This window comes from Halichoeres trimaculatus, unplaced genomic scaffold (assembly GCF_033239565.1).
Source record: "Halichoeres trimaculatus isolate MK-OKI-2021-1 unplaced genomic scaffold, fHalTri1.1 fHalTri1_scaffold_12, whole genome shotgun sequence".
In the NCBI taxonomy this organism is placed as follows: domain Eukaryota; kingdom Metazoa; phylum Chordata; class Actinopteri; order Labriformes; family Labridae; genus Halichoeres; species Halichoeres trimaculatus.
The window spans coordinates 1,964,742-2,036,830 of NW_027437190.1; the positions used below are offsets into that span (position 1 = coordinate 1,964,742).

Consider the following 72,089-nt stretch of genomic DNA (forward strand, 5'->3'; position numbering starts at 1 on the left):
CGTTTGCCTCCTGTGTCACCAACCTCCCAGTGATTTTTCATTTTCAGTTGGATGTTGTTTAAGTTTTATTTTTGCCCATTTTGGTAAATGAAATACTTTTTGTTTAATCTGCAACGTGGTCCTTTTTCCTTTTGAGTTTTCTTTTGTGCGACAGAGGTAGCTGACCCTTAAGTAACTTAACTAAATAAGTTTGTTTGAGGCAAAGCTTAACTAAGAAAAGTGTCTCCATGAAACATCGGGTCCCCTAAAGGTCACATCAGATCAGTCTGCTGAGATGAGGGAGGGGGCTGAATGAAAAAACATGTAGTTTTGTGGTGGTCAAAAACTCAGGGAATAACTGACGTGTAAATGTCAATGAGGGAAGACAGGTTTTGTTTGCCTTTAAATGTTACTGGCTTTAAATACCAATAAAGTTGTAGAGAAAGGTTTATACAAGTTTTGGCCTTTGCATATGTCTCTGTTATGCATATAAAGTAAAAAATCACAGGATAGAGAGCTGCTTTTCTTGGGATGAAAGGTGTCAGGTTAGTCCACCATATTTAGTCCTGACAATGCAATTTTAGAACACTGCCTACCCTCCTGGTTTTGTGAGACTGATCTAACTTTGCTTCCATAATATTCAGTAGCTTTTATGAGTAGGGTGCGTATTACCGTTGGTGCTTATATCTACCAAACTACCACTACATATTTATATGTTTTAAATATTACTGAAGGATTTATACATTCTAAACATTTACAAGCCATCATCCATTTACTAAAGTATGTCTGAAATTGAATGCTATTGTCTTGGCATAACAGCAAAGATGACTGAAAGGAGGAGCAGCAGCAGAGGATACTCCTGAACAAGATGCACTGAAACATATCATTGAGGGAAGAGATTAAGCTCTCCAAGAAGGAACATTTGTCGACAACTTTAAAGGTAAGTTTTTCACTCATTATATTGAAGTTTGTCTTTCTTTGTGTCATAGAATTGCTATTGTAGCCTGGTGTAAAAGTTAGGAATTAATAAAAGTTAGTTCTTAATAGAGTAAGATCAACTTTGGCCCTAAGATATGACATCAGTCAAAATGCGACTCTTTTCACCAAAATGTATTCTGATTCATCAGAGCAAAATATTAGATTCCATCAAAACTGATAAATTCTGTGATGATTTCATGAAGAATCCACAGGCTCTGAGGCTCAGTGGAATTTGAGGTCACTCTTAAAATTCTTAAATACATATGAGAGGGTTTGTTTCAAAGCTCCAAAGTTTCCTTCTTTCCTCCACTTGCGTCTTGTGTCTTAGGACAGGGTCACACTGGCCCTCCAAAACGTGCTGTGCTTAAGCACGATTGCCCCCCTGCAGCGCCGATCCCCAGCTGGAGAGTACGGCCGGCGGTCACACTACCCCATTATGAACCAGACTTTAGCGGGTATCAGACACGCGCACTGCCCGCCTTCGTCATCGTGAAGCATTTGTTTACATGAAGCGCGATCTCATCAGAGTCAGCACAATGAGACACAGAGAGCACTGCTACAACTTTAGAGACTTTTGGACTAATATTAAGACGTATAATCACCGCGTTCGCGGTGATTATACGTAATGGATCGCACGTGCTGTCCGCGTGCTTGTGCTCGTGCATGAAGTAAACCGTGCCGAAGCCCACCTCTTCGAAGCATGCCGAAGCACGGAAGGGAATCGTGCTTGAGCACGGCACAGTTGCAGTCACACTTGCTATTCCAAACGTGCTTTACGGCTGAAACGTGCTTAGGCACGGCACGATTGGCCAGTGTGACCACGTCCTTAGTCCCTCCCACCAGAGATGCACGAGAGAGATGCAAGGAAATGAAGAGAGGGGAGAGGAATCAAGGCGATTTGTTTTAAGAGCATTGAGACATCCTTTCCTCTGGATGTGTTTCACTGATGACAGCAGCAGCTGATCACCTCTAGATCATCTGTCAGTCAGCTCTAACAGCTGTTTGTGTGTCTGCACATGTGCACTGTAATAACTAATAAGACAAACAGTAACAGAGCTTTGTTTGTTCCTGTGATCTGTTTAACACGTTCCCATGGAGAAAATCTGCTCTCTGTTTATTCTGTGTGCTGTTTAGAACCACACGGATCACTTTACCTGTAAAATGCATCATTTTTAGAGTAATTATTCAGTCTTTATCTAGATCATCATTGTTAACTCTGACCCTTATTAATATAAGCTAGTTTATTGTGTCAGTGTTTGGTATTAAACTCCCGTTACATTGATTTCATGATGGTTGTGTTCAGTGTTTTGTGCTTTAAACTCACAACAAACACTTTTTTTAATCCCAGCTCTATGACCTGTTACCGATCAATCCTCAGTGCCTGTTTTCAGCTCGTCTTTTCTCTCATTAAACTCTGTTGTGTTTGTGAAGTTTCATGTAGAGAAGTCTGAGCCGCTGCAGCGTCCGATGAGAGAGTGATATTCCAAATGGGGGCATGTCTGTCAGTGAAGAGACTTCAGAAAAGCCAGCTCTCCTGTTTCCTCGATCATAGCTCCTCCGGTCAGTCTTCTTCTGCCTCCCTCCTCTCTCCTCCGAGCACAATTATCACTTTGGGACAGCATTAATATGGCGATTGGGAAGTACTCTTTGTGGCACAGAGGAGAGAGGAGACTGTAGTTTATTGCTTTGAGACACACTCACAGTGACATTTTTTGGCTATGCTGCAAAGGTGGCTGGTTTTATTTGGCCTACTTTTTCATTGTTTTCTCTGCTGCAGCCACTGCCTCCTGTCAGTGTCAGTGAATAATTACTCTAAAAATGATGCATTTTACAGGTAAAGTGATCCGTGTGGTTCTAAACAGCACACAGAATAAACAGAGAGCAGATTTTCTCCATGGGAACGTGTTAAACAGATCACAGGAACAAACAAAGCTCTGTTACTGTTTGTCTTATTAGTTATTACAGTGCACATGTGCAGACACACAAACAGCTGTTAGAGCTGACTGACAGATGATCTAGAGGTGATCAGCTGCTGCTGTCATCAGTGAAATACATCCAGAGGAAAGGATGTCTCAATGCTCTTAAAACAAATCGCCACGATTCCTCTCCCCTCTCTTCATTTCCTTGCGTCTCTCTCATGCATCTCTGGTGGGAGGGACTAAGACACAAGTAAACCACGCAAGTGGAGGAAAGAAGGAAACTTTGGAGTTTTGAAACAAACCCTCTCATATGTATTTAAGAATTTTAAGAGTGACCTCAAATTCTACTGAGCCTCAGAGCCTGTGGATTCTTCATGAAATCATCAGTATAAAAAGAATTGCATATCGCCTAATGAGATTGGGCGGCTGTGGCTCAGTTGGTATTAAGGCATGTTGTAACTGTAAGACTGCAAGTTCAATTTTAGCTTCAACAGTCAAGAGTCTGTCCTGGTTAGGCAAGATACCTTACCCCAAACTGCTCTTGGCAGCTGTTCTGCCAGGTATAAATGTGAGTGAATGGAATAATCTTTGTGATGTGTAGAAATTTGTCAGCCTGTAAATTATTTTCTACCTCACTGAATCCTACTTTTTTTCCTCAATCTCAACTAAGTGATAGCATTTTGAGAGACAGTGCATTTTCCCTTTGCTATTTCAGGCACCTTGTGAAGAGCAAAGTGACCTGAAGGTCAATGAAAGTGAGCCAGCACCAAAATAGGCAAGTACTAACTGGGCTTAATATGTCAAAAATGTTATTGGCCCTTTGGGTATGTATTCTAGGCTCACTACTCCTGTCTTTCTTCTTCCCTGCTGAAATATTAGCTAACATTTCTGCTATCAACATGGCCAGTGTCATGAAATATTGTTTGTTGAATCAACGAGAATTGTTTTTGCTTCAAAAAATTTCAAATTTGGTTTTGTCATTGGCTCACACAGGAAGCCTTGGTGGGAGTGATGCTGAGATGACAGGGGTCAGTCCTGATCCTGGGCCATTGAAGGTGGTCTATACATGGTAAGTTGCCTGTATTTTTTGAATGTCATGCTTTTACATCCAATCATAATTCAGTTCTGTTTGGTCATGACAGTATTCAGGAGTCTTCACAGTGTTGAATGTTTTTAACTACCTGATACAGCTCAGGACTGTCAGAAAGCAGTGGCCTGTGAGGACAAGAACAAACTTATAGACTGTTTCCATATTTGCATACTATACCAACTGTGCATACTGATTTGGCCCAAATGCAGTAGGTAGTATGTAGGGATGGGTACCGAATTAGGTACTTTTATAGGTACCGACCAGATTTCTGTCAAAAGTACAGGGTACCGATTCATGTAAAATCAAAAGGTGCCATGTTTGGGTACCTAAATGCATCCTTGTGACTGTGAATGAGTAGAATAATAATAATAATAATAATAATAAACTTTATTTATATAGAACAAGTGTTTCTTAGTGCTTAGTGTTACTTAGTGCTTTACATAATAAAAATGGGCATTAAAAGAATTAAGAGAGGAAATGACAGAGAGAATAAAGAGAGAAATGTGAGGCGCAACAGAGAAGACAATAAAAAAGAATAAATAATACATTAAATAAGGAAATAGCATCTTTAAAATAAAAGCAATAAAAGGGTAAAACAATTAAGACAACAAGAGTTAAAGGATATAAGAAGCTGCCCGTAACACTGTCGTATTGAAGCAGCAGTTCAACAATTAAAACGCGCTCAGCTAAAATCTCCAGTAAAAGCACATCTGTAAAAATAAGTTTTTAAAAGAGACTTAAACGAGGACAAAGAGTCTGCCATTCTGATCTCCTCGGGCAGGCTATTCCATAGGATGGGCGCTTTGACAGAGATGGCCCGGTCACCTCTAGTCCTCAGCCTCGACCTCGGCACGGCGAGCAGGGTCTTGGCTGAGGATCTCAAGGTACGACCGAACACATATGGCCTGAGGAGACCAGAAATATAGTTAGGAGCTAGACCGGAGCGTGCTTTAAAAGTCAGCAATAAAATCTTGAAATCAATTCTAAAATGAATGGGGAGCCAATGGAGAGAAGCTAAAACAGGAGTTATGTGCTCTCTCTTTTTTGTTCCTGTGAGGAGTCGTGCTGCTGCATTTTGGACAAGCTGCAACCTCTGCACTCTGTGCTGGTTTAAGCATGTGTACAGAGAGTTGCAGTAGTCCAAACGAGAGGAAATAAAAGCATGAATGACAACCTCAAGATTTTTTCTAGATAAAAATGGCCTTAGTTTTGAAAGCTGCATAAAACAAGACTGTACAACTAGGTTGACATGCTGGTTCAGACTGAGGTTCTCATCAAAGATGACACCCAGGTTTTTACAGCTGGTAGTAACATTATTGGAAAGTGACCCTAGATGTTTCTTAATTCCTCTAGAATCAGGGCCAACAATCAGAACCCCCGTCTTATTGAGATTTCATTGAAGGAAATTCTGTGACATCCAGCATGTTATGTCAGAAGAGTTGGCAATTTTCCATGCTGGACGTGAACAGAGCATTGCAAGGATATATAGTGAAGAAGAAATATTTTAAATAAAAAAAAGTTTTATTAAACAAATTGATATTTCTTACCACACAAACACAGAAAGTACATAAAATTGGTACTTTGAGTACCAGTACCGATTGCCAGGTACCATATTGTTTCAAATGTGAAAGAATTGAAAAGAATAGGACTTTATTTGTCATTGCAGTGCAAAGCAGAGTCCTGCACGGGTCCAATTTTCAAGATCCGCCCCACCCCGACGTACAAACCTGCACCCGAACCGCAAACCTGCTCATTAGCCTGATTAGTACCGCAACCTGATCCGACCCGTTGAAACCCGACCCACAGCCCGACCCGCAGCCCGACCTGCAACTGTATTTGAGGTAATCATTTTGGGTCATATTGTCTGAAAATTGAACGGCATATCGCCATAGTTCAGATGCCAGTGAGTAAACAACGCACCTGAATGAAGCAACTCTTCCAATAAAAGCCTGACTTCAGCTCCATCATCAACCCTCTGTGATCTTCTCACATACAACTGTAAAATCACTCGGTTTTTACGCTCAATGCTTTTAAACTTTTAATCTCTTAAAAGGACCTTTACATGTGCAATAGTAGACTTACTTTTTGTCCAGACTTAAGCAACACTCAGCAGGTACGAGCAGTGATCATGTCACAACTAGGGGTGTAATGATCCATCGATATACATCGATACATCGATTGGTTAAGCAATGATCCAATCACATCGATGGAAAGTCTAAACATCCATCATCATTGTGGTCGTTAATGTACGCCTTTATTTTGAAATCCCGACTGGACACGCGTGTCCGTCTCCGTCCAACGGCGAGTCGTTCTGAAGTTTCCTCTCAGGCCTCACGCACTCAGCGTATGAGACACACATTTGAACCTTTTCACTTTCTGACACGTCACGCCTGATATTTCTCCTGCTGTAAAATGTTCTGTTTAGCACCCACCGAGTCACACCGCTGTAGGCGAACGTGTAGCAAGACGCTGTTAGCATCACAGAGCTAAAAGAGAGCCAGACATATCCGCCAATCATAAAATAGCTTTCCTGTATCCGGGTAAGATACGGTCGACCTGACTGCAGAGGATGCAGGCTGCACACAAGACAGGAGTGCATCATCACACAACTGCAGTGAGTTATCTTATAATTTGATTTTGTAGCGCACTGAATTATGAAATTTCATACAGTTAAAAAGTCAAACGGCGAGAGCTTAGTGTCATTCCTCCTCCACATCGACTATTACACAGTGAAACAAAGTCTGATCACACTGACATACAAACTGTGGTTATCAGGCATCACAGTAAAAAAAAAAACTATCAATGTTAAGTTCGTTAAGTTGATAGTTCTAATGTTGAACAATAGAAATGTTTGGGTTTAATTAAAAACAAAGCTTCACATTTTTGGTTTGATAGAAAATGGTCAAATGTTGGAGGTCAATAATAAAGTTTATGTGATCAGTAATTTTTAATTATAGTGTTGCATCATTACTTGATATAATAATCAAACATTACAGTATAACAGTAAGACCCATAAGGTAATTGTGGGGGCCAAAAAGCACCTTACCTGAATTTAACCAGTTTTAATTTTAAAACATAATTAGATCATACAGATGGCTATAATCCTCGACAAACTATCATACCTAAAGGTCAGCACATCGTTCCACATTTCAGAAATAAAACTATCAAAATTGTTTTGTATTTCTTTCTTGCCTCAGGTGAAATGTTGCTGATTATGTTCAGTGAGGACATAATATCGTCTTAAATCGATCGAAGGCCCCTGAATAGTATCATATCATATCGTGACAGACTTTGTGATATCGGCAAATATCATATCGTTGTCCTAAGAATCGATATTGTATCGTATCGTCATGAAACTGGTGATTTACACCCCTAGTCACAACCATGGATGTATTACAAGAACTGGATAGTGTGGCTATATGGTCACAGCCTTACAACCAGCTTACAACTTACATTTTTATTTTATTGTATTTATTATTATTTTATATTCATTTTGATGTGTCAAACTAAAACCCGCGACTCAACCTGCATGTTATATTTTCCACCCAGATCCAAACCCGGGAAAAAAAAAACGACTAATCGCAGGACTCTGGTGCAAAGTACAACGAAACTGTAGAGGTACCTTTCCCTAGTAGTATGGAGTATACAGACAACTAAGATTTACAGGACGCCAAAAATACCCAGATGGTATTCGGAGTTACCAAAAAATCCACAGTATGCACCAGACCAGTCTACTCCTGTACGGTTTGTCACAATGCAAAGCGCTGACTGGACACAGCGTTGTTGACATTTCCATCAAGGAATCTGCAAGCAGTCTACTATAACAACTCAAATCACTCTGCTGATAAAGTTTACGTAATTACACTGATTGGTATTTAAGCAAAACACAAAATGGTTTTAAATTAAAAGGACATTCTTCTTAAGTATTTAAGGTTGAAGACTTTAATTTAAATTCTAAGATACTAAAAAACTAAATCTTATAAACAATAATTTCAACACTTTAAAATCAGTGAAAACTCTAAGACTCCAAACATTTTTTTTTTAATTTGGAAGAAATTTGTGATAAACATTTGTCACTGGAGTTTTAAAAAATTTTAAAAAAAAAACAACCAGCATCTGGCAGACGTACTACTCATGTCTGCGATATGCAGCTCTGTGTCAGCGTTTATCTGACTAACCTGCATTATAAGGACACCTCTTTTAGGCTCCCCTCCCCCACATATCTTCACAAAGTAAGTTTTATGTAGTTCCAGCAGCAAGCTGAGTTGTGTATCAGTTGTTCACCTGACTAACCTGCATTATAAGGACACCTCTTATAGGCTCCCCTCCCCCACACACCTTCACAAAGTAAGTTTTATGTAGATTTGGCAGCAAGCCTAGTTGTGTGTCTCAGTTGTTCACCTGACTAACCTGCATTATAAGGACACCTCGTTTTTAGGCTCCCCTCCCCCACATATTTTGACATAGTAAGTTTCATGTAGTTTCAGCAGCAAGCTGAGTTGTGTATCAGTTGTTCACCTGACTAACCTGCATTATAAGGACACCTCGTTTTTAGGCTCCCCTCCCCCACATATTTTGACAAAGCAAGTTTAATGTGGATCCAGGTTGCAAGCTGAGTTGTGTGTCAGGTGTTTATCTGACTAACCTGCATTATAAGGACACCTCGTTTTAAGGCTCCCCTCCCCCACATATTTTGACATAGTAAGTTTCATGTAGTTTCAGCAGCAAGCTGAGTTGTGTATCAGTTGTTCACCTGACTAACCTGCATTATAAGGACACCTCGTTTTTAGGCTCCCCTCCCCCACATATTTTGACAAAGTAAGTTTTATGTAGTTTCAGCAGCAAGCTGAGTTGTGTATCAGTTGTTCACCTGACTAACCTGCAATATAAGGACACCTCTTTTTAGGCCCCCTGTCCCCGACACACCTTCACAAAGTAAGTTTTATGTAGATTTGGCTGCAAGCCTAGTTGTGTGTCTCAGTTGTTCACCTGACTAAAGTGCATAAAAAGGACACCTCTTCTTAGGCCTCCTTCCACACACCCAAACATCTTCACATATACCTTTTTTCTACTTTACTGGTGCTGGTGCTAGTTCTAGGCCAGTGTCTTACTCAGCACTAACTCTTTGTGATCTTAGAGACAAAGAACTGTCCACAGGTGCTCAAAAATTGGTGCTTAAGAAACACCAACTTTAACCTGGGCCAGAGCCAATCACTGTGGAACAATGACCAAAGATCAGTGTAAAAAAAAACAGTCATTGTAAAAAAAAGTCTGAAGGAAGGCTGCCGGTTGAGTTGTTTTGTTTCCTTATCCATTATTTGAGATGAAGGCAAAGTTAAAGCACTGATTTGTCTCCGCTTTTACAGATCAGGTCTATATCTTATTATTTTATTTAACAAACTAAAAGGCCAAATGCTATTTATCATTCTTGAAAAGGCATGCTGCTCAATGAGTTGTCTGTTGGATCTTGGTGTTTACTTGTGTAAAGCTTGAACTGGAGGAGAAATTGAATTAAATGCATTGTCTCTTATAGATCAGGTCTATACCTCATCATTTTATTTAACAGACTTAACAGTCTGATGTTATTTATCTAATTTACATGATGGGGTTCACTTTTGCCATGTGTATGTGTGTTTACATTATTCCCCTGCTCTGAATTGCACAGGGCAGAGATACGCTCCATTAACTGACATAAACACATGCGTGTAGCACACTGTCAGAAACAAGTATTGTAAAACAAATCTCTGCCTAGTTGCAAGCTCCGAGCTCCAACTCTATTGCCGTCTCTTGCCCTATACACCGGCAGCCAACACCAACTACCTCGCCCCAGAGCAGTTAAGTAGGCAGTGACTAACTGAAGTTTATAAATGACTTCATGGCATGGCCTTGACTTGGCTCTTTGCCCTTTGGAAAACCAAACCTATTCTTAGGAGAATGTGATTTGAATCAACTAAGCAAAACCACTAGCACCAGCAACGTGCACTGGTGAAAAAAGGGTAAAAGTAAGTTTCATGTTGATAAGTTAGCAAGCTGTGTTGTGTGTCAGGTGTTTATCTGACTAACCTGCATTATAAGGACACCTCTCATAGGCTCCCCTCCCCCACACGTCTTCACAAAGTAAGTTTTATATAGATCCAGCATCAGGCTGAGATGTGTATCAGTTGTTCACCTGACTAACCTGCATTATAAGGACACCTCTTTTAGGCTCCCCTCCCCCACACGTCTTCACAAAGTAAGTTTTATGTAAATTTGGCAGCAAGCCTAGTTGTGTGTCTCAGTTGTTCACCTGACTAACCTGCATTATAAGGACACCTCGTTTTTAGGCTCCCCTCCCCCACATATTTTGACAAAGCAAGTTTAATGTGGATCCAGGTTGCAAGCTGAGTTGTGTGTCAGGTGTTTATCTGACTAACCTGCATTATAAGGACACCTCGTTTTTAGGCTCCCCTCCCCCACATATTTTGACAAAGTAAGTTTTATGTAGTTTCAGCAGCAAGCTGAGTTGTGTATCAGTTGTTCACCTGACTAACCTGCATTATAAGGACACCTTGTTTTTAGGCTCCCCTCCCCCACATATTTTGACATAGTAAGTTTCATGTAGTTTCAGCAGCAAGCTGAGTTGTGTATCAGTTGTTCACCTGACTAACCTGCATTATAAGGACACCTCGTTTTTAGGCTCCCCTCCCCCACATATTTTGACAAAGTAAGTTTTATGTAGTTTCAGCAGCAAGCTGAGTTGTGTATCAGTTGTTCACCTGACTAACCTGCATTATAAGGACACCTCTTTTTAGGCCCCCTGTCCCCGACACACCTTCACAAAGTAAGTTTTATGTAGATTTGGCTGCAAGCCTAGTTGTGTGTCTCAGTTGTTCACCTGACTAAAGTGCATAAAAAGGACACCTCTTCTTAGGCCTCCTTCCACACACCCAAACATCTTCACATATACCTTTTTTCTACTTTACTGGTGCTGGTGCTAGTTCTAGGCCAGTGTCTTACTCAGCACTAACTCTTTGTGATCTTAGAGACAAAGAACTGTCCACAGGTGCTCAAAAATTGGTGCTTAAGAAACACCAACTTTAACCTGGGCCAGAGCCAATCACTGTGGAACAATGACCAAAGATCAGTGTAAAAAAAAAACAGTCATTGTAAAAAAAAGTCTGAAGGAAGGCTGCCGGTTGAGTTGTTTTGTTTCCTTATCCATTATTTGAGATGAAGGCAAAGTTAAAGCACTGATTTGTCTCCGCTTTTACAGATCAGGTCTATATCTTATTATTTTATTTAACAAACTAAAAGGCCAAATGCTATTTATCATTCTTGAAAAGGCATGCTGCTCAATGAGTTGTCTGTTGGATCTTGGTGTTTACTTGTGTAAAGCTTGAACTGGAGGAGAAATTGAATTAAATGCATTGTCTCTTATAGATCAGGTCTATACCTCATCATTTTATTTAACAGACTTAACAGTCTGATGTTATTTATCTAATTTACATGATGGGGTTCACTTTTGCCATGTGTATGTGTGTTTACATTATTCCCCTGCTCTGAATTGCACAGGGCAGAGATACGCTCCATTAACTGACATAAACACATGCGTGTAGCACACTGTCAGAAACAAGTATTGTAAAACAAATCTCTGCCTAGTTGCAAGCTCCGAGCTCCAACTCTATTGCCGTCTCTTGCCCTATACACCGGCAGCCAACACCAACTACCTCGCCCCAGAGCAGTTAAGTAGGCAGTGACTAACTGAAGTTTATAAATGACATCATGGCATGGCCCTGACTTGGCTCTTTGCCCTTTGGAAAACCAAACCTATTCTTAGGAGAATGTGATTTGAATCAACTAAGCAGAACCACTAGCACCAGCAACGTGCACTGGTGAAAAAAGGGTAAAAGTAAGTTTCATGTTGATTAGTTAGCAAGCTGTGTTGTGTGTCAGGTGTTTATCTGACTAACCTGCATTATAAGGACACCTCTCATAGGCTCCCCTCCCCCACACGTCTTCACAAAGTAAGTTTTATATAGATCCAGCATCAGGCTGAGATGTGTATCAGTTGTTCACCTAACTAACCTGCATTATTAGGACACCTCTTTTAGGCTCCCCTCCCCCACACGTCTTCACAAAGTAAGTTTTATGTAGATTTGGCAGCAAGCCTAGTTGTGTGTCTCAGTTGTTCACCTGACTAACCTGCATTATAAGGACACCTCTTCTTAGGCCTCCTTCCACATACCCAAACATCTTCACATATACCTTTTTTCTACTTTACTGGTGCTGGTGCTAGTTCTAGGCCAGTGTCTTACTCAGCACTAACTCTTTGTGATCTTAGAGACAAAGAACTGTCCACAGGTGCTCAAAAATTGGTGCTTAGGAAACACCACCTCTTATAGGCTTCCCTCCCCCACACGTCTTCACAAAGTAAGTTTTATATAGATCCAGCAGCGAGCTAAGATGTGTATCAGTTGTTCACCTGACTAACCTGCATTATAAGGACACCTCTTATAGGCTCCCCTCCCCCACACGTCTTCACAAAGTAAGTTTTATGTTGATTAGGCATCAAGCAGGTGTTTACCTGACTTAAAATTTCATGGTACTTGGCCCTATTTACTCTCTCCCTTACATGGATTACTCATCCTGTCCCTTTTGCAGAAAAACAGTCCTAAAGCATGAGGTTTCCACCCCCATGCTTCACAGTAGGAATGGTGTTTTTGGGCCGTACTTATCAATCTTCTTCCCCTTAACACCACTGGTTGAGTTTTTACCAAAAAGTTCTATTTTGGTTTTATCCGACCACATGATAGTCTCCCAATCCTCTTCTGGATCATCCATGTGCTCTCTGGCAAACTTCAGATGGGCCTGGACATTTACTGGCTTACACAGGGGGGCATGCCTGGCTCTGCAGGATTTGAGTCCCTCTGAGCATAGTGTGGAACTGATTGTAGCCTTTGTTACTTTGGTCCCAGCTCCCTGCAGGTCATTCATGAGGTCCCTCTGTGTAGTTCTGGGACTTTTTCTTACCGTTCTTATGATCATTTTGACCCTACGGGATGAGATCTTGTGTGGGGCCTCAGATGGAGGGAGATTATCGATGGTCTTATGTGTCTTCCATTATCTTCCAGTTGCTCACACAGTTGATTTATCAACACCATTGCTTGCCAATTGTAGATTCACTCTACCCAGCCTGGTGCAGGTCTACAGTGTCCTTCCCGTTGTCCTTGGACAGCTCTTTGGTCTTGGCCATAGTTGAGTTTAGAGTCTGACTGTTTGAGGCTGTGGACAGGTGTCTTTTATACAGATAACCAGTTAAAACAGGTGCCATTAATACAGGTAACAAGTGGAGGACATAAGAGCTTCTTAAAGAAGAAGTCAGGTCTGTGAGAGGCAGAAATCTTGCTTGTTTTTGTGGGAGACCAAATATTTTTTTTCCACCATAATTTGGGTCCTCGTCCACAGGAAGAGGGCACCTTGTAGCTTGTTTACAAATAAGTATCAGTGTATCTCTGATGAAAATTACAGACCTCTCTCATCTCATCGAGTCACCCCAAGTAGGAGAACTTGGAAAATTAGTAGCTGACTGAATACTTTTTTGCCCCCCTGTAGAAACAAACACTCATTGCAACTACCAAAGTAAGGCACTGATTACGTATCTTCTTGCTGAAGATGCTAATGGCCTTTATGTATTTTCAGCAGAAAATCAATAAATTACGACTGATGAGCCCACCAATGCCTCTGGTAATGTGTAATAAAGCCATAGATAGCTATTGCAGGCAATAATGCTTGTGTCCTTATGGAGGAGGAAGCAGATATAGGCTTTTCCCCGGCACTGGATTCACTCCTACCTCATAAGGACCCCCTTGAAAATGAGACGGTCCATCTCAAGGGGCTATCCTTCTAAATAAATAAATTCAAATTCAAATTCAAATTCAAATTCAAATTCATAGGCCGCACTTGGTTCATCCAACTTGAATCCTTCTCTTCACAGTTTTCCCTGGTTACCTCAGGTGTGCCCCAGGGCTGTGTCCTGGGCCCCTACTCTCCATCATCTGCCTCCTTTCTCTTGGTAATATCTTCTGCAAATTCGGTATCCACTTCCACTGTTTTTGCAGATAACACCAAGCTTATCCAAAGCTAGCAGTTTATCTATCACCATAGACAGCTCCACAGTCTCCCCCTCTCCTCAAGTGAAAAGTCTGGGTGTCATCCTCGACAGCTCACTTTCTTTTCATTCTCATATAAATAGCGTAACCTGGTCTGCATATTTTCATCTACATAGCATTAATCGTCTCTGTCCCTCTCTGACTCTTCACTCTGCTGCTGTCCTGGTCCACAGCCTTGTCACCTCCCGTATTGACTATTGCAACTCACTTCTTTTTGGTGTCCCTAATAAATCCCTCCATGAGCTTCATCTGGTCCAAAATTCCACTGCCCGGATCATCACCAGAACACCCTCCTTTCACCACATCACCCCTGTCCTCCAGTAGCTTCACTGGCTCCCGGTTAAATTCAGAATCACCTTAAAATCCTTTTGAATACTTTTAAGGCCATCCACAACCTGACCCCACCATACCTGTCTGGACTTATCTGCATCGCCGCCCCTTCACGCTCCCTCAGGTCTTCCTCCTCTCTCCACCTCTCTGTGCCCTCCGCCCATCTCAGCTTTGGAACTTACTCCCACCGCACATCAAATTATAGACTCCCTTTCTCTATTTAAATCTAAACTTAAAACCCATCTGTTTCAAACTGCGTTCTCTACTCCCACTGAGCCATTTTAACTCCATGTCACTCCTGCTTGTCTGTTGGTTTTATTTATCTTTATGTCATTGTCTTTTTAAGTATGTTTTTAATTAGATGTTCAGTGTCCTTGGGTGTTTTGAAAGGCACTTTTAAAATATAAAAATTCATTATTATTATTTACTTATGTTTTTCTTTAAGTCTGATAATGGGAATTTGCCATACATCATGCTGTACTCAGAATTTGTTCAATGGTGTTATTTAAAATTGCATGTACTTTTTATATGAATCCAGTGCTAAAGTGCACCCAGTGGCTGTGGGATTACCTGTTACTTTGGGGTTAGGATGGAATCAATCATAAACATAAATAATTGGCTGGTAATTAACCAATTAATTTTCATGATTTTTAAAAAGACATTTCAAAAGTCTGTTTCTTTGTTTTTTTTCTTCAGTTAAGATTTAATTCAAGAACAATTTTAACAACAACCTTTCTATGTCTAAAGAGCAAGCAGCAAGACAGCCGAAAAGCAACCAGAAGGGACACTCCAAAATCTGTCTCTCAAGTGTGTCTGCTGCTTCAAGAGGTATGTGGATGTATGACTTATCACTTAACTTCATTAAGTGTATTTGTTTTTGTTTCTAGACCAGCTAATGAAAGTGAATAATACTTTTCAAAGACATTTTCCTCCTTTTAAATTCCAACAGGAATGCAATTGAGTGACTAAAAATGAAATAGAATTCCTTTCCCCCAGGTTCATACTTTTGATTATGACAAAAATAAATAAATAAAAATAAATAAGTCAATTAAATATAAAAAATTAGCATTATTACTACAACAAAAAAAGGAAGCTTGTCTCAAAGGTAAATAGTGGCATACAATTTTGAATCTTCAATTTCTCCTTTCAAGGATAAGATAAGTAAGAAAAGGAAAGTAATTATGAGAACAAAAACAAAAAGTGTTTCATTTCAACTAACCTGACCTTAGAGACACCGTCTGAGACTTGCATATCTATGGGGAAATCCAACCTGTATGATGACCATGTATTCAGTCTAATAGTTAACAGTTTGGCCCCCTCTTAATCCGATTAATTATGCAGTTTTTATTCCATTCCATCACCAGGTGTAGTGGGGAGGTTTTTGATGAATTTTTTGTTAACTTGTAGGTTGTCGAATGTACGTCTGGAGCCGTCCACTGTTATCAGTCTTGCTAGATAGTACAGGCTGTATGGGACTCCAGAGGACCATAGCTTGACCTTTACCTGATTGAAGGATGCTCACAGCTGGCCGACCTCGGGACTCATGTCGGGGAAGATGTAAACAGGGGATCTTTGTATTGGAGACACCCTTTATTCTTGGACAGGTTTTTTTGCGTGAGTCTTCGACTGCTGTCCTTCTTCATGGTAGAATATGTTTTGTCTTGTCTTATCGCCCGGGGTCAAAAAACAATCCTATACATGTATAATGGCTGGTCTAGAAAGTTACGTGTTATTTGGTAGGACAGAGCTGCCTCTACCTGCTGCTCACTCTATTTGACCGGAAGTGAAAGTCGTTTGTATTTAGGGAAAAGAAAAAGAATGGTATTGAATGAGGATGAGGTGACGAGTTCCAAAGGTATGTTTGTAACAATTTGTTTAAATACCACTCAGTCCTCCTCTGCACTGACTCCGGACATGTTTGCCTCTTTTTTCAGTGGAAAGGTGGCCAGCATCAGCAACCAGTTCTCTGAGCCTGACCAGCTTTGTCAGATCCAACCTGCTATCTATGCCTCACTCTGCTCTTTTGCTCATCTGAGTGAGGAGGAGGTCTTCAGACTTCTCCTTAACTCCAAACCCACAACCTGTCCTCTAGATCCTTTACCTACCAGCATCCTGCAGACCATTTTACCCATAACCAAACCTGCAGCCACACACATTAATTCCTCCTTGGAATCTGGGGTCTTCCCTGCAGCTTTTAAACAAGCTCAGGTCACCCCACTGCTCAAGAAACCAAATTTCAACCCAGCCCAGGCTAAAAATTACAAGCCAGTCTCACTTCAGCCCTTCCTGTCAAAAATACTCCAGCAAACAATCTATAACCAAGTCTCTGAACATCTGCTGAAAAACAACCTGATTGACTCCTATAAATCTGGCTTCAGCTGTGACCACTCCACTGAGACTGCACTCCAGTCAGTCACAGAATCATTGCGACTGGCTTGAGCTGCTGGCCAGTCCTCTGTCCTACTACTGCTTGACTTGTCTGCTGCTTTTGACACAGTTAACGATCAAATCCTCTTCTCCACACTCTCTGAACTTGGCATCCCAGGATCTGTGCTGTTTTGGTTCAAGTCCTACCTCACAGACAGATCCTTCAGAGTGTCATGGAGAGGAGAATTGTCTAACTCACATGGCTTACCAACAGGGGTATCCCAGAGGTCAGTGCTTGGTCCCCTACTCTTTTCCTTATACACCACCTCACTTGGTGCAATGATTCACTCTCATGGCTTCTCTTACCACTGTTATAGCCACTCAGCTTTTCCTGTCTAGTCCACCTGATGAAATAACTGTCTCAGCTCAAATATCAGTATGTCTCGCTGATATCTCCACATAGATGAAGGAGCACCACCCTTAGCTAAATCTGTCCAAAACTGAGCTCATTGTCCTCCCAGCATGTCCCTCGGTTCAACCACAGATCAGTGTCCTGATTTATTCCAATCAACTTGTGTCCACAAACTCTGCCAGAAATCAGGGTGTCATGATTGATGACCAGCTGACCTGTAAGGTTCATGTCGCCTCGATTGCTCAATCTTGTCAATATGCCCTCTGTAATATCAGGAGGATCAGACTCTACCTTACACAACAGGCCACACAGCTTCTGGTACAGGCCCGTGTGATTTCACACATGGACTCCTGCAGCTCCCTTCTAGCAGGCCTCCCTGCGTGTACATTTAAACCTCTGCACGTCTGGTCTTTAACCAGCCCAAAACAGCACGTCACCCTGCTGATAATCCTTCTTCACTGGCTTCCAGTAGCAGCTTCAATAAAATTCAAAGCTCTTCTTCTGGCTTACAAAACATTGACAAGAACGGCTCCTGCCTACCTGGAGTCCCTCATCCAGGTCTACACTCCTTCTCGCCCACTACAATCTGCTTGTGAAAGACACCTGGTGCTCTCTGGCCCGACTCCCTTTCTACTCTGAGATGTGTGAAGACTCATCTGTTTAGGGAACACTTAAGCACCTCCCATTCTTTGTCCTCAGGGGTAGAATAAGTCAGACGGTCTCGGACCCAGCTCTTAGTGAATTTACAGCACTGATCATTGAATGTTGTTGAAGGTTGTATGATATTGCTGCAGTGATTAATTGTGGTTCTTTCACTTAGTTGCAGCACCAGCAGCTAAATAACTTTTAGCACTTTATCACACTAAGGCTTTCCCTTCTGTCCAAATTCTTTCTTATGTTGTACATTGCTTTGGGCAAAAGCGTCTGCTAAATGAAACTGTAGGAGTGTATCTAGTCTACCTAAATAAGAGGTGTCTCTTCACATCTACAAATACTTTCAGAGTCAAGTTCAAGTTGCAGCTTTATTTCAGTAAAGTGGTTTGTTTTTAGAATGAATGTCCCCAAAAGTGGTTTGAAGTTTGTACTGGCTATTCTAACAGTAGCATTTCTTGCTTCTCCAGGACAAAAGAAAAGTTTGCAACCAAGACCGATGCCGTCAGCTCCAAAGGTTGGAATTCATCCATTCATTCCATTAATTCTCAGATGATTAAACTTAATTTAGTTAACACAGTTAAATAAGAAAATGTGGTAACACTTTACAATAACCATCATTTATAAATGGTTAATGAACCATTTATAAATGGTCAACAGATACTTTATAAATGGTAAATAAACCATTTATAAATGGTAAACAGATAGTTTATAAATGGTAAATAAACCATTTTTTAAAATGGTAAACAGATAGTTTATTAATGTTAAATTATTATTTATAAATGATACACAGACTTTTTTATAAATGATCAATAGATCGTTTAGTAATCTTGAAACATCATTTATAAAATCCAAAAAGATACATAGTTCAGTAGTTTCAGTTAATAGTCAATTTAATATTAACAAACAATTAATAATTGGTCTCTATACCACCTACAAACATTACTTCGATGGCTATTGTAAAGTTAGGAATAATGTTTTTAATACTTTGTAAATGGCTTATAATTGGTTTCTAAACCACCTAAAAACATTATTAAGATGGTTATTGTAAAGTTGGGACTAATGTTTGTAATACTTTGTAAATGGTTCACAAGATATTTGTAAACCATAAAGTAACATTTGATGATCCGAAATTGCAGTTTTTTTCAGAATCAATAGCTTACACATCACTGCAAAAACCCTGAAGTAAATTTTGATTTGCAGCACTGCACTACTAAATAAACAAGGTGAAAGAAAGAGAGAGACTTAAAAAAGTCAAGACAACAGATTATGAACAAACCTTTATTACAAAACTGCAATTGTCTTGCAAATATTATATAATATTTAACATAAAAGTGAACTACAAATTATAGTTGACCCAGTAAACAAAAAATGATACATATGGAGTGATTTGGCACACCTCTAATTTAACAAATGCTCGCCTATTCCAAATTTAAGGGAAAAATAAAAATGAAAATGACACAACAGTTGACCAGCTGACCAGCCGATTACTTCTGCTCCTTCTTGTTGTATGGTATGAGCTTACCCACTGCTTTGTTTTTGGCTATTTTGGCCCTGACATCTGCATCATTTTTAATTATGTCTTCACATTTGCTGACAAAGTCAGCTACCTTATCTCTGTTACTGAATCCTGCCAGTAGTTTTTCAAACTTATCTGGGCAAGCTATGGCAAGCTCTGGGATTGCTGCTTTACATCTCACCGTCAGCTCTGTTACACCAGCAAATGCACATGCTTCGCCCAATTTCTTTCCACTGTTGTATGCTCTCAACACCCTTTTGTATCTGGCAATGATCTCCGTAGGACGAGAGGCTACAAAAGAAAGTGAAGAATTAGTTAACAAGAATGAAATGGTCAATCAACAGATCATGAGGTAGTGCACAACTACTGGGAAATCTCAGTTTATATATTTGTATGTATATCTAGCTGCTATGCTTACTACTGCAATAGTGCAGTAAAAAGCTCAATGCTAATTAAACTTGAAAAGCCCATATATTTCCAGAAATCAACACAAGATAATCCACAAACCTTGTGAACAGTTTCATTGAAAGCTATCATGCCAGTCACCTTGGACAGAAATTAATGACTGTGGATTATCTTCAATTACTTGGGCGTGACTGCTTTTGACTGTGTCCAATGAATTTTTCACACCTTGAGCACCACTAACCAATTGGGGTGTAATGATCCATCGATATAGATCGATACATCGATTGGTTAAGCAATGATCCAATCACATCGATGGAAAGTTGAAACATCGATCAACATTGTGATCTTTAATGCACGCCTTTATTTTGAAATCCCGACCAGACACGCATGTCCGTTTCTGGCCAACTGCAAGTGGTTCTAAAGTTTCCTCTCAGGCCTCAGGCGCTCAGCGTATGAGACACACATTTGAGCCTTTTCACTCTCTGACACGCCTGATATTTCTCCTGCTGTAAAATGTACTGTTTAGCGCCCACCGAGTCACACGGCTGTAGGCGAACGTGTAGCAAGACGCTGTTCGCATCACAGAGCTAAAAGGGAACCAGACATATCGGCCAACCATAAAATAGCTCCCCGGTATCCGGGTAAGATACGGTCGACCTGACTGCAGAGGATGCATGCTGCACAAACGATGGGAGTGCATCTTCACACGGCTGCAGTGAGTTATCTCACAATTTGATTTTGTAGCGCACTGATTCATGAAATTTCATTAAGTTAAAAAGTAAAACGGCGAGAGCTTAGTGTCATTCCTCCTCCACATCGGCTATTACACAGTGAAACAAAGTCTGATCACACTGACATACAAACATATATATATATCAATGTTAAGTTCGCTAAGTTGATAGTTCTAATTTTGAACAATAGAAATGTTCAGGTTTAATTAAAATCAAAGCTTCACATTTTTGGTTTGATAGAAAATGGTCAAATGTTGGAGGTCAATAATAAAGTTTGTGTAATCAGTAATTTTTAATTATAGTGTTGCATCATTACTTGATATAATAAACAAACGTTACAGTATAACTGTAAGACCCATAAGGTAGTTGTGGGGGCAAAAAAGCACCTTACCTGAATTTAACTAGTTTTAATTTTAAAACATAATTAGATCATACAGATGGCTATAATCCTCTACAAACTGTCATACCCAAAGGTCAGCACATTGTTCTACATTTCAGTGATTAAACTATCAAAATTGTTTTGTATTTCTGTCTTGCCTCAGGTGAAATGTTGCTGATCGTGTTCAGTGAGGACATTATATCGTCTTAAATCGACCGAAGGCCCCTGAATCGTATCGTATCGTGACAGACTTTGTGATATCAGCAAATATCATATCGTTGTCCAAAGAATCGATATTGTATCGTAACGTCATGAAACTGGTTACTTGCACCCCTACTAACCAAATGCCATTCAACTCCATTACATAGGGGTGATAGGATACATCACCAAACTGATGTTTAAACATGCCATTTCCCACTACCCTGATCTGGGGAAGTGGAAAAAAATGTTAGTGTTTTTTTCTTTTGTAATTTTGTGAAGTTCTCCTGATGATGATTTCAGGTTAGGGTAGAAGAGTACGACTTTGGTTTTGAAATGGTTAAAATTTGAAATCACTACTAACATAACATAGCAGTTTCAGATTTCTAATCTAACATCAATTAAACCTTTTCAAGTAGGAACTGTCACTGTGATTTACCTCTTCTACCAAGTGATTTCCTTCCTTTTGCCACCTTCTTCATCTTTTTTCCTTTTTTGGTGTGGCTCCTTTTTTTGTCCCCTTTCTTTTTGTACTGTTTTCGTCTTTTCTTTCTTTTCTCTTCCTCTGAAGAGGTGGAGGAGGATGAGGAAGAGGAGTAGCTGGAGTCGGCAGATGTTGAGGAGGTGGTGACTGAAGAACTGGTGGCTGATGAGAGTTGAGCAGATGATGAGGACTCCGTCACTCCAGCATTGGCCTGGGCTAAAAAGAACAGAAAATTCCATAGTGAAAATAATACTAATAAGGAGAAGAACAAGAACAATAATAACAGCAACCGAGTGTGAACATAACTGGTGTGCAGGTGCGTGCGTGCACAAATTTGATGAGTTTGATGAGGCAAACCAAGAATTTCCATTAAATCCTGTAGCACTAAGGCAAATGACCAATTTGCAAAAATGATAAAAGATCCCTAGAAGCCTAGGAATACAGTGATACTTTTTTATACCAATTAGAGCTGAAAAAAATCCTCGAATAATTTGAGGTACTCGATTAGAAAAAATGCTAGAGGAATTTTCTCCGCCTCGAGGAATCATTTAATTTTAAAAAAGATCAAAGAGTGGTATTTCAAATAGAGCTGACGCCATATTTAGAGTTTTCATACCCCTCAAGTTACCTCTTTTTCAAAATAGTGACTGACAACAAATCTAGCTTCTTTTCTGGAGTTTGGAGACTGACATGAAAGCATTTATTGATCTGCATCAGCTGCTTGTCAACGAGCTGCACGTGCTGAGCCCCTCCCCTACCCAAAATCACTCACTCATCACAGACAGACGTCTCGCTCGCAGCAGTCTCTCATCGTGGTCACACTGGCTATCTGAACTGTTTTCATACACTCTTCACAGTCCATTTTTTTGAGCAGCGTGACCACAAGACTCTCTTCACCTCTTAGGCACCTTAGGAGAGGTGGGCTTCAGCGCAGTACACTTCATACACGCTCACAAACGCAGACATCCCATATGATGAATGACATACGATCGCTGCGAACACTACACTCAACAGTCATTTTAAACATTAGCCGGGGTGTCAGAGGACTGTGTCGCACCTAAACGACTTAATATGTGCCTAAAAGTCACTGAAGTTGTAGCAGTGTTCTCTGCGCCTCATTGTGCAGGCAGGTAGAGTATGGCACGACTTGGATGGCCAAAGTGACCGGGCAGGAGACTGCGTATGAATGAATAGTGCAGGAGGATCGATATTTTAACATCTCAAAAAGAGTCAACCAAACAAAGTTTATTTGTAGCTCTAAATACATAAACAGTGTGCAGTGTTTCCCCTACCGTTACATTCAGGGGGGCGGGCCGCCCCCCTGAATGTCGAGTTAATTTTATTTTCCATACAGCCCCAGATCACAGCAGAAGTGATTTAGAGTTCCCTCTCTCATGAATCAGGTCAATACCTTGTTTTTTTAATCTAACAAACTAAACAGCCTTACATTGTTTATCTCATTTTTATGATGGGATGTTGTTTGTACATCGTTTAGTTCACATTTCTCTCTGCAGAACTTTACCGAGCGCGAAAGAGCGTGTGATCTTTAGGGCATGGCAAAGTTCTGCTCCAACACGTTTAACAGACACACAAACACGTGCGTGCATTCACACACACAGACAAGCTCATTCCCTTTGGAGGACAAATAAACCACACCACCACAAGAAACATCTCCCAACGCTTTCTCTGTAAAGATGCCACACTCGCTCTCCTGTGCTCGCGCCCCAAGATACACGCTTTCTGTCCCTCATACGATGTTATTCCTCTCTCCTTCAGTGTCCACAATGGTTACATACAAATGATTTGTTGTGAAAATTAGTTGATTACTCATCAAGTGTTGTAGGTAATCTGTAAAACACAGCACTGAAGAGTGAAGAAAATGAAAAAAAAAAAAAAACATAATAGAGCTAACTGGGCAGGTGTAAAATTTAGATCACAGGTCAATGAAGGATAAAATATCATGTAGTAATGGAGCTATATGTGCTCCAATACAGCAGGATCATCATTTTAGTTTGAACACTGCAAAGATTCAAAATCTTTTAAGAATGTCTCATTCCTAGTTGAGATGTCTCATATCTAGTCAGATCGCAATGAATTTAAAATTTATCACCCAAAGTGACTTGATTTTACATGTGCTTGAAACAAACTTCCATTTGAAAAATAACTGCTCTTTAAGTACACAAAAATGTGTTTTATCCGATTACTCGAGTACTTTTGGAATTTTCAGTAGAATACTCGAATACTAAAATATTTGATATCTGCAGGCCTAATAACAATACCACAGATACAAACCTAGTATCTTGGTACTTTACTGCAGGTGAGGCAGTGTTTTAAAGTTTCAAAGAACAAAACTAATTCAAATACTCAGATTAGAATTAGGATAATCCTTGGAGAATTATGGAGAGAAAGTAATTTTGAAAAGACAGAAAAACTCTTACCTGCAACTTTTTGACGAAGGGAAGCAAGCTCCTTGTTCAATTTCTTGATTTTCAGTCTCAGGAGGTGTTCTTTTTTCTTAGCCTTTTTGATTATCATAGTTGCTGTTGGACTCATGACTGAAAATAAGAGAAATAAGATAAGTATCTAAAATCATATTGTAAAAAATGTGAATTATGTGACATGCTGGTTAAGGGAACTGGAACCAAAGTAAGATACAATGCAACATCGGCAGAACACTTCACTCTGACAGCATAGGGTCAAGTCAGTTGTATTTGTTGGTCCACTGCACCATAACAAAACAGTCGAGATATTTTATATGAAAGAGGTGCTTTAAATAAACATACTAAAGCTTGTTATTACATGGTCTCAAGTAAGAGTTCTCCTCCACTCTCTTAGTCTGCTGGAAATTTCTCAAACCCAATCATAAAATTTCATTTTAATTTTTATGGTTGTAATGTTATTTATCGGCATATTGGATGAAATTTACTTGGTTGCTAAGAGTTGCATGATGGGCAATTTCCATAATTAGAATTATAAGATAATTATAAGATAAAGTAAGAAAATACACACACGCAAACACACACACACACACACACACACACACACACACATATATATATATATATATATATATATATATATATATGTACACACAAATGAATTGTTACTGGTAATTCAGTTATATCTTTCTGGATTTGCTTTGCTCACGGTGGCCAGGTGTTTTGGTACTATTACTGTGCACTGCGCATGCTGTGTGGTTGCACAAGCAAATACTGTCCTTTAATAAAAGGTGTTATGCAAAGAGGTAAAAACACAAGCTTGTTCTAATGAAAAACACATTAATTTATTTAGTTCAATTAGTTTAATTAGTTCAACAAAATAAGTACTTGGATCACCATATGAATACACTAATGTATTTATAATTTTTTCCAGCTTTTGTATAATATAATGTATAAAATCCAATTCATACTGTTATGTTATACTCTCATGTTTACTCCCATTTTCCCTCTGGGCTTTCAGATGTGAAAACCAAATAATAAAGTTACTGCTAAAGCAAAGTTACAGGTCATTAACCTACTTACCTAAAGTTTGACATTCGTCTCTCATGGCAGCATCAACGGCGTTGCTGGAAATATAAAAATCAGCTCCCTCATCTTGGATGGCGTTGGTTTCCGTCAAATTCCCGCGTTCACCGCCATTGCTACTGTCGTCCACCATGATGCTAACGTCAGGTGCAGTTGTGCAGCTGTCGTCGTCGGGATATATTTTTCCTTTGCACGGTGGCAACGTCGCCAAGTTGTCCTCTTTGAGTTTTTTTCTAGATCTTGTGAACGGTCTTTTTGGCATATTGAAATAAAATATTCCAAAACAGTGACACGCACAATGTCAGACGGCTAAAGAAGCAGGGCTACAGCGACCTGAATCTGCGTCGAGTGATGCTGCATTCACGTGCGAATCAGGGGTCGTAAATCCCGATGCTGACGAAACAGTATTGCTATAAATAGTTGTTAATGTTTTTTTTTTTTTTTTTTTTTTTCGTTTTAGGGCTAAATTGAATAAGAGCCGTTTTTTATTAATTATATGTTTTCTCAGACCCTGCAATTTTATCATGTAAGTGGTGAAGAAATGTACAGTTTATGCATTTTTATGAATTTGAATAACTCCAACCTCTGACTTTGTTATTCGTATGCTCCTAGGTCTTAGATGACGCATTTCCCATGAACGCAGCATGACGGTGACTTTTTTTTTTTTTTTTTTTTTTTGGCGCAAACAGGAAATCTGAATAGCTCATGCTGGAATAGAAGAATGCCCGGTTTAGCCACTGAATTGAGGGAGTTAATTGAAGGTTCTAGATCTAAAAAAAGATGCCACTTGAAACTTATAAAATGGCTACAAAAAAGAAAGCTTCTCAAAAAGAAAATGAAATGTAGCATTTGCCACCACAAAATGAAGATGAATGACTGCACTCGTGGAGATTTCTATAAATGGTAAGTAAATTTGAGCAATCTCTGTTGAATGGAGCAGATTATGTCAGAGTATTAAATTAACTGATTAATTTATTAGGTATATACAACTTTATCTGTAATCACATTACTTGTGATTAATTAGTATTATTACTACTACTACTATTTATTGTTCTATGTATGTAAGTATGTGTGAATGTATGTAGGTATGTGAATCTTTCATTGTATCTATCAATCTGTCTATCTGTCTGTCTATTTTGTTAATGAGTTTTGTCAATAAAAATGTTCGTTTTAGATTGCTATCGCATTCAAACTAATGGTTTGAGTGTGATTGGTTGATCCTTGTGCAATATGGTTTTTTGTTGAATTTCAATGGATCAAGTAGCTGTGTTGTCAACAGGGTTTGTCAACAGAGGACTAACCACAAAGGTATTGTCACAAAATCAGTGCGGCACAAGTCTATCTTCAGCAAATCCAAGATGAGCCTTTTCAACTGGATGCGGTTCTTATACAGGTATGGAAATAACATTAACATATCTGCTGGATAGATTAACGCTTGAGGCTGGCTCCAAAAGGCAGCAAACTCCAATAAGGACCCAATTTAAAATCCCAACTTTACGACAGAAAAAACATGTTTACAGCTTGGTACAAAAACAGTTCTGGTCTCAATGTGTAGTTTCCCCCTCTATAACAACTGTACAGGGCTGATTTAAAAAAAAAAAAAAAAAAAAACTCACTGGTTTATTTTATATTAAGGCTTACAGTTCTGCATACGTCACTTTGATTGACAGCTCACTCTGTGCTCTGTGGCAGTAAATTTTATGGCAGGGTGTCATCCCCGCTAAGTCATGCCCGTTTGTGATTGGCCAGGAGTTAAGGAAAGCTTGGGTGGGGCCTGCCGCTGTGAAGATGGTAGCAGACAGCCAAAGATATTTTAGGCTTCAAAAACAGGTAGTAGAAATGAATGGGTGACACCACAGAGGCTCTGGGAAGGGAAAATTAGAGAAACCTCAGGGTGAGCAACATAGGAGGGATCCCTCACCCAGGATGGACCGTGCAACAGATGCACATACAGACAAAAAAAAACAGTTTACAATAGAGGACAACACAACCAAAATGTCCCAAGGCTACAATCAGGCTTTATGCTGCTTTCCAGGTCTCCTGAGAACCATTGGATAAAGCCTTCACAAAAGTTAGTTTTAACTGGGCATTGACAAAATATATGTGATAAAGATCCCAATGCAATACCACATCTGTTACACATAGGAGAGATAGAAGTATCAATCTTGTAGTGAATCTTATGCATATCAGTCATCTATAATTAATAGAACAGCTCTAAATACTAGATAGACCGTTTACACACAGCTCTTTAGCATCTCTAAACTGGCCAGTGCACACTGATGCTCTAAAGGCAGAGACAAAACCAAATGTTTAGAATTTAAATTTCCATATATCCTGAAACATACGGTTCTTTGGTTTAGTTGTGAAGTCTGAGATGTATTCATATACAAATTTGGAAAGATGTGCTTGACACTCATGAGATCAGGATACCACACTGCAGTTGTTTTAGTTAAGTTTCTGTTTAAAGATTTCATCTCTAACTTCACATTCCTAAGATTTGATTGCATAATTTTATTTTGCATTTTCATGTTATGTATTTTTTAGGTTTGCACAAGGCCTACGACTGAGACAAATCGACATGATGGCAGATGACATTGCTGGGAGTTCAAGAACACTATCAAAGATGGCCGAAAAGCTAAGAAATGTCTGTATCGAGGCAATGGACAGAATGAAGAGAAGAAAAGGACAGAGACTGGGAGGGCGGAAAGAGTTTGTAGTTATCGACGAAAGCCATTTTAGACACAAAAGGAAGGTAAGTGGAAATGGCCATATGCCATAAAATTTCTGTGGGAATTTAATTTTGTGGGACAGATGCACAGTCAACAGCAGTATGAGTAGGGGAAGATGTGCTTATAGGCGCAACTTGCTTATATGAAATTATATTGATCCGAAAAATCGAAAGGTCATTGTGACAAATTTATTTTCCATAAACAGCTGTATCCTTTGGTTTTGTCATTATGAATAACATAGAAGGAGCCTAACGCTCACTGATACTGACAGTAAAATTGACACATTGTCTTGAAAAAAACTATTTGCACTAGGAGAGAGGATTTGCTGATACAATGGTGTGGGTAATTTCATACTTACAGGAATATAATATTTTTATAACTCATTAAAGTAAATTAAATCAGTTTAATGTTATTTCTAATGGTAATTACTACCATATATTAGACACAAATGATTATGTGATTAACTACCATTTGTAATATGTGTTATATTTAAATATTTCAACAGTATGGACGTGGAAGAATGGTTGGTGGGTGGACACGGAAAAAGTGGGTGTTTGGAATGCTTGGAGTGAAGCACAGAGGGCAGAAGACAAAGCCTGTTCTCCGCTTGGTGGAAAGACGGACCAGACGAGAGCTGATTCCCCTGGTTCTGCACCATGTTCGGACAGGATCCACAATACTGACGGATGAGTGGCGGGCATACCGCCAGGCTCTGCCTGAATTGGGGTACAAGCATTATACAGTCAACCACAGTGTGGAGTATGTCAGTGCTGATACAGGCTGCCACACCCAACACATTGAGAGGGCCTGGAGGAGCTACAAGGAGACCATCGGGAGACTGCGGGGGAATCGAACCGAGGATCTACTGAGAAATCACCTGGTTATGATTGAGTGGAACGAATGGCTGGGTAAAAAACACTGTAATGGTTCACTGGGACGCCTGCTCCATGATATTGCAAAGCAATACAAATAGAAAAAAAAATCATACCAAGAAGGCAACACATGTGTGATGTTCAGTGTTCATTGCTTTGCTGTTTAATGTTAATTTGTGGAAATGTGGGATGAGAAGACAATGGAGTATTCCATTTTAAATTGTAGCGTGCCTGAATATTGTATCATCAATTCAAATTGAATCATCAAGTTTAAGTTGCCTTTGTTGTGTTGTAGTTCGACCATTGTTTGTTAACACCAAGTTGATCTGTGATACAGTACTGCATGGTATTGACTCTGTTTATAAATGTGATCCGAGATCATCCTTAAAAGAAGTCAAATAAATGGTAACTGATGGTTTACAGTACAAACAGCACATTAATCATGACATCATTATTTTCATTATTACTATGAACATCAGTCACAACTTTTATTATTAATATAATTAATAAAGATTATTAATTGTAATTGTTTTTTTATATGCAAGGTAACTATTAACTTATATTACTTAGATATGTATTTGCCATTTAAAAATGATGTTACAACATTGATAGATGGACTATTGACAGTTTATAGATGGTCTATATGCCATTTGAAAATGATGACTTAACATGAGTAAACTCTTAACCATTTATAAACCATCTGTTGACCATTTATAAATGGTCTATTTATCATTTATAAATGATTTATTTATTATTTATAAACTATCTGTTTACCATTTTTAAATGGTCTATTTATTATTCATAAACTATCTGTATACCATTTATAAATGGCCTAATTACCATTAACAAACTATCTATTTTCCATTTATAAATGATGGTTATTGTAAAGTGTTACCGAAAATGTTTATAGAAAACTTCAAGTGTAGTTCAGTTTAGTACATATCATGTCACAGACACATTTCTGCCCTAACAGTCCTTGGTAGCCAAATAAATATGATGTTTGTTTTTTCATGTGGCTTTTTCAAGAATTGCTATGGTTACTATTGAAAGCACATTACTTTGATAAGCAGAAAACTTTTTTTGCGCATCTGAGGGAAAGCAATGTTGCAGTCAGTAATGCAGTCATGTGGTACACCAAGACCAGAAATGCACAGCTGTTAAGGTTATTCCAAGTGTCATCACAATAATCTATTTTCACTTTGATTTTAATTAAACAATCACAGTGCTTGACTTTTGTAGATAACATAATGAATCTATATTTTAGTAGCTGAAATGTTATTTTAAAAAAATACATTGAACGACTATTTTCTTCAATCTTAACATATTGCATGTTCTTCAGATTGACAGAGATGAAATCCAGAAAAATGTGTGAAAAGACCATGAAGCAAGAACAAAATCAGTGCTGTGATGAAACACTTCATGACACACATTGAAAAGAGAAAGCTAGCAAGATGGAGCGCCAACAATGTAAGATTACTGAACACCCAGTTTTAGAAAACAGAAGTCTTTAATATTTGGGATTTTGTAAATAACCGGGGCCTTCAGTTAAGAGCACAAGGTTTTAAGTTTGTATGTTTTAACAGTTGTACTTTACTACATTGTTGTACAGTTGTACGATTCTTACTGTGGACATTCCCTGCTGTTGTATACAGTTTAATACTCAGTAAAACCAGCAGTTGTCACGTCTCATTTAAGGTGTATTTATTGTCATTCCAGGACAAAGATTAAAAAAGGGAAGGAAATTAGTACTGAGGGTCACATAAAAGCAGCAGAAAAAGTAATAGCAATAAAAAAAGAATTATGTAAATCTTAAATTGCCGACATAAAAATATGAAATTTAAAATAAATAAACCTTGTTGGATGTGTGTGATGTTTTGCAGGGTTGAGCGTTCTGAAAACCTCTGTGAGTAGCTGTTAGAAGGCTGGCTGTTTTGGTCCTGATGCTGCACTGCCTTTTTCCTAAGGGGAGGGCAGTCAACTGTCTATAGGCAAGGTGAGAGGGGTTCTTTAGAATACTGGCAGCTCTTCTCCTACAAATGATATATATGGGAGGGACTAAGGACGCGGTCACACTGGCCAATCGTGCCGTGCCTAAGCACGCTTCAGCCGTAAAGCACGTTTGAATAGGCCAGTGTGACCGCAACTGTGCCGTGCTCAAGCACGATTCCCTTCTGTGTTTCAGCACGCTTCGAAGGGGTGGGCTCCGGCACGGTTTACTTCATGCACGAGCACAAGCATACGGACAGCACGTGCGATCCATTACGTATAATCACCACGAGCGCATCTCACCACAATCATTTTAAACAAAGCGGTGGTGAGGGCTGTGTCGGGCGAAAACGACTCACCATAAGTCCAAAAGTCTCTAAAGTTGTAGCAGTGCTCTCTTTTTCTCATTGTGCTGACTCTAATGAGATCACACTTCATGTAAACAGATGCTTCACGATGACGAAGGCGGGCTGTTAGCGTCTGTGATACTCGCTAAAGTCTGGTTCATATTGGGGTAGTGTGACCGCTGGCCGTACTGGCTGGGGAACAGCGCTGCATGGGGGCAATCGTGCTTAGGCACGTTTTGGATGGCCAGTGTGACCGCGCTCATAGATGTTTGTGGCCAATGGGAGGCACCTAATGGGGATCTTATGCTGATTTTACTTTTACTTTTGGGGAGCATTTCTCTCTGCACCAGAGCACTTTCTGTGCCTTACAGTGAAGTAAAATGATGAATGATGTCCTCTGGGCATTTGTTGAAAATTCAGATGACTGAGGTACCAATGCCAGCCTGCATTCTTCTTGTACCCATGTTGATCGGTCACTTAAAAATATTTTGTCTGCAGTGTCACTCAAACTACTGGCCTAACATGACTGCAGGCAATGTGCTAAATGGAGACAGATTCATCCAGATGAACTCCTGATTTACCCTTCAAAGATGTACTTGTGGCGCTAATGCTGTGGTACTTTTTGAGTAAAAGATTTGCTACATAAGACTACCATCTAAATGTTCAGTTGAACAAGTAGGATCCTCACAAACAAGGGTTTTGTCCTGATGTGTGCATGGTTAGTGGCCTGTTAAACCAGTATGGTCCTCACAAGCAAAGGATTGTCCTGATTGTGTGTGTGTATGGTAAGTGGCCTGTTATACCAGTGTAGTCCTCACAATCAAGGGTTTTGTCCTGATTGTGTGTGTATATTTGTGTGTATGGTTCGTGCCCTGTTATACCAGTGAGGTCCTCACAAGCAAGGGTTTTGTCCTGATTGTGTGTGTATATTTGTGTGTATGGTTAGTGCCCTGTTATACCAGTGTAGTCCTCACAAACAAGGGTTTTGTCCTGATTGTGTGTGTATATTTGTGTGTATGGTTAGTGCCCTGTTATACCAGTGTAGTCCTCACAAACAAGGGTTTTGTCCTGATTGTGTGTGTATATTTGTGTGTATGGTTAGTGCCCTGTTATACCAGTGAAGTCCTTACAAACCATGCCTCTGTCCTTTTTGTGTGTACATGTGCGTGTGTGGGTAGTGTCCAGTCAAACCAGGGTAGTTCTTACAAACCAGGGTTTTGTCCAGATTGTGTATGTGTGTGGTATACGTCCCAATAAACCGGGGTGTCCCTATGAGTCACCACTGTGCTAGGAAAAGCCTCCTCCCGCCCCGTCCTCGTAGTCCTGTGAAATGTCAGGTGATCATAGCTTGAGATTCTTTCGCAATATTTAACTCATAAATAGACAGGAATTTTTCTCAATTTTTTTGGATCAGTGTTTTCTTTGTTGCACCTCTCTAGGACAAAGGGAAAGGTGGGTCCCCGTAAACCACCACTGGGCCGGTTTGAGAAAAGTGCCCCGATAAACCACCGTAACCTGTATGTGTGTGTGTGTGTGTGTGTGTGTGTGTGTGTGTGTGTGTGTGTGTGTGTGTGTGTGTGTGTGTGTTTGACCAGTGTGTGACTAAAACTGAGAGCAGCTTGAACTAGATTATTTGGTACAGCTTCTTCCTTTTTCCTGCTGAAAAAGTGTCTAAAAGCCCTCTGAATTTTTCGAGGTGTTGATGAAATATCCATGTTCATCTGGAAATCTTTTAGGGCTCTAATTTCGTTGCGCAGCGCAGGGGGGCACAAGCCTGGCGCAACCCACGCAGTGTTAATTTCGTGCGGTGCACCGCCATGCGCTGCCAATTTGCCAATTTGGTAGACTGTCTGCGCTGAGATGGATGGGTGTGACTGCTCACCAGGGGGAGTTGACGGTGCACCAGGGGGAGGTGTCAGCAGTTTCATGTTGGCGAAGTGACAATTTCGTGCCAAAAAAGTGCGCTGTAAGCTCGCCAGCTCCAACCTGGTCTATCCTCGGCGCAAGGCGGAGCGCACCCCACGCAGTGCACCCCACGCAGCTGTAATTTGGTGACAGGCGCACATGTGCACACATGTCAACAAAGCCTCAGAGGCAGGTTTCAAGAGTGTCAGGCACATTTTGATGCAACAAACAATCACAGCAATCACTATTTAATGTAACCGTCTGAACCAGCATATACATTTGTATCTATATTAACTGTCCCGTCACATCTGATGTCAGATTAAAGCCGTTTGTCATAATGGAAAGTTAACCTGACAGCAGCTGGAAGTTTGATGCACATCTTACAATTAAACAATAAACAGCCTTAACATCTGATACTGAGTATATATCTGGTTCTCTCATTTCATTTAATTCAAAGAAAAGAGGGAGAGAAAAGACAAAGAAAAAAACAGACAAAATAAATGTTTGTCACTCAGGATCTACCCGTGATTTCCCATATTTCTCTGTTTTAGTCTTTATTTTTAACCTTATCTAAAAAGATGGAGTACATTATTGTAAGGAGGACCACCATATATATCAATGGTGGCTGCTGGTCAGTCAAGAAGGGGGCTCACTTTTTCCGGCCTACATTATAAATTTGTTTATTTATTTAAATGTAAATTCTACCCACTGTGTCAGCTTGTTAGCAGCTGGAGCTGCTACGTGAGACTACGACAGGCTGTAAGTGTGAGTGACAGGGGGAGAAGCTCCACAGCTGTAGCTGTAGCTGCTTATTGGTGAAAAGAGAGAGAATCTGTTAACACACACACACACACACACACACACACACACACACACACACACACATGCAGCCTCTCTGATTGATCCACCTCCCTCACTCTCTGACCTAACAATCACCCCCCAACCTAAACTCATCACTGCAGCAACAACTCAGGAGGTGAAGGTGAAGTCCCAAAGAAAAGTGTATAAGTCAAAGATAAAGAACCGCTCGGTATATTGGAGATGGTTTGGATTCAGCAGCAGCGTTTCTGTGTAAACCCAGATTTCTTTTGCTGAGTTTTAGCATTTTCAGATGAAATGTCGCGTAAACGGGGCCTTAGTGTGTTTGGATTAAAAATCCTATTGAGAGAATTTTGTAAATAGTTGCTTAAAAAAATCCTGAGAATATCCGATGTTCAAATGCAAATAGTTGTATTTAACTGTTGTTTGCCAAATTTGTTCATTGTCTTTTGAAATTTACAATTTATAGATATGCATTTTTGCGTATAAAAATGACTTGTTACAGGTTTATGGTTTCTATAGTAAATGAAAAAAAAAGTTTTTTTTTTTCCCACTCGGATTTATTTATTAATGTAATTATCGATTGATTATTATTATTGTTGTTATTATTATTTTAGATCAAGTGTGTTCATACAATTAATCAAAACAAATGGTAAAAGAGACACCAAGCAATGCAAAGTAAACATTTTTTAAGGTGAAATTTAGAGCTAAAATCAAAAGTGGTCAAAAACAGTCAATTAACCTTTGACCCCAGAGAGATGAAATAAAGGTGCCTGTGTAACATTATGCACCTGGCTTAACCTTCCTCCTGTGTGATTTTTCTGTTACCAGACCTGTGTCTTAAATCAGCTTTAAAATACACCAAAAACAAAATCTTATCATCCAATTTTTTTTCTCATCTCTTGGTTACCTTGTTAGGCTTCCTTATACATGAAAATGTTGGGTTAAATATTTTTGTTGTGGGTCTCTGGGCCCCTTTTTTATATAAGTATACCTCCTGATTTCAATAAAAAAAAAGAAAAATTAACCTCAAGAGAATCATATAAATGATGGAAAGGGTGTTGTGTTCCCTGAATATTACTAAGGGGTATAGAAAACATCTCTGAAATTAATTTGCTTGATTCATTTTTTTCATTTTAAAATTATTAACTATCATAACATCTATGGTGTTATGGGTCATTTTGGACCCATATATTTTCTTCAAGAAAATGCAAAAAAAAAAGAAAAAATGTCAGCAATAGAATTTTAGTGTGAACATATTGAAACACAGAACAGGTCATAACACAAAATATTCATTTAGAAGTTAAAACAAATAAGAACCAATCAAACCGTTAGAAATCAGTTATTACTTCCAAAACTATTAGAATGCTAAATCAGAGTTTTTTTTTTTTTTTTTAAAGTATCTGTGTGCAAGAACTTGCGTTTGTGTGTGCCTGGACCATTAGTGTACTGTCAGCTAACACACTCAGAGCCACCTCCTCTCCCAATCACGTGAGCCTGAGGGAATGCTCATTTGTCCAGTATTGCTGCAAAAAAAAAAAAAAGATGGCATGTCCACCATGTCAGGTCACTTCACTCATTTGACTTGCAGAGGGCACATCTCCAATTTGCAGCATACAAAAATGAAAAGAAGATTCATGGTGCGTGAAACTCTAGATTACATTTTTGGAGAAAACGAAGAAGGAGACGCAGATCAGCATAGCGATGCAGAGGAGCAAGTTTCTGAGGAAGAGGACCATATAGAGTACCAGCCAGAAGACACAGATACATCTGAGTCTGATGAGGAGGTCACTTGTTCTAAGGCTGCTCCTGTTGAAGGATTCAAGTCAAAATAATTGTTAGGATCTTTTGGAGTTTAGTACCTGAACATGCAGGGCCAACAGAGTCAGGGCAGCTGCTGAAAATGTCATCACAATGACCCCTGGTATCACAATTTTTACTGTGCCAGAGTCATTGACATAAAAAAACATGTTTTGAGCTATTTTTGCCACACATGTATCTAAACACACACACACACACACACGCACACACACACACACACACACACACACACACACACACACACACACACACACACACACACACACACACACACACACTGATGATCATGATGTCACCATATCACCAGAGTCAGAGCAGTAAAGCTGAAAGTCCTAACAGAAGTTAGCACAGTGTTGATGATCAAACTAAGACGTATTACCCATCAGGTCAGAGCGCCTTTCAAACAAGCTCTGCTCACACACTGACCACCTGCAAGGTCCTTCCTGTCGTTTGTTTCACAGCTAAGTAGTCTGCTGGAAGTGTCAGCCTCCAGAGAGCACTAATCAAGCTCAGACTTCTAATTGAGACTTTTCATTTAGCAGATTTTCTTATCAAGGAACCGTATGCCAGCATGTGTCTGTGTTTATGCTGCTGATCTGCCCAAGCCTCTTCTGATTTAGTTTCCATCAGAAGTCCCGCCTAATCATTTTGCAGCTGGAGCCGCTCACAACTGATGAACATGGGACTCATAAAACATAAGCTGCAAAAACAGATGTCCTCATGAATTAGTGAGGCACCCATGAAAAATTAACAGATGACCTAGGACACGAAGCCAGGGGGCTTATGCTCATTTAATTCTTCCTCCAACATGCAATATGCTGCCTCCAGTCATTGTTTTTACTGTGTGTCCCCGTCCAGCTGCAGCAGGCCTGTTTTGAGATGTGGCAAATTAATAGTGACGGAAATGCGTCTGTCGAATAAATATCAGCACGCTCTCTGGGAGAACTGGCTCCATCACAATCACTGCTTAATGGCTGAAAAGTGGCTTTGGGTGTTTTGAAAAGTGCGTGTCACATTCCTGCCCCGTCTGAGCTCTAGAAATAACTCCTGAGGTTGTTCAGGGAGAGGGCTTTCAAACTAGGTGGTCATACTTAATGCTTGACAAGCAAACAGCAACCTCCAGTGCTGGAAAACAAAAATAGAGAAGAAGTGGAAAAAAGTGCAATTCCATAAGTGTCCACTTGAGGCTCTCTCCAAAAGTCATGAGAAATCCATTAGAGCTCGTTTTAAATTGAGCAGTGCTCAACGTTTTTACTGCCAGGTCCAGACATTTGTTTGGCAGGGGCAGATTTAGGGTTTGAAGGTCTGGGGGCTTGGCCCAGATGAGTGATTGATTTTTTATCATGTGCAAAAAGACTGGTGCTTTAAAAAAAAATATAAAAAAAAAAATGATATGGCATCACAACCCCCAAATTCTGACCTCCTTAAAGCAGAAAGAGGAATAGATTATACTGATAAATTAATATGCTTTAATGAGGCAAAATAATATCATTAGTTAACAATATCAACAACTAACAACAATCTAACACAGTCAGCTGCTGGCCAAAGTCACCTCAGATCACTGGTCCATGGAAAACACCTCACATCTACTAACAGCAGAAAGTATAAAGCAAGAGGGCTGCTAAGTTTGACTAAATAATAAATATTTAAAGTATTATGTTCACTAGGATTACTCTTTTTCACTTTTTCCTAATTTAGCATCAGCTTCTCTGTTTTTCACTTTATTTTTCATGTTTATTATTTAAGCTTGATTGGATTCTTCCCCTCTAGCCACGCACCTAACATTATCTGACAGCATTTACTTTCTCTGTACCATAACTTTACTGATAGTAAGATAACATTTAACAAACCAGAGGAGAAACATCAAACAATTTGAAAATAGGATTTACAAAACTGAATCATCAACTGTTTTATCACAGCTGCTGTTATTGTTGTTCTGTACTTTCTGTTAGAGAAACTTCCTAACATCCAAGTTAACATCAGTCCTCCCATGTGATTGGCTCAGGCAGGAGTAGTATGCAGACTACTGAACGCAGCTGCTGCCTCTGTGTTGGACTCTGGTAGTACACTTATTTTTTTTTTCCCCTCATTCAGGGCATTCAGAAAACATCCAGAGCTTGAGCCCAAGGCCACCCCACAACCCTGACCGTGCTAATGGGTCTCTGTGATACCTGTGTGGAGTGTTGACATCTTTGTAAGGACGCGGTCACACTGGCAAACCGCGCCGTGCTTAAGCACGCTTCAGCCCTAAAGCACGTTTGGAATGGCCAGTATGACAGCAACTGTGCCGTGCTTGAGCACAATTCACTTCTCTGCTTTGGCACGCTTCGGAGAGGTGGGCTTCGGCACGGTTTACTTCATGCACGAGCACAAGCACGCGGATGGTGCGTGTAATCCATGGTGTACAATCACCGCAAGCGCATCTCTCGACAGTCATTTGAAACGAAGCGGGCTGTTACAGGGGTGTGTTGGGCAAAAACGACTTACTATAAGTCCAAAAGTCTCAAAAGTTGTAGCAGTGCTCTCTGTGTCTCATTGTGCTGACTCTGATGAGATCATGCTTCATGTAAACAGATGCTCACGATGACGTAGGCGGGCCTTGCCCGTGTGTGATACCCACTAAAGTCTGGTTCATACAGGTAGTGTCACCGCTGGTCGTACTCTCCAGCTGGGGAACAGCGCTGGGGGGGCAATCGTGCTTAAGCACGGCATGGTTTGGATGGCCAGTGTGGCGGCGCCCTAAAACACACCTGTTCGGATTAAACCAAGCCATGAGTAGTGTCTGACATGTAGGTACACTACAGCTGTGGCAAAGCTTTATGTCACATTCCAAAGATTTTATTTAAATTTTTTTTGCATGGTTATTTTCTATTGTAATGAATTCAGTGGCTCTCACTCTTATTGCTTAATTTTGGATGAAAATGTTTGCAGTCTCAGTGAGGCCTTTTGGTTGGACCACCTGAGGTTCGCCCTTCAGTGGGTGGACCAGCTTTAAATCAAGCCCATGGTTCCTTTCCCACATCACTCCCCACTCTCACCCTGTTTCCTCCTTTTTATCTCTACCAACTGTCCTGTCTCTTCTGAATGAAGGCATAAACAGTATGAAAAACGCTAAACAACAACAACAACAACAAAAAAGGTCTTCCTGCTGGGTTATTTACTTGTAATAGCATTATCTGCACCTTAAAGGCTTTCTGTCTGTTTCTACGCATTTCTTCGAGCCAATAACATAAGAGAGCGATGGGAGACAGAAAACCGTTTGCAGCCAACAGACAAGAAACAAGTCAGTGTAGTGGGAGCTGACAGACGGTAAGCAACAATGAGAGGAGCACTATGGAGCTATTTTTGTACCAGTAAAATTAACAAATGTGACAAAGATTCACAGCTGCAAACAAAGATCCACAGATAAGTGTGGATTGATCCGCTAATGTGTGATAGGATCTGAAAATGCATAACAGATTTTCAAGTGTGTCCATATTTCTACAGACATATACAAATCTCTGGGTGTGTACATTGAACTGCAAAGGTTTGGAGCAGTTTTTAAATGCATTCTTAGTTACTATATTAATGACTTAAAGGTATCACTTTATATCAAGGTCCTGTAATAAGCACTAATTAGACCTTTGTAAGTTCTTATAAGACCCTTATTAACATAGTTATTTGTTTATAAGACTATATAACTGCTTAATAAGTGTTTAATAAGGTCTTTGTAAGGGTTAGGCGTGAGGCCCCACAGGCTAGGTTTAGGCATGGGGCCCTGAATGGTTAGGTTTAGGGGAAGGGCTGGGGTAGGGCTCATGAGAGACAAAAGCAGAAGACAAAAAACAAAGAGGGTTAGGGTTAGGTTCCTTATAGCTTATAGATTAAGTTGTCTTGTAGTAACCCTTATAATGACCTTATTAAACACTTATTAAGCAGTTATATAGTCTTATAAACAAATAATGTTAATAAGCATCTTATGAGTACTTACAAAGCTCTTATTAATGCTTAATACAGGACCTTAATATAAAGCGTTACCCATTGACTTTTGTGTTTGGTACCAAAAATAATATTTGGCGCCAAAAAACATAGGAACAAAAGTGTGATCAAAAAAGAAAAAAAATTGAAATCATAAACTGTCATTGATAAAACTTTGACATCATATAAATATATGATTTCAATTCAAAAACATCAGAATGCAAAAATGTATGTAAATGAAATTGGATAAGTCATTTAATGTCCATGTTTTCAACTTCTGGAAAATGTTATCAATGCCATTACCTGTTTTGATGACATTAATATTTTTTTATAATACGCAGTTTGTCAACGTCAATGTTTCTTTTTTCAGTTTCAGGTTTATCACATTTCTGCCACAAAGCTGATGTTTTTTATGCCCTGAACTCAGACTCAGGCTCAGGTTGCTGGGCCACAGCCTCCCTGACAGACTTGAACAAATGGGAGTATCAGCTCCAGCAAGCAGGCGTGGTAGAGCTGCAGATCTTTTTGGGTCATCTCCGGGTTCAATTGACTGCAGTCTCTGTAAACTTCTTTGTTGTTGTACATGCTGCACATAAAAATCTTTTGGGCAGCAAGGCTCATCTCTTCCTTGTATTCATTTCCTGTTTTAGACCATCCAAAGGAAGACAATGCTCCAGGCTAGAAAACTAGAAAACGTTGTCACAACACATTTCAGCCCTAAAGGCTAAAAGCCTTGTTTTGCTGCCAAACAGCAGAGCCGCTTTACTAAATTTAGCAACACGCTTACCTCTGCTCTGAATGTTTCTGGTGAGTGTCTGTTCCAGTTAGTGAGTTTGTTTCTTGTAATTAAAAAAAAAAAAAAAAAAAAAAACGTCTCAGAGGCCACAGAAAGCAGCCAGAGCTGAGTTTTATTGTGATGGATTAACACGTACGGAAACATCTGTAAAAGATTGAAAGCATAAAACCCATTTTTATACATCTTCTGAGCATTAAGAGTACACTCTGACCTTTCTTCTTACCTGGTTAGATTTTGTCGGTTAAAGGCCACCTTCTGCCTCTGGGACCACACGATAAAAGTATGCAGACCCCTCACACTCCTCGGTATCAAATAGCAAAAACACACAGCTCCTAGTTTAATGAAGTGCTGACCCATCTTTCTCCTTTGTTGCTTTTTTGGATACAGCAGCAAGGATTTCCTTTCATCCAATCATAGATTGTTGGTTCAGTACTAATGCTGCGTTCCAGTCAACCCATAACTTGGAATTCCCCAGTCGAAATCCTAAAGTTCCAACCTGAAAGCATTCCAGGCAAATTAGTTGGTTTGAGCACACAGAATTCTGGTATTGTGGAGGTCGATAACAAAAGAGACGAGCAGACTCGAGTATGGAGGCTCTGAAGTTTACTGTGCGACTTCCAACCCACAAAACTCAACAGCACACTGATCTATATCCAGCCCTGGTCTCACGTCATCACTTAACTCACTTCCTCCTGTCTATTTTAGTGTGAGATCTCCCTCTAGTGTCCACTACACAGGCCCCCCCCGAACACCAAAAATAGACACACAACCTATGAATCAAACCAAATGTCCCCAAACTGTGCCAGGAAAATAAACCAGAGAACAACAACAACAAAAAAAAAAAAAAAAAAAAAAAAACAGTCCTCCATCCCATACAGGCACAGTCTCAATCCTTCAAAGGGGGCTTGATCAGCCGACCATAACGACTGTGCTTCACAGTGACCGGGGAAGGGAAAAAAGTAGGAACAGGGGCTGGGGGACGCCCCTGCCATCGACGAGACCGGACAGATGGGGCAGGAGCAGCCACTGGGGGGTTGTTGGGACTGGAAACGGGTCCTGGGAGAGGAACAGACTTGGGAGGTCGTCCACGGCGGGGAGGCAGAGCCAGCTCAACTGGCTCTTCCTTCAGTACATGAGCAGGCTTAAGACGATCCACTGAGACCCGCTCTGGATGCCCTCCCATGTCCACAACAAAGTTCTTTGACCCCACTTCCAGAACCCGGAAGGGTCCGTCATAAGGGGCCTGCAGGGGGGAACGATGGGCATCATGCCGGACAAAAACATAGTCAGCAGACATTAGATCCTTCGGTATATAGGTCTGGGGTAGACAGTGATGAACAGGCAAAGGGGAAAAGGCAGTGGTGGCATCTCTGAAAGCCAAGCGCTGAGCAGACACAGACCAGGGTGATGAAGCTTTTGGTAGAAACTCCCCAGGAAGCCTCAATGGCTGCCCAAAAACAAGCTCTGCAGAGGAGGATTTAAGGTCCTCTTTCGGGGCTGAACGCAAGCCTAACATAACCCAGGGAAGGCGGTCCATCCAGTTACTGTCCTTAAGGGCTGCACGAAGGGCAGCTTTCATGGAACGATGAAACCGTTCACACAACCCGTTGGCCTGTGGGTTATATGCAGTGGTGCGATGGAGCTTCACCCCTAAGTTCTGAGCCACAGCATTCCACAGCTCAGAGGTGAACTGGGCACCCCTGTCCGAGGTGAGGTCAGATGGTGTCCCGAAACGTGCCACCCATGCAGATATGAATGCCCGGGCTACTTCTGCAGATGTAGTTGATGACAAGGGAACAACCTCTGGCCACCTAGTGGTCCTGTCCACCATAGTGAGAAGGTGAGTAAACCCCCGGGATTGGGGCAGTGGACAAACCAGGTCCACGTTGACATGCTCGAACCGCCTCTCTGGAATATGAAATGGCTCTAGAGGGGCCTTGATGTGACGGTGCACCTTAGAGCGTTGACAGGCCATACAGGAAGCAGCCCATTGCTTCACATCCTTCCTGAGGCCCGGCCAGACAAACTTGGAGCTCACCAGCTTAACAGAGGCTTTAACCCCCGGATGTGACAGGACATGCATGGCCTCAAAAACTCTGCGTCGCCAGCCCATCGGAACCATCGGCCGAGGCTGCCCTGTGGAGATATCACAAAGAAGCGTGGTGCCGCAGTCGTGAAACTCCACATCCTTCAACCTTAGGCCTGTCTCCTCCTTCTTAAACGCCTGAATATCCACATCCACCAGCTGGTCCGCGGCCATGGCAACATAATCGATCCCAAGGTGCACTGAACTAACATGTACCCGGGAGAGGCAATCCGCCACCCGATTGTCCTTTCCAGCCACATGTTGAATGTCTGTGGTGAACTCAGAAATAGCAGAGAGTTGACGCTGCTGCCGTGCCGACCAGGGTTCGGCAGTCTTGGACATAGCAAAAGTAAGGGGCTTGTGATCCACGAATGCGGTGAACTGGCGACCCTCCAGCATGAACCTAAAGTGTCGTGTAGCCAGGAAAAGGGCCAGGAGCTCTCTATCAAACGTGCTGTACTTCCTCTCACTGTCACGCAGTTTTCTGCTGAAAAAGGCAAGAGGCCGCCAGGATCCTAACACCCACTGCTCACATACTGCACCCACTGCATAGTCAGAGGAGTCAGTAGTAAGAGCTATAGGTGCAGTAGGGGAGGGGTGTGAGAGCATGGCGGCGTTGGCCAAAGCTGCTTTGGCACCCTCAAACGCCTGGACCCTCTCTGAAGACCAGTCCACCTCCTGGCTATCCTTCTTCCCCCTCAGCGCTTCATACAGAGGGCGCATCAGTTGAGCCGCTCTCTCTATGAACCTGTTGTAGAAGTTCACCATACCCAGAAACTCCTGCAGGGACCTGATTGTGCGGGGTCGTGGAAAAGCAGCTATCGCCTCAACCTTAGCCGGCAGAGGGACAGCTCCTTCAGGCGAGACACGGTGGCCGAGGAAATCGATCGCTGGCAGTCCAAACTGACACTTGGCTGGGTTCACAATCAGTCCATGCTCACTCAGTCTCTCAAAGAGTTGGTTAAGGTGTGTCAGATGCTGCTCAGCAGAAGCACTAGCCACCAGAATGTCATCCAAATAGACAAACAGGAAAGGCAGATCCCGCAAAACAGAGTCCATTAGCCGCTGAAAAGTTTGTGCTGCCCCCTTGAGGCCGAAAGGCATACGCAGGAACTCAAACAGTCCAAAGGGGGTGATTACAGCAGTCTTAGGCACATCCTGCTGAGCGACTGGCACCTGATGATAACCCCGCACCAAATCCACTTTGGAAAAAATGCAGGCCCCAGACAGATGTACAGAAAAGTCCTGAATGTGTGGAACTGGGTACCTGTCCGGAGTAGTAATGTTGTTAAGGCGACGGAAATCCCCACAGGGACGCCACCTGCCATCAGCCTTGGGCACCATATGCAGTGGGGAGGCCCAGGGGCTGTTTGAGCGGCGCACAATGCCCAGCCGTTCCATTGCAGAAAACTCCTCCCTTGCTATAGCCAGTTTAGCAGCATCCAGACGGCGTGCTCTTGCATACACAGGCGAACCAACAGTGGTGATGTAATGTTCAACTCCATGCTTGGCCACTTTAGCAGAGAAAGTGGGGGTAGTCAGAGCTGGGAATTTGGCCAGGAGACGCTGATAAACGTCCCCTGTGGCAAGCATGTTAGCAAGGGGGAGGGGTCCCGGCCCCCCCAGTGTACAGGGATACGTAGCAAAGGACACCGCATCAATAAGGCGGCGGTTTGAAACATCCACCAGCAGCCTGTGAGCGCATAAAAAATCCGCGCCCAATATAGGTACGGACACAGAAGCAAACACAAAGTCCCATCCAAACTGGCGCCCATTAAAACACACAGTCACAAACCTGGTGCCGAATGTACGAATGGGGGTGCCGTTGGCCGCGTCCAGCGGGGGTCCATGTCCATTCCCCAGGGCCTCCGCGGCCGAGGCAGGTAGGATACTCCGCTGTGCTCCTGAGTCCACCAGCAGACGCCGACCGGACAACGAATCCTCAATAAACAGCAGCTTATCAGCGTTGCCAGCACTCACAGCCGCTAACGAGCGCCGGCCCTCCCGTTTCCCTGGACAGCAAAAGAGCAGGGCGGGATACACCGCTTAGCTTTCGAGCCAAAACGGCGATGATAGAAGCATAACACGCCGTCCTCTCTCCGCCGATCCGACACGGCAGCCACAGGAGTCGTCAGCTCCTCCGCTCTCAGGAGAGGGGGTTGGGGTGATGATACAGCCTGTATACTATACTGGCGGGATGCTAGTAGGATCCGGTCTGCTTCCTCTGCTAATCCGCGGTAATCTTTGGTGCGCACAAGCGGTGAGTTTGCCAGAGCTGTTCGTACCTGAGGCGGGAGCTGCCGTAGGAAGAGGTGCACAAACAGGAACGAGACGTCACCTGCGCCAAGTAGCGCTAGCATATTCTCCATTAACTCCGTGGGCTTGCTGTCTCCTAATCCGTTAAGGGACAACAGGCGATCTGCTCGTTCTGTGTCTGAAAGCCGGAACAACCGCAGGAGCTGTGCCTTGAGAGCCTCGTACTTCCCAGCCGCCGGTGGCTCCCTCAGGAAACCCATGACTCTACGGGCAGTTGACGAGTCCAAGGCTGCCACCACGTGGTAATACTTTGTTTCATCCACCGAGATCCCCCGGAGGTGAAACTGTGCCTCGATATGCTGGAACCACGGCTCCGGGTCGTGCTGCCAAAATTCCGGCAGCTTCATTGTAGCAGCAAAAACCGCCGGAGAACCAGCAGAAGCTACTGCTGAGGCTCCAAGCCCTCCGTCGCCACCGGCTTCAACCGACATAATCACGTCAGGGTCACCAATGTGGAGGTCGATAACAAAAGAGACGAGCAGACTCGAGTATGGAGGCTCTGAAGTTTACTGTGCGACTTCCAACCCACAAAACTCAACAGCACACTGATCTATATCCAGCCCTGGTCTCACGTCATCACTTAACTCACTTCCTCCTGTCTATTTTAGTGTGAGATCTCCCTCTAGTGTCCACTACAGTATATTGACAAACTAACATAGCAGACATTATAAGCATAATTCTCAATTTCATTTCCATCACCCAAGAAGGCGCAACTTGCTCATTTGAGTGAAACAGGGGAGGGGAAAACAGCTCATAAAGTAACAGAAGCTACTATGTTGCTAGGCGCCGTCCTGTTGGCTATGGCTGCTCTCTCTTCTTTGTCCTTTTCTTGTGAATTTTTCATCTCTTTTTCGTCATCTTTGTATTTGGAGTGGATCATTGTTGGTCATGGACAACAAACTTTTTGTGGCTTCAGTGATATTTTTGCTACTTTTTCTCCTGTGTTGTTTATTAATAAATAAATAATGTATAATAACTAATTAATTGATTAATTAATTGATAACACTAGGAGACAAACAGAAGTGACAGCAGACTAAAAGTAATCAGAGAGGTTTGAAAATGCTGATTGAAACAGATGGGTTTTGAGTTTTAATTTGAATACAGCAAGAGTCAATGTCTCTGATCTGAGGTTGAGGTGAGTTCCAGAGTTGGGTAGTGGAGTGACTGAAAGCTTTGCTCCCCATGGTGCTGAGATGGGTGAGGGCACAGAGAGGTGGAGAGAGGAGGAAGATCTGAGAGAGCGGGACAGGGTGGCTAAAGAGGGACGGAGATGATTGATGTTATGTAGATGGAAATATGCACATTGGGTTATGTTATTTGTATGAGAGTGGAAAGAAAGTGAGCTGTCAAGGATGACACCAAGACTCTTAACCTGAGGGGAGGGGGACACTGTGGAGCTGTCTATAGCTGTGTTTCCACCAAGCAGACCGGTGCGGTTTGTCTCAGTACGGCGCACATTTTGTGGCATTTCCACTGACTTACCCTGGGACAGATCCCCAAATAACTGAGATGAGCCGTCCCACTTTTTGGGACCCTTTCGTATGGGTGCCAGACTGAACCGATCCGCTCTCAGAAGGTGGAGCAACAACACTGCAGAATGCTGATTGGTCGAAAGAATCACCACTTGACCCCCGACAGCGGCTGCATTTCTCCTGGTGGCACACAGACTTCTCTGAAATAAAGCTTGAACTTTGTATCAAAGAGCTACATGCCAATCACAGAGAGGACGAAATGCTGCATGTCCTCCATCATTTCTCTTTGTTTGCTGTGTTGTTTTTTTTCTTCTTTATTGGATTTATTAGCGGGGTAAACTGTGTCGGGCTGCTACAGCATCACACTATTATTTAACAGGAGCAGCTTTCGGCATCCGGAAAGTGCACAGTTTGCCATGTTCGAACTGAAACAGGAAAAAAGGCTTTCAGTTACTTTGCCCCTTCTGATTGGAACACCCTCCAATCTGAGCTGAAACTCTCAGAACTTGTTTCATTGGAGGCCTTTTGTTCTTCCCTAAGAAACCGACAATAAAATTCTATTGAACAGTGCCTCTGTTCTTAAACAGTAAGAAAATAACTCCTGCACTTCATTTTAAAAAAATTGTTCTTATATCATTATTTTGAATGTTTTTGTTCCTGTTTGCTGTTGTCTTTGCTCACTATGTTGTGCTGCCTCTTGGCCTTGTAAAAGAGGTCTTGATCTCAACGGGTCTTCTTACCTGGTTAGATTGTGTCGGTTAAAGGCCACCTTCTGCCTCTGGGACCACACAATAAAAGTATGCAGACCCCTCACACTCCTCTGTATCAAAGAGCAAAAATGCACAGCTCTTCTTACCTGGTTAAATAAAGGTTAATAATAGCCAGTCACTAGCTACCTTACAGGGATGATAATGTCCATTGGTATTCATGTACAGTTTAACCTTTTTTTCTTACTTTATTATTTTGTGATAGCTTTATTATTACAATTTTTTCTTGATAATCATTCTGTGACATTTGACCAAGTGACAAGCTGTGTGACTACTGGCAAGAATTGTTGCCAGTCATAAAAACGATATTTTCCTCAAAACAAAGTACAAAATGGAAAAATAAAGTCAAATATGTATATATATATATATATATATATATATATATATATATATATATATATACATATATATATACATATATATATATATATATAAATATATATATATATATATATATATATATATATATATATATATATATATATATATATATATATATATATATATATATATATAGAATAGAATAGAATAGAATAGAAAATAATAGAATAGAAATAGAATAGAAAATACTTGATTTATCCCAGAGGGGAAATTCAGGAGTCACAGCAGCATTTAAGAAAACAAAAGTAAGAAAGTATAGAAAGTGCAAAAAGGTCCACAAGAAATTAGATGAAGAAATCCCGTCCACTACTCGTCCACCACTCTCCAGTCCAGCCAGTCTCCACTTCCACAGGGTCCAAAACTGATCCTCCCCAGCAGTCTATTCAGTCTCTGTCTCCTGGATCCTGTCTGCCCACAGCAGGTGAAGCTCCTCCAATGTGGCGCCTGCGTCCGATGTCAGCTCCGTCAGCCACGTCTGTGAACAGCACGATGCCGCTGGGTTAGCACGGCTAGCTCATCCATCCCCCGGAGCGAGATCCCATGTTCCCAACAACGATGGATGGAAGGACAGGTCCACGTCGTCACCTCCCAGCTCACATCAGAGAACCATCACGTCGTCCTCACCTCCTCCTCCTCAGCTCGAGGGAAATCATCAAGCCCTACACTAGTTAGCATTGACATGCTACAGGATGCTAACAGCTAATTTCACATGTAAACATTGCAGCCATGGTTACATGTAGGATCTCCAGACAAACACAGGAGAAAAGTAGTAAAAAATATCACTAAAACCACAAAAAGTTTGGTGTCCATGACCAACAATGAACCATACAAAGTGATGATCCACTCCAAATACAAAGATGACGAAAAAGAGACGAAAAAAATTACAAGAAACGGACAAAGAAGAGAGAGCTGCTGCAACAGGCAGCTACTTGGGCAGCGCCTAGCGACAAAAAATAAATAAATAATAATAATAATTATATATATATATATATATATATATATATATATATATATATATATATATATATATATATATATATATATATATAAAGAGGGATTTATCTGATAAAACTGTCTGCCTGACAACTCTGAAAAACAAAATTGGGCATAAACAGGTTAAGAGCAGTCAGCTAGTGGGGCTGGCTCTGTAACTGTGGACTTCACTGTGGACAAACAGGCAGTGAGCTAACTACAGTGCTCAGGAGCTTCTGCTGGGTACAGAGTGTGTGTGTGTGTGTGTGTGTGTGTGTGTGTGTGTGTGTGTGTGTGTGTGTGTGTGTGTGTGTGTGTGTGTGTGTGTGTGTATGTTTTGTATTTTTTTTGTTGTTTGTTTTTTGGTTTTGACTTGGTGTGTATGTGGTTTCTAGTATTTCTGGAGCCATGAGAGAGCACGATGGGGCAGAGACGGAGCTGACACAGATCTGGTGTGAGCCTGGCATCATGACAGTTCTGTGTGATTACAACACAATACGCGTTCAGCTGCCCCACTTCCCAACACATGCAGAACTGAAACCTGACGTATCCAAGACCTTAAAGTGGACATGACTACTCAGACCTACCCACTCTTCAAAGTCCTGTCATTCTGTTTTTTCCACACACTCTGCATACACTGGAGAAACAAATAAAATCTTCTGAAGGGTTATTTTTTATAATCACCTTGAACACATGCGTGAAACACCAAAGATTTACCTCATCCTGCCTCTCCCCTGCCTGTCAGGTACATGCATGCCGGAAAATTCCCTGGAAGGGAGTGGGCGGTGTGACTGTCCTTCCTTATCTCTCATGAAAAATCATGCTGAGCTGGTTGTCCTTTGTTTCAGAGAATGACCACCCTTTCTCTGGAGAGCAGGCCTGTGGAGTCAGAGGTCAGCTCGGTTCTCTCCCCATGAGACTGGGGGGGGGGATTATAAGAACTGCTAGTATAAGAACAATCATCATATTTTAGATACAGCTCCTCAGTAACAACAGCTCAATCTATGAGCAACAGAAAAAACTTAATCTGCCTAATGCGGGATTAAAAAAAGTCAACAGTCTTGCAGTTTTTTGACTGTGTGTGTGGCTACCAGTGGGTGTCTATAAATAAATCTATAATGGCCTGGAAATTACTTCCAATCCCTCGGCTGAAAAGCAATCTGGACAACAAGATGACGACAGCTGGCTAATAAAGATTTAAGGAGCAATAACTCATCAGGCAAATAAAAGCCAGATTTCAATAATACATCACTGACAAAGAGCTGGGCTTCTAATAAGAAACATTACGGAAGCATAAATCGAACAAATAGGCTCCAGAGTGTCTCATCTCATCTCTTTTTCATGGAAATATTTCAGTGGGTGACAATGGGACCTGATGGAGTTTCTGTAAGTTATTAAGAGGAGAGTCAATCAAACCTGTGGGAAGACAGTCAGCCGCCTGCAGAGCTACAGTAAGATGAAGGATATAAATAACTCACTGATGAGACGGCTCCTCACACAATACTCAACACCAAACCAAGTGACAGCTTCAACAATGCTCATACATTGATTGACCGACCAGAGAGGTGGTCTCAGTCTGGGGGGGGGTCTGACTAAAGAAGAAGAAAAGCCAATGGCTGACAACAAATTGTCATTTGAAACTTGATAAATGAGCCGTTGATGAAAGCTAAAGCTGTTTTTTCTTTTTTTCTGTGCTGATTCTTTCCAAATGTGTGTTTCACTGTGGGGATGGGCTTGGTTGAGTGTAGCTTCTGGAACTTCTGCTTTCAGATTTTAGCACTTTGTATCAGCTTCATTTTTTAGGGCTAAAGCTGTCATTATCTCTCTTAACTTTGACTTTGTAAAAAAGTCTGCCTAACTCAACGCTTTCTTAGAAACGATCGTAGAGCTACTCTTCATTCTGCCTCTTTCTTTCCAAAACAGGACCTGGGCCCATATGCACGTTCAGTCATTAAACATGGGACCATTAGTCCTAACATTCTGTTATGGCCCGTTTGGCTGCAGCGTTAGCGGCATGCACAACTGCAAATAATCAGCCAGTTAACTATTTACACCACGAAAGAGATGCAGGTGCAAATTACATCATAATTAAGGGGAACCTCCTTGAAAACAAAATTGAATTGTGCATGACTACCACCCATAAACAGTAATAAAACTGGCGAGTGGTGTGACTGAGAGAAGATCAAGAAAGTTTTTTTTGGCCGGAGAAATCAACATTTTATTACAAGAACACTAAAAAAGCTGTCATAAGTGAGTCAATCATGTAAACAAAGAGAAAGAGAAAGTTTGGCGATCTTGAACAGAGTGAATGCATGTGGTGTTTCTGAGCACAGAGTAGAAAACCTGAATAATAAAATCAGTTATATGAAAGCTGTTTTGCGAAACAAGTCCCACAGCAATGCCCCAGTACCTCCAGACTTACAGCTGTCAAAGGACATTTAGTGTGCTGACTTCCTTTTTGAACTGCCGTAAGTAAACCTCCATGAAGTAGGAGTGTAGGACTGTGCAGGCTGGTCAGTGTCTGCTCCTGCTCAGGCAGTCCCATCTATTTTGATACCAGCCACAGAATAAGCAGCCTTTTCCACTTCCTCCTCCTCATCTTCATCTTTCTCTTCCTCATTGTCTTCATTGTCCTCATAGTCATCATCTTCCCTATTGTTGTTCTGTTGGTTTCTGCCACCAGACACTAAGTTCTTCCAGTAATCATCATACCCTCCAGACACTCCATCATAGTCATCATCATCATCAGCACCAGCCTGGCGGCCAAACTTCAGCGTGCGAGTTGACATGCTTAGGTCTTTGGCCATCTCTCCAAAAGATTGTCCACTGTCTTTGCATATTTTGTCTCAAACTGTAATGTATTGCACAGTGTCTGCCTTTGAACAGCTGAACAGGTGCGTGTGTACCGCTAATCAACTTTTTCTTTCTCACCATTAGTACAAACAGTCTCTTTACCCTGTAATGGCTTGTCATGCATAAGGGCCCTGGTGTAATGCAAAAGCCCCATTTCCACAAAGCAGTCTGGTTTAGATCAGTAAGGTTTGGTACAAGCTGAATCCACAGCCAATTCCCTTGTGGTAGGCGGCATGTAGGCCAGGTGCCAACAGCTGCGTCAGCAACATAATGACATGACACCAAAGCAGCACGACACAGTGTACACCGCTAATAAATTCAACAATGAAGAAAAACGCAACACAGTAAACAAAGAGCAACAATGGAAGACATCCAACAATAAGTCTTCTCTGTGATTGGCATGTGGCTCTTTGTTACAAAGAACAATCAAGCTTTGTTTCAGAGAAGGCTGTGTGATGCCAGAACATCATGGTGATCACCCTGATCAATCTGGTTAGGAGGATGCTTGCGTGCAGCTCTCTAAAAGCCATGACCTGAAAGAAGCTGAGGATGACTTCAGCAGACGTCACCCAAACTTTATTTGACACACAGTTCAGGCCTCACCTCGCCACGTCTTCCAGTTTGAGTGCAGCAGGGGGAGGAACACTGACCTTTGGAGATTCACAGCACTTTGATTGGACAGGAACGTCTGTCATGACGACTGTGTCTCACACACACACACACACACACACACACACACACACACACACACACACACACACACACACACACACACACACACACACACACACACACACATACATGCACACAGATTGCTCACCACACACTGAATCATGGTGTAATAACAACTATTCGACCTGCAGTGACGTCACTTGGTTTCCTCACTTCAGAGGCTTGTTTCAAGCTGCCCTCTGTGGCGTGGTGATGTAGTGTCAGATAGTGTCCCGTAACATCATTAGTATCCATCCAGACACATTAACCTCACGCCATTAATTAGGCTATCAACGAGCATTAGCCTCCACATGTCCCTCGTCCTACAAAGGCCTGACAATAGCCATGAAAGCCTGACACTCTGATCACACCGTCACACACCTCTTCAGGAAGTGTCTGCCTGCTGGTACTGCTGCACAGCCATCAAACTGAACACACACACACACACACACACACACACACACACACACACACACACACACACACACACACACACACACACACACATTAAGACATGGGGCTATAATTTCGTGGCAGGGGGCGCAAGCCTGGTGCACCCTGAGCAGTGTTAATTTCGTGCGGGGCACTGCCTTCGGTGCCAATTTGACAATTTGGTAGACCGTCTGTGCAGAGATGGGTGTGACGGCGCGCCAGGGGGAGTTGACGGTGCACCAGGGGGAGGTGTCAGCAGATTCATGTTGGCGCAGTGACAATTTTTTGCCAAAAAAGTGCGCTGAAAGCTCGCCAGCTCCAACCTGGTCTATTCTCGGGACAAAGCGGAGCGCACCCCACGCAGCTGTAATTTGGTGACAGGCGCACATGTGCGAACATGTCATCAAAGCCTCAGAGGCAGGTTTCCAGAGTGTCAGGCACATTTTAATGCAATAAACAATCACAGCAATCACTATTTAATGTAACCGTCTGAACCAGCTTATACATTTATATCTATATTAACTGTCCCGTCACATCTGATGTCAGATTAAAGCCGTTTGTCATAATGGAAAGTTAACCTGACGGCAGCTGGAAGTTTGATGCACATCTTACAATTAAACAATAAACAGCCTTAACATCTGATACTGAGTATATATCTGGTTCTCTCATTTCATTTAATTCAAAGAAAAGAGAGAGAGAACAGATGAAGTAAAAAGAGACAAAATAAATGTATGTCACTCAGGATTTACCCGTGATTTCCCATATTTCTCTGTTTTAGTCTTTATTTTTAACCTGATCTAAAAAGATGGAGTACATTATTGTAAGGAGGATGAGGTGGAGACACCGGGAGAGTATACAGTATATCACCAAAGGTTCTGCTATTTGGTGATGACAAACCAGGAGTGCAGGTGGATCAAAAGTATTCTGAATGGATAAGCCAGCTGTGTAACTGTCTCTTCATTTTGTTCTCCTATTAATGACAAAGGAACAGATTACATCTGTCCTGGGAGCTGGCCCACAAGGTGACGCGCCTCGTGTCCTCTGATGCGCCCCGCTGTCCATTCTCCTGCTGCAGGGACAGCGGCTCTGACCGTCTCCGCTACCGGGTCTTTCCAGCACACTGTTTCTGCGGTGCTGGGGATCAGTCAGACCAATCAGACGCTGCGCCTCAATCACAGGGCATTTAAAGGCGAGGAGAGGCGCTCATTTGATTGGTAAAAACAGCGCTTGGCTGTGTTAAACCCACTCATGGCTTTTCTCCTCCCTCTCTGCCATTTGCGGGGAAGGAGGTGTGGACGTGCTCCTCTGCGCTCCTCTGCACCTTGACTGCGCCTCTCTTGGCACTGCAGAAAACTTGCAAAGTGAAGGCTGGCGCAGGGCAGGTGCGCCTGCGCTTGCGCCTGATCTACAAAATTAGAGCCCCATGTGTCAGGTCTGTAGGTCCAGGAAGTGACTTACACAAACAATTTTATCAATCACTTATTCTACATCAGACTAGCTGTTCTCCTACAAGTCTTTCTGAAATCACCCAGTCTCACTGCCTCTGTGTGAAGCTGATATCAGAATCAGAGAAGAGAGGCTGGAAATGAGGTCCAAAAGCTGAGTAATGACTCAGCGTAATGACACCCACTGACAGATCCACAGCAACAGCACACCCACTGTCATCCTGTGAAACTGTGTCATTCACAAGCAGCACTCTTTATGACCATATGACTTCATTAGTCCACTGATTTAATGTTAGGATTAGTTATTGACCAGTACAGCCAGACAGCGTTTGATTTATTCGAATCTGTGTAAATCAGAACTTTCTATTTTTGCTCTTTTGGTCGGGTAGTCTCTGATAACAGGACATCCAGATCAAGATAGTTAAGGAACTGCCTAACAAGTGACTCTCACACACATGATTTCTCACTGCTCAGATCAGGCTGTTGTGGATTGTGGTTGTGGGAGTCTTGTGATGGTGAATTTCCTGCATCACTCATCAACATGTAACAGACACTACAGGGCTAAGAAGTCAAGAGTGTAAAGATTCAAATTCCTGACTTCCACCTGCACCGCTCACACACCAGCTCATCCCAGCTCTCCGCGGACTGTTGGTAAGGGAGCTGGTACGGCATGATGTTTATGACATTAGAGGACCACAGCAGACCCTGAATCAATCGTTATCTTGACCCATGTTCCCTCTGCTAAGATGGATCAGAAAGGCTTTTGGACCTGGACTGTGGCATCTGAATGGGGCTATTTATGGATCAGAGTGGATTGATCAGTTCACAGACAGATTCAGGGATTTCTACAACATATGAATATGCAGAGGTTTGAAAATTTGCACACCCTCAGTCTGAACATCCAGCATTGGTACTTTAGATCCATGTTTACAATAAAAAAAAGTAAAGAGTACCCCTCTTTAAAGTGTATTTCCAGTATGTAAAAAAAAATAAAAATCTTCAAGACCAGTGTGACACAAAATGGACTTTTTGGCAGTAGGTCATGTTAAGTTTCTACCAGAGGGGGAGAATTGGGTCTGAAATTAAAGCACAGTATCCCCTCTTCAAGTGGATAGAAGACCAGAGTAGGAGCTACCATCATGATGAGCCACCTAGAGTCTGTCATTATATGTGAGAAAACAAGAGGACTAGCAGAGCTTTAATATATGCTTATAACCTTTTATTAGAAATAAGACACATTCATTTTGTGCTCTGAAAACTGTACATTAACAAAGAGGTGACCCCAGTAAAATAAAAAGAGGAGTGAGGAGGGCTGGAAGGGGCATGTGTAACAGGGAGGGCAAGGATCGGAGGGGTCAGAGGTCAGGGTTCTCAACAAATACAGATTTGAGGGAGTGACTGGCGGTGATATCAAAACACACACTGTTACATTGCGATACAGAACACTCGTATAGTCCAGTACCCTGAAAGGACAGGGTGGGAGAGGGTGGGAGTGGGTGGGAGGATCAGTATCAGAATAATCATGTTCATATTAATAATAATGAGAACAACTATCCCCAAGCACAGTAAGAAAGATATTTATAGGCTAAAATCCATTCTGTAGAACTCTGTTGAAATAATTACAATGCTGTACATCAGGACTCCAAGTGAGCCTTGTGCTTTCTCTGTGTGCAACCCTCTGATGAACTCTGCACATATCAGGATCATCTTCACACCCTATATATTTATAGATCTACTCATGTATTCACCCTCTGTGATGCAACACACACATACACACACAAGAACCCTCTTCATAAGCATCTTTGATCATGTTTTGCATTTACTGTACCGAGCCTGCTTGTACGTCCGAACAGCGTGACGCTGATGTCCATGTTTGTGGCATTGAGGTCTGGGGCTGGCGAGGGAGCAGAGCCTGCCAGCCCGCTCTGCGACGTCTCTGAGGTGTTCATTGGTGCTGATTTGGCTCATGGTGACGCCTTACTCGTCCCGCCAGGACAACAGGGGATAAAGAGCCAGCAGGATCGGGGCAGGTGTGATGGGGAGGGAACTGCATTCTTGGGGCACATGGGTGCATGTTCTGGCAGTCTGCCTCCTGAAACACTTGTTGTAATCTCTTTTGAGGTTGATATTGAAGAAAAAATACGTCCAGAGGCATCTGGAGCTGTGTACAACATCAGCGTTCATCAGGAGAAAGAAAGGGCCAAACGGTGAGGCAACAATACTCTCAACAGTAAAAAAAAACAACATTAAAAAATAAAGGACATAATCATTGTTATTACACTGTACTCATTGAATTCAGGGGTAAACATTGCATGATTACCATTGCTATGCTGTTTATTATAGGACTATATGATGCTCATATAGCAGCTAATTCCATCTCCAGTGGGAGCTGTTGGTTATCTGAGATCATACACAGAAAGATGACCAGCAGACTAAAACCGCGTCCAAACATAAAAGAAACAACACGGAAAGAGACGCCATGGTCCTGCTCTCTTTGTTCATCAGTTCTCTCTCCTCCCTCCGCCCCCCCTTCTTCCTTCATCCTGCCTTTGGGTAGAAGTACAGAGCAGGGCAGTGTGTGTGGTGTATCTGCTTGTTTGTCTGGAAAAATTAGGAGGTTGTGGGTTTGAATCCGGAAAATTATGGTCACACCTCCGTCTGCAGGTCCATTATCTCCTGACCCACCAGGGGGATGGTGGCGCTGTTCTTCTCCCACTCCACAGTCTGGAGCTCCAAAGGGGAGGCGGCCACAGTCTCCAGGTCCTTCCTCACCCAGGACGGAGGGGAGTGGGTCTTCCTGATGCCCTCCCACGCCCTCTTACTCGGGGTCTGCTGCTTGTCCTGAAGAGACAGAGAGAACGCTTGTTTCTGAGGCTGCCTTTGCTCTGTGCTGTATGTCAGGAGTCAGATTGAGAGTTCCTGTGCTGATCCTACTTCACCTGTCTGTCCTTCCTACCTTTCCTCAAAGGACTGTCAGAAAACTACGCCTGGCAAGAACTTTTACTTTTCCACACGTCCTTGAATGTTGCAACTCAAAACGCTGATCCGCAGTCAGACTTTTTGGGTAAAAGCTTGCTGCAGGAATAATTTTAACCCTGGAGTCTGTCATTTTAATTGCCATGTTGTCCTTGTTTCTAACCTTATACTGATGTCTTAGTTTTGTGTTATACAGGATGCAAACAACCTTTGAGGCATCTGCTCTGATGCTGCAGAGGGACATCCCTCTTTGTTACGCTGCTGTAAAAGTCTGGGCTCCTATATTAAGTCATAAAACATGATGAGGAAGTGAATTTCTTGCATTCATGTGAGCAGATAAAAAGCAAAAAGTCTTCTTAAAGACTTATTTTGACTTCCTGACATACATTTCAGATCTTAGAATTGGATTTCAGTTGTATTTTAAAGCACTTACTCCATTTTCATACTCTTTAAAGGTCCCATGTTGTGCAAAATTTAGTTTAGACTGGTTTTGTAACTGTAATATGCATCCCCAGCCTGTCTACAAACACCCCCCATATGAGAAAATTCTATCGTCTCCTTCCTTGCTCCAGACAAAGCTTGCTTTCAGGAAATATGTGCTCAAACATGCGGAGTTGAGATCTGCCCTGCATGACGTCATGATCCTAAAAAAGCTACTCCTCCAGGCCCACCCCTCGTACTGCCCCTTCTGTGCGGTGCGTTTTTCACTTTGGCTGCTCGGCTGTTTCGGTGAATTGAACATGGCGAAGGTACGAGCGAAGGTACGAGTGAAGCACGGCAGTTGCTCTGTTGTTGGCAGCACAAAAGAGCACAGAAGTCTTTTTCTAACTCCATCTCATGAGGTTTTGAAGATACAGTAGATTAATTTTACTTTTGATGGAGATGCACCCACAACAGCTCCTAAAATGTTGTATGTGTGTGCTCACCATTTCACTTTGGACTGCTTTCTCAACGAGGGCCAGTACAAAACAGGATTCACCAAGAACCTGAAGCTGAAGCATGGATCTGTACCAACTGTCTGTGACCCAGCTACATACGTGGGAGCTGTTAGTTTTACTAATTTATGTTGCTTTACATTATGCTCTACCTAACGCGATAGCCTGATGATGAACGTGGTTTTAGCATGGCAGCTAACGTAAGTTACGGTTTGTAACTTAGTTTCCTTACACTACTTTAACACACATGAGTAAATAATATCAGGGGACACTAAAGAGAAGATATATGGACATATATTTCACGTGAAGCTAGCTTTATATACATGTTATCTTTTGTTTGGACAGATGTGACTACTTGTCGCGGAAGCCCTCGATGGAGCTAATGTTGTGCTACAGGGTAGCGAACGCACTCTCAGCTGTTATAATGGACGTTAAGACCACAGACACCACTAATGTGTGTTACTGCTGCAGTTTAGTTTGCCTGATAGGTGTCCCTCATGGTACTGTCTGGAAAAAGTAACAGTCCAGGCTGGACACAGTTCTTTCTGCTTGGTATGGACATATAACTCTGGTTAGCTTAGCACCAAGCTGCTAACGTTAGCGTTATTTACCTGATGGTAACTGCAGCAGCATATCAAGACACATAATATTTGTTACTAACGTCCTGCTGTAGCCGTAGAGTTTTGGATTTCTTCAGACGCCTGTCCTTCTGGGTCAGACTCTGGACCAAAGTGGTATCATTGAACCACAGCGCTTCTATGAGCCTTATCTACGCACTCTCTGTAAACACCTGAGCATGTTACTGGAGCGAAAGCCACACCCTTATCCAAAGAAGTTGTGAAGGAGGCGTGGACAAGCCAGCTCATTATCATTTAGAGTTACGCCCACAGAAACAGCTTGTTCTCAGGAGCGCTCAGGAGAGGGGATTTACAGAGTGGCTGAAGTCCAGGAAATAACTGGATTTTGACTGTACTGGGACCTCTGGGGCCTGTTTGAACTTGTTGAAAAGTTGCATAATATGGGACCTTTAATGATCCAAATGTTCTTAATGTTTTGTTTTTCACTCTGCAGAGCAAGAGTGTTAGCAGAAAACAGCCTTTCCTCGCTATGTAACTTCTCATTGGGCATGCTCTTCTCTTCCCTGTCCTTGCTTGAGGTCAGTTTCTGTTCAGAGTAAAGTTCCTGTTCTCCTGACATAAAGCCTGTGGATTGTGGAAGACGTGCAGGATGCTGTATGGATGGAGTTTCACCTCATAGACAAAGGATCTTAGGGGAATTTACTTGTCTTTGTTGTGGATGTGCAAGCCAACGGCATGGAGACGTTCCCTTTGTTTGCATCCTTTCACTGTAAACTATAACTTCATGATGAAATGATGGGTGGGGGTGGGGGGTGGGGCTGTGATATTTCATGAAAAAATAAATACAAATCAAAGTCTCTGATTGGAGCTGAAGAAAAGTTTTACTGCCAATGGAATCTGTGTTGGGATCAGGAAGAAGCTATTTTTACAAGTAAATTAGGGAGAGAGGAGACAGGAGGCTCTTTACAAACACTCACTGATTCATGGCTGGGGTTTCATCCCTCCATCAGCAGGACAAAGTGTAAGTCTGATCTCTGAAGTCTGATCTTAGCTCTGACTTCACCTCATGCTTCACAGTCTTTAACAGAGCTCAGAGAGTTAATGGTGTCTTTGTGTTGTGTGTGAGGCATCCTATTCAAAGCATGCACTCCTGTCCTGCACACGACTTACTGTGTAATGTGTGAAATTAAACCTGTACTTCACAGAATAGGCACTCTTTGACTTATAAACCCCAATTCTTATAAAAGTCTTTCTTTAAAGTAGTTTTTGTTGAATTGATTTGATTCCTAACTCAGAATTGTTGATTTGCTCCATTAATTTAAAAATTTAAAAGCAGATAATGTGGTTTTAAAATTTCAAATGAAAAATCTACTTCAATGTGGATTACATTTGAGACAAAAATTGACTGAAAATTAACAGTTAACAGCCATGGTTGAAATCGTTTTATCATTTATTTTCTTTATTTCACTTCACTAAACTAAACTGAGCACCTAAAGTAAGGTTGATCTGTGTTAATAGATTCTCTCTTTGTTGTAACGATGCTTCTCTGTAATATATCTGATTGTTTATTCCTCATTTAACTGGCACTACATTTGTAAGGAGCATGTGTTTGTGGAATGAGCAACAGAGCTGAGTCTGTGGGTTGTGACCATGACATTAGCCATTAGCCTCTCTGCTAATGCTAAGCTGCTCATTCTGCTGTTGACTCTTGTTTTGAGCTTCTTGTTCCCCAACGAGCGGACAGCCAGGTGCCAATCAGTCTCTCAAGTAAACTCATCTTGTGCTTTTAATTTGCTCAGTAGGTAAAGTGGCCTGACCCATGGAAAATTTAGCTAAGCCTCTCCCCCCAGCTCCAGACTTCTTGGCTGAATCAAATACGGACCAACATTTGCAGAATTACTGACCTACTGTGGCTGAAACACGTCCTTACAAAACACATCTTGTATGCAGAGCGAGAAGTTGATCTCCCTGCCTGAATCTGTGAGGCTCTAAATTGACGACGACCTGCCTCCAAAGTTGTTCAACAAGTGGAAATCGACAGAGAAGAAAACAATCTGCTGCCAAAAGGATGTTTGACTGAATGTAGAAAAAGAGTTTATCTCAGACTGACTTCAGGCTGAAGGTGAGAGGGGTTTGCACTGGAATCTGTTGCTTTAAACCACTTCCTACATTGTGTGGCTTTAACCTTAAAACTAATGCTGTCAGGCGATTAAAAAAAATAATCTAATTAATTACAGGATTTGTAATTAATTAATCCAATTAATCGCATTTTAATCTCATATCTGCTTAAGGTCCCAAAATAAAGATTTTGAATTCTAGGACATTCAAATTACATTATAAGACATAAAAAAAAATAATAAGGTGGGAATATATACAACACATTTGGGATCCAGATTAATCTGCGTTAATTTTGATAACGTGCTAATTTGCGGTGTAATTAATGATCTAATTAACGCGTTAAAATGATAGCCCTACTTAAAACCATGTGGAAACTGAAGAATAGCTGGAACTGGAAGACTTTGGTTTTATTGAAGGGGTCATTTAGAGTATCATGAAAAAAAACAAACCTATTTTAAAGGAGGGACTTTGGTCATCAACTATATACCTTTAGGATGGGTGTCCTGGGCACTGTGTGTAGATGCAGTTTGTGTGACCACCCACATTTCTGCTCCTTGATGCCCACACCGCTCATGTGGTCTGGCACTGACATTGCACAAAGATTAAAAATGCAATCTTTGAAAAGGCTGCACTGCTAATGAGACAGTCAGCTCCACCAAAGCGTGGTGCTGTGTGTTAATGATAGGAGGGAAGGAGGACAGCATTAGATGTAGGGGAGGGAGGGGAGGGGCAGAGCAGAATAAAGTTAAACTCTTTACACTCATGTTGGTCTTGTCGCTGCTGGCAGAGGACACGCTCCATCGTTTGGCAGCTTTGGCGTCAACAGGTGGAGACTCTCTATCCTTGTCTGCACTGTGAATCTTCCTGTTCAGGTCCTGAAACATGTCCTGGTGGCGTTTCCTGGTGTGCATTATCTTCTACACAGGGATATTGCATCGTTATGTATGAGGCAAACAGCACCATCAATCCTAATCCCCGAATCTAAAGTCTTGACTACACCCCAACTCCAATGATCTAAAAAATGTTTGCAAACATGTAGAGGTCTGAAAATCTAACTCAAACACATCAGCTGTTTGGTCTAAATAGACAAAAGTCTGCAGGAAGCAAAGAGACTAAAATTACCTCAAAGTCAAGCTCTGCATAGCGTGATTTTCGTCTCTGGGGGGAGATGAGACAGAGAGATTAAAGATGTGTTTTGACACTGTGTGCCATGTGAGCAGACAAATGCTCCGGTGTTTAACTGTTTGCTTGTGTATCCCCACATTAGACAGGAAAGTGGTAAGAGTCACGAGGGAGAAATAAGGTGTGCTGCTGGTCTTTCTGACCCTGTTGGCGCAAGTTTGCTGTTAACAGATTGTGACCGAATGACCTTTGAGTCGTCTATCACCGAGTGGTGAAGGGAAACCTGACCTTCGGGCTGCTCGGCTGCTGTGGCAGCTGCAGCCTCACACGGCATTATGGGAGCGTGTTTTGCCCTGGAGTGAAACGACACCAGCAGGCAGATGTCCAGGCGGCTGTGAGCTGAGCACTGTGTCATCTCACCAACCTGATGGAGAGGCTGTCCTGATATGGAGCCAGATGAGCTACTCTCTACCACTGAGGCTTTCTCATGGATGCAGTAAAGGTTTCTGTGTTCTTTAATTTCAAGGGGGGACGACCTTATCAAACAGTAATTGAAGTGCAGTTCTGCCTTTGAGAAAACTCATTAATAACTTTTTTCCTGTGATTATAAATAAACAGTTATTTTACGATTGTCTGGCTCCCTGGTGGATCATCTCTTTTATTAATATTTTAGTTTACATAAAGTGCGCCCGCTCTGTTTGTCGAACAGCCTGTGGCACAATACATGCCAGGCGTAATGATGTGGATAGAGTTTATGATGAAGCTGCAGTGGTGAGAAAACAATGGATGAGCAACCAAACAATCATAGCATGGGGTAAGACTCACAGCGATATATGGACAGATTAAGGGTCAAAGTGGCATAAACACAGTGAGCAGGACACTAAGGGCCTGTGTCCACTAATAGCATCTTAAAGTCCACTATACGCCTTGAAAACAGAAATCAGAAGATACTATTATGGAGTAAGTGACTGATATTTTCCTGAACTTCTCCCACAAATTTTACATCATGCAGCCACATTTTCCTTTTCCAAAGGAAAATATTTTGATGCACAGGAAGTCGCTGCTTAGGCCAAGACATGATGTATTTTGATTTCCTTTTTCATCCAGAGCAATTTAAAACAAATCCAATGGTCACTGCTGAAACACAAAGTGCAAAAACAGCCACAAATGGACACAGGCCCTAATCCTGCTTCTACACATACACAAGGTTCTTATGGTAAATTCAGCAACATATCACCTAACACAGCAAACTCACCAGTGTGTGTCTCAGAGTGACTCTAAAAAAAATGTTTTTATTTGAATACTGCATGCAATTCATTCACCTTTGTTTTTTATGTTTCAAACTCAGCGCTTCCTGCAAATGTTCCAGATCAGAGCCATACATGAACCAGACAAGAAAGACCAGGCTTATGCCACAGAGGGTGCTAACAAGTTTGGAATGGGTGTCATTCCCTGTGTTAACAATAATAAAGAAGTGTAACACTGTCATGTTTTTTTTCTGATAATCATCAACAACACAAGTAATTCTTTATCCACAGTTTTCATGTAAAGGCTGCTGCTTATTGTCAACATAGCAGTGCATTTTTTCCAGCTCTTTGCTGGACTCACCCACATCAGGTTTACTGAGGCACAAGAAGCTGGTAAATAATGCTAGCAAACAATAGCTCTGAGTGTTGGCGTGCATTAAACTCTAACCCCTGTATTTCAAAGCCTGTGTGGAGTTTTTCCCCAAGTGTTTTTATTCCTTTTGATTTTGTTCATAAAGTAACAGACATAATCATTAATAAATGAGGAGACTTTTAACCCTCTGAAGCAGGTCTGTAACTTTTTGAAACAGTGAAGTAAATGAAAACTTATTTTCATGTCCTATGAAGAAAAAATAAAATACTTCAGGAAAAAAATAAATAAATAAATAAATTGCTGTTCAAAGGCAACCACCAGGTCGCCAGAGGGTTAACAGGCATTGTAACACCAGATTCTTGCCTTCAAACAGCTGTTTTGTCTCCGCTCAGCTTTGAATATATTTGAGATAGTCTGTAAGGCAGACTTACCCGTTTAAACCATTCTTCCTCTGACAATGGCATGTCCATTATCCAGGGGCCCAGGATTCAGATTGGGTTAACCTAGCCTAGCCTATTTTAGAATGAGCTGCACTAGACCTCAGCTGGATGTTTTAGGGGTGTTACCATGTTTCTGCACTCTGAATCATGTGTCGTAAGTGGCTGATCAGACTACATTTAAATTAATGCATTGACTCCAACGTACCCTGCATTGTTAGTGCTGCAGAAGTGTTGCTTTTTTTTATTAAACCATGCTCATCCTTGCTGCTTTAAGGGCATTGATGGAAGCAAATCAAATCACCTTTCCGAAAAACTTTAACTCGGAGTTTTTCTTCTGAGAGTAAATCCACTCAGAGTTGATAAACCTTTATATTGAAACAGGCCTAGGTACTGTGACCCCAGTTACAGATGAGTTTTAAAGATTTTTAACAACGAACCAACAGATCATAACTTTAAGGAGAAAGAGTCTGGCAGATCTGTGAGTTTGAAGTGACTGCTGTTACCCTGAATTCACCACAATAAACAGATAAATAGGGCTGTGGTGCTGAATTTACATGAAAACAAAAATGATTGACAACAAATGGAGAAAGAGATGGTGTGAGGTGTTTGTGTTTATGTATAGATTCTGTCTGCTTGGTTGAAATAAAGGTCTGCTGTCCTGAGAGGTAATGGTAAATATCAGAGAACAAATCACAGCTCAACATGCATGTCTGGTTTCAGGTGTGTACATGAGGCTGATAATGTATGACAGGAATATGCTGATCTCTTTGGTGTTCCTACCTCCAGAGAGCTCATGGACAGAGTGGAGACAGTCTCACTCTTGGACATCACACCGGAGTTACCAGAGTCTCCTCCCTCTCCTGCACTGCTGGCTGCCTGTGCATCTCTGGGCATGTTCTGCAGGTTATGTGCAGGTGAGTCTCTGTCAGAGCATGATACACTGATCTGGTCAGCAGGGAGGCTCTTCAGCCCAAATCCAGGCACTGGTTCTCCGCTGACGGGGTTGGCCAGGTGGATGAGTCTGGTCTGTGGCAGCTGCTCGATGCTGATGTTGTACTTGGCTGTCTGATCTTCTTTTCCTTTGGCTGGTTTGATCGTTCCTGTGTTGTTTGTTGGTAGGATGACATAACCTGGGCCTTTGCCTGCACCCTCAGAGCTGCTGCCTTCACCATTCCCTCGCGGCAGCTCTCCATCCAGCTGCTTGAAGAGCTCACCATCACAGATGTAGATGGATTTGGCTCCAGGAAGCTCAGTGCTGATTCCCTTTGCGGCGCCCTTCTCCCTGCGCAGGGTCAGGGTGTGGCTGGTGTAGTCAGCCACATTCTGGAGGTGAACCTTGGCCATGCTGGCCGGCATGGTGTTGAAGTTAGACCCCTTCTGAAGGGTGAGGGTCCCGGAGGAGGCTTTCTCTTCCCCCTGGAGAGACGAGCGCTTCATAGTGCCTGAAGGCAACAGAAGGACAGAAAAACAGCATGAGAAGAAGAGATGGAATGGAAACAGGAAATGCAGGGAGTTGGTCCCACAGAGGTCCAATGAGGATCACTTTGTCAGAAAATTATTACATTTAACTCAGTGGGTTATGAGCAGCAAGCAGATGAGCAGCCAGACACTCAGGTAGACTGGGGCCAAATAGATCAGCTGATCTGGCTAAGAGGGGGGACTGATCAGCTGATGTGAGACCCCCTTATAAGGCCACCCCCATAAGCAAATGAGCAAGAGCTCAGCTAAGCAGATTGACTCTGTGCCTGTCTGAACCACTGCTTTGCTCCATCACAAGTGCCTCAAACTTAAGACCAATTTGTCTCACTGAAAGATGTTTGAAGGGTCAATTGGATTCAAAAAGAGGCCCAGATGTCAGTTCAGGGTCCCACCTTTCCTAATTTATAGACAAAGGTATATTTAGTTCATTTAGTTTTCCGATCCTCTTGTAATAGGAGAAACAGCCACAAGAGACAGTGGCAAAATGAGCCTGCTCACTTCACTTAACAGCAACCATCACTCCATCACACCACCATCAAACTATCATCAAACCACCATCCAACCAACATCCAACCATCATCAAACCAACATCCAACCAGCATCCAACCATCATCTAACCATTATCTTACTACAGTCCAACCACCATCCAACCACCATCTAACCATCATCCAACCAACAGCTAACCATTATCTTACTGACATCCAACCACCATCTAACCATCATCCAACCAACACCCAACCACTATCTAACCATCATTCAACCATCATCTAACCAGTATCTTACTAGCATCCAACCAACATCCAACCATCATCCAACATTCACCCAACCAACATCTAACCTTTATCTTACTACCATCCAACCAACATCCAACCAACATTCAACCAGCATCCAACCATCATCCAACATTCACCCAACCAACATCTAACCTTTATCTTACTACCATCCAACCAACATCCAACCAACATTCAACCAGCATCCAACCATCATCCAACCAACATCCAACCAGCATCCAACCATCATCGAACCATTATCTTACTACAATCCAACCAATCACCATCTTACCATCATCCAACCAACATCTAACCATTATCTTACTACCATCCAACCAACATCCAACCACCATCTAACCATCATCCAACCAACATCTAACCATTGTCTTACTACCATCCAACCATCATCCAACCAACATCCAACCACTATCCAACCAGCATCCAACCATCATCCAACCACTATCTAACCATCATCCAACCATCATTTAACCATTATCTTACTAGCATCCAACCAACATCCAACCATCATCGAACAACCATCCAACCAACATCGAACCACCATCTAACCATCATCAAACCAACATCCAACCAGCATCCAACATTCACCCAACCAACATCTAACCTTTATCTTACTACCATCCAACCAACATCCAACCAACATTCAACCAGCATCCAACCATCATCCAACCAACATCCAACCAGCATCCAACCATCATCGAACCATTATCTTACTACAATCCAACCAACCACCATCTTACCATCATCCAACCAACATCTAACCATTATCTTACTACCATCCAACCAACATCCAACCACCATCTAACCATCATCCAACCAACATCTAACCATTGTCTTACTTCCATCCAACCATCATCCAACCAACATCCAACCACTATCCAACCAGCATCCAACCATCATCCAACCACTATCTAACCATCATCCAACCATCATTTAACCATTATCTTACTAGCATCCAACCAACATCCAACCACCATCTAAGATTCACCCAACCAAAATCTAACCTTTGTCTTACTACTATCCAATTTGTCTCACTGAAAGATGTTTGAAGGGTCAATTGGATTCAAAAAGAGGCCCAGATGTCAGTTCAGGGTCCCACCTTTCCTAATTTATAGACAAAGGTATATTTAGTTCATTTAGTTTTCCGATCCTCTTGTAATAGGAGAAACAGCCACAAGAGACAGTGGCAAAATGAGCCTGCTCACTTCACTTAACAGCAACCATCACTCCATCACACCACCATCAAACTATCATCAAACCACCATCCAACCAACATCCAACCATCATCAAACCAACATCCAACCAGCATCCAACCAACATCCAACCACCATCTAAGATTCACCCAACCAAAATCTAACCTTTGTCTTACTACTATCCAACCATCATCCAACCAACATTCAACCAGCATCCAACCATCATCAAACCAACATCCAACCAGCATCCAACCATCATCGAACCACCATCCAACCAACATCGAACCACCATCTAACCATCATCAAACCAACATCCAACCAGCATCCAGCCACCATCCAACCAGCATCCAACCATTATCTAACCACCATCTAACATATATCCAACCATCATCCAACCAGCATCCAACCATTATCTTACCAGCATCCAACCATCATCCCACCACTATCCAACCAGCATCCAACCAACATTAAACCAGCATCCAACCAGCATCCAACCAACATCCAACCACCATCCAACCAGCATCTCACCATTATCTTTCCAGCATCCAACCATTATCTTACCAGCATCCAACCATCATCCCACCACTATCCAACCAGCATCCAATCAACATCCTACCAGCATCCAACCAACATCCAATCAGCATCCAACCATCATCCAACCAACATCCAACCAGCATCAAACCTGCATCCAACTAGGGATGCACTGATCAAAATTTTCTGGTTCTAATATGATACCAATACCTAGGCTTAGGGAATTGACTGGTCCTGATACTGATACTGATACAATTCCAGTGTTAAATAATAACCTGCATGCCCTACCAGGGATAAGACTGGTAATGTTCTGGGTAAGAGGCAAAAAAAAATAGTATATGGAATAACTGAAGTCAATATTTATTTACACAATAAAATATTTCAATGTTTAGCATCAAAACAAAGCTAAAGTATCGGAGCATCAAAAGGTTAAGATGGTTAACTTCAAACATCCTGAGCTAAAACATCTCAACCTGTAGTACATGGATGTCCTCAGAGCCCGAAACTCTTAATTTCATAAATAACACCAGCTGGCCTCAGTATGCCCATGGAAACTATCTGTAACACCAAATACAGCGGCTCTTTGTCACCTCCTCCTATCAGACAGATGAAAAGGGAAGACAATCATCTCACATTGCTCTCTTCTCTCTCTCCCCTAGAGTGCCTCACTAGTTTTTATGCCCCAGATGCTTTCTTGATATCCTGTCTCAAGAGATAATCAGATTTCTACTCCCAGCGGATATCAGAGCACAGCCAGTCTCCCTCTGTTGGGAGGGACTTAATTATACAGCAGCAGCAGCGGTGTAGGAAAGTCTCACACAGACACATTTCTCTGCATATAACTGCTCAGCACACGTTCATCCCACTCCTATCATCCGCACTAAACTGCCTTATGCAGCTGTAATGTGCCGTAACTCTTGTCAAAACAGCTCCTTGGTGAAGGGAGGTGGCTGTGATGTTGATTGTAAGACACAAGAGCAGAAGTGAGGGGGAACATGCCTCACATCTGTTCTGACACCGCTGAGAACGTTAAATCAGTCAAAATACTGAGAGGCAGCACAAAGAGACATCTGTAGCTTTTCAACAGCATTCCCCAAAGTCAAATCACACACACACACACACACACACACACACACACACACACGCACACACACACACACACACACACACACACACACACACACACAAACAACATCACACACCTAACAACTTACCTGATCTGCAAGCCATATCCACGTCTTTCTCAAAGTCAGTCTGAGGACAGGACACAGTAAATATTGCATTTAATGTTCACAGCCTGCTGGTATGTCATAATGAATCATAAAGGGAAACAAACAGAAACACATTCATACCATGAGCTGGGCATGACCGTTCTGGAAAGATCCTCCTGAGTCCCCGTTGGCGTCCTCTTGGCGGTCCACCACACGACACTTGACTGCTTCCTGAACCTAAAGGACAGAGTATGATCATAATATGTGTGGACACATGGGTTCACGAATACGGAGTGAATATCAAAAGCCTTAAAGCTGACTTTTGAGGCTACAGCATTCATTAAAGGGGGGGCAATCAAGTCTATTTTAGGCATTATCCTGTCCCTCTGGTACCACAAACTACAGATTTACTGATTCATGGCTCCATAAACATCCCTAATAATACAGCGGAAGAAGTTCCTCCTTGACTCAAAAAGGGCGTGAGCATGAGATACTTTTTTATAAGAGATTCAGTCATTAAAAAATTAGACAGGATCAGTTCTGTGGTCCTCTGTGTTGAACAGTATGAACGCCTTTATGTCCTGACATGATCAGAAAACGTGAGCAGCTGTCACCACAGTCCACAACACACAGGCTGATATGATACCATCATGGTTTTTCATGTAACACTACTGACCAGTGGCCTCCAAACCTCTGGAGAACATGTTTAGTATCTAAGTGTTTGTGGCATATGAAGTGACTGACTTACTTTTATCCTGTGATTATCAATCTATCTCCTGACTTACACTGACTGATTTAGCTGGACTCTATGTCTTTTATTTACTGACTTATTTATTCTGCTCGACTGATTTTTACTGTCTCATTTATTACCTCCGCCAAGGGGGTGATGTTTTGGGGAGAGTTTGTCTGTTTGTTTGTCTGTGAACAACATAACTCAAAAAGTGACAAACAGGTCTTGATAAAATTTTCAGGAAATGCTCAAAATTGGATAAGGAAGAAGTGATTCAATTTTGGAAGTGAACCGGATCACCGTCTGGATCCAGGACTTTTTAAAGGTTATTTATCATTGTGAGATAAGGCTGTTTTCACCTTATGTGTCTATCACTCCACGATAAATTGTTGGATTGCTTTGCAAAACAATAGAAGACAAGGTCACCATAATTTCAGACCGATGTAATAATAGGATCCATATCCTGGCAACATACAGTATACTAAGATCCAGAATATGAAATATGTACTGGGTCATCATAATTTTCAACACTGTCAGGCAACAAACTAGGTACAAACCTTCAACTAACACCAAATTGTAGCAGTCTGCTAAAAGGGAGTATAACATTAAAGTAGGACTCAAGTGCTGCGTGACAATTACAACATGCTTAGCGGAGGACTGCGCTCTAAATGCTTTTCTAGTTACTTGTTGATTGATGAGATGCTTAGAGCAGGTGGGGTTTGAACTGACCACAGAGACTGTTTGGGAACTAGGAACTGCTGATGACACTAAATGAAGAAAGTGTTCATATTTAGCACTTTGTATACTGGAGGTGAACACTGATTGCTGCACTAGTTTTGATTAAAAAAACCTATTTCTGAGTGAAAGATCACCATATCTGTCATAGCAGGAGACCACAGTGCCTCACAACGTACAAGTGAACAAATGGACTAAAATTAAAAGAAAGAGAAATCAGATTTTGAAGTCAGTGGTCCTGTGAGGCCACATGGAGGCACCTCTCTGCGCAGGATGCAGTGCACCATGACGATGACGAAGCCTTCCAGCGAGTCGAAGACAGCAAACAGGATCTGGAAGAGTGCAGACCGTCGGTCTGTGATGGCGAGCACAGCTGACATCCATGTCAGAGCCAGGAGGGGCAGAACCACACAGGAGCTCCACAGTGACGCCCTACAGGGCGGGACAAGAACTGCAGTCAGTGACAGTAGGGATCAACATGGCACAAAGAGAAAGACAACACATGAAAATGAGGCTGTAAAAACCCCTGACATTAGCTGAGATGAAACCTTCACTCACACATAAGGCAGGCTTCATTCACACAGGCTCACACACTGCTGCTCTACTCATTCATGAAGGCTCTAAAGTCTATGTCAGTCTGAAAACCAGCCTCCATGGGCCGGATAACTGCTGTTAGCATAGTGTTAGCAGCTTCACCTCTATCCATGCACAGAAACACAACAGCACAAGTCACACACAGACACATACATCCATTATCTGCTGATATATATGCTCAGAGGTCACATATATGACATGCATGTATGTTCAGGATGGCTCAGTCAACCCACAGAGGGACGAGTGCCACAGGAGACAGAGGGAAGAGCCAGGGGGACACAAGGGTAATGAGGCTGAAACAGAGTGTAGAGACAAACAGAAGAGATGGAGCAGAGAGACAGAGGGACAGAGGGAGACAGAGAGAAAGAGAGGGGAAGAGAGGGCATGTCTGAAGAAGCAACATTCCCGCTTTCTTTTTCCCTGAATCTTTTTTTTTTCCAGGCTCTTTTCAATAATATTCAATTTCTTTGCTTTACTCTTTCTTCCAAAGGCTGAGCACATGTTTAAAGGATGGATCCAGAAAACTGGTGAAACTTTCTTCAGGTACAGCTGCATGGCATATTTAACGATGTAGAATTCATTAAAGCCACGTGGTACCATGTGCCATGTGTCACACTGAGCGTTAGCTTAAAGCCTCTGTGTGTGGACTGAAGGAGGGTCAGGGTTAAATCAGTTATTTTTGCTGCGTGATTCAGAAAGTAGTGACTGATTTAGCTTCAGATCTCCACTGACAGGAAAATTACAATCATGACGTGACGTCTGTTGACTCAGCTGGGTCAGGTCATATATTATGATGTTAGGTTGCACTTTGTCATGTGACAGCTAAGGGTTGTAGTAACTGCAGTATTATCCACAGCATTTAGAAGCCCTGCAGTAATACTGTACCCATGACCGGGTAAATATACCAAATTTAATCGTTAAGCACAATAAATTACATGTTTATTACTATTTTTTACTTAATTTTAATCATGTAAAGCCATGTTGACACAAAGTGCAAATTACATTTGGCTTGACTGGCTGGGTGTTTTTCTTTTCTTTTTTTTTTCTGTCCAGAGCAGCAGGAGGAAGCAGGCAGATGCTGCAGCAAGCTTAGCTATGGTGTGCCATAAGGGACAAAACATTGAAAGAAATGACCTCAGTTGCATTGTGGTTCATTCTAACACATTTATAATTTAACTTATTCATCTTTACTTTTAAATCCTAGTTTATTTCCACCTGTGGTAAACAGAGAACACACACACAGTCACACAGTCACACA

At 41.8% G+C, this 72,089-nt stretch overlaps 2 protein-coding genes and 1 long non-coding RNA gene across 15 annotated transcripts in view; 1 reads left to right on the top strand and 2 right to left on the bottom strand.

The window, feature by feature from the left end:
- Positions 1-3,263: 3,263 nt before the first annotated feature.
- LOC141801112 (uncharacterized) lies at positions 3,264-30,828 on the top strand. Of its 2 annotated transcripts, none has more exons than XR_012599372.1 (7): positions 3,264-3,655; positions 3,874-3,945; positions 5,633-5,807; positions 15,192-15,272; positions 18,345-18,391; positions 30,055-30,182; positions 30,596-30,828. It is a non-coding gene; the product is annotated as an uncharacterized LOC141801112 (long non-coding RNA). The 2 variants fall into 2 exon arrangements; XR_012599373.1 differs by having other exon boundaries at positions 30,063-30,182.
- On the bottom strand, positions 19,274-25,247 carry LOC141800530 (uncharacterized). Its single transcript, XM_074683125.1, has 4 exons — positions 25,112-25,247; positions 24,029-24,145; positions 21,546-21,806; positions 19,274-19,684 (listed from the first exon to the last, which is right to left on the bottom strand). Exons 1-4 carry the CDS (start codon positions 25,245-25,247, stop codon positions 19,362-19,364), a joined length of 837 nt encoding a protein of 278 aa, XP_074539226.1. The 3' UTR covers positions 19,274-19,361.
- Positions 30,829-54,978: 24,150 nt separating the features above from the next.
- The window catches only part of adgrb1a (adhesion G protein-coupled receptor B1a), a 224,402-nt gene continuing 207,291 nt past the window's right edge, over positions 54,979-72,089 (bottom strand). For 11 of the 12 annotated variants that reach the window (XM_074684032.1, XM_074684031.1, XM_074684028.1 and 8 more), the window contains 7 exons: positions 70,498-70,669; positions 68,914-69,009; positions 68,776-68,815; positions 64,351-65,012; positions 61,511-61,546; positions 61,147-61,305; positions 54,979-56,622 (listed from right to left, as the gene is read on the bottom strand). In XM_074684032.1, the coding sequence (XP_074540133.1) occupies positions 56,428-56,622; positions 61,147-61,305; positions 61,511-61,546; positions 64,351-65,012; positions 68,776-68,815; positions 68,914-69,009; positions 70,498-70,669 (1,360 nt within the window). In that variant the 3' untranslated portion in view covers positions 54,979-56,427. The remainder of the gene's footprint in view (positions 56,623-61,146; positions 61,306-61,510; positions 61,547-64,350; positions 65,013-68,775; positions 68,816-68,913; positions 69,010-70,497; positions 70,670-72,089) is intronic. The other variant, XM_074684037.1, reaches the window with a different exon arrangement.

Coding starts and splice junctions, on each gene's coding strand:
- LOC141800530 (XM_074683125.1), bottom strand. CDS start 25,247: ATGGTGGACGACAGTAGCAATGGCGGTGAACGCGGGAATTTGACGGAA. Junction 24,146..25,111: donor AGACGAATGTCAAACTTTAG/GTAAGTAGGTTA, acceptor TCTTATTTTCAG/TCATGAGTCCAACAGCAACT. Junction 21,807..24,028: donor CCTTCGTCAAAAAGTTGCAG/GTAAGAGTTTTT, acceptor TGTTCTTTTTAG/CCCAGGCCAATGCTGGAGTG.